Source organism: Lissotriton helveticus, chromosome 1_1, assembly GCF_964261635.1.
Source record: "Lissotriton helveticus chromosome 1_1, aLisHel1.1, whole genome shotgun sequence".
NCBI lineage: Eukaryota > Metazoa > Chordata > Amphibia > Caudata > Salamandridae > Lissotriton > Lissotriton helveticus.
In genome coordinates, this window is record NC_136057.1 from 1,427,715,119 (window position 1) to 1,427,787,207 (window position 72,089).

Sequence of the window (72,089 nt, forward strand, 5' to 3'; positions counted from 1 at the left end):
CCACTCTTTGCATTTAAAAGGAGTCGCAACATCAAAGACGAGATTGTACATACCAAGAATATAACGCAAGAGAGAGAAACCCAACTAACACTCTGGGGGCACCAACGACCTGTAGGCCACTACCCATGTGGGGACTGCATTGCTTGCCAGTCCACGACCGCGATGAAAGAAGTTGATATTGGCACTAACAGACCGTGGATACTAAGCAACTTCAGTAATTGTAACACTGAAAATGTCATATATTTATTGACATGCCCATGCAAGAAAATGTATGTAGGCATGACCACAAGAAAAGTAAGGATTCGCATTAATGAACATTGCAGCACATTCAGGTGCAAAGAAGATAACACCAAGCTCACTAGACACTTCCTGGAGAAGGTACACACTGAGTGTGATGTAAAATGGACAGTTCTTGAGGTATTACACAGAAGAGAAACGAATCTGACTCATGCCCTCCATGTAAGAGAACAACGGTGGGTCTATAGACTTAATACCGCAAAAACCGGCATACCCTGGCTTCAAATGAACTGAGAATGAGCTTCACATGTAAGGTCTTACAATCTGATGAGGTCCCCCAAAACTTATCTTCAGTTTCTGGAAGTACAGCTGTTTCACTTCAATATTGTTTATGAAGTGAGAAAAAACTTGAGTTCAATCCAAATAGTAATTGTAGGGCCCATTAACGTGAGACAATGAAGGTGTAATTCATCATGCAGCACCCCTCAGGGAGCAACATCTAAGTACATACCTCATATCAATATAAGAATTCCCCAAACAATTCTCCCTTTTTTTGCACACAGGGTTAAACACACATCCATCTCACTATTTAAGAGCTAGATGAAGCGCAGCTGTGTCATAATTGGAAACTGTATGAATCTCCATTCTGGGGAGTTCCTGGTAACCACACACACCATGCAACACTTTGCCATTGCAACGTTTTGATTTAACCATACTGGGTCTTTTTCAGATAATGGGTTTTATAAAGTCTAAACCAATCCAATTAGAGTACTATGTATGAATGAAAACAACATGCTCCTCGTTTAGGAGCAGTAGGACATGATCTTACGTAGGGTCTACCTGAAATAACAGCACATGTATTATCTCCCAGAAGAGCTCGATATGATAAATTACACATCGTTTGGGGAACAGTAAAACGATCACGGCTGTGTGTATTAATATATCGCACAGAATGACAACAAACTCGGACACGCCCCTCAACCCTCCTTAGCCTATCACATTTAGGCGGCGGGTCTCACCATGATCAGACATAACCATGTGGTACGCGAGGCTTGTCATGTGACATCAGCCAACCAATCTGAAACGACGACATGCCCACTCGCGTACATCAGGCAGACGATTGTGGGACACCCGACGCTGGCTGAGGCGTTTCTCTTGCGACAGAACGCAAGTATTAGTCTCTCCTACCTTTACACCCAGGGTCAGGCAGGCTACCGAATCAGACGGTCATTTAACGGGTCTCCTTCAGACACAGGAAACCATACGCCAATAACATGCGCGCTCGCACACAGGTGCAGCTCGTTTTCGGTACTTGTCATTTTCACTCAATTGAACGCACGACTATAAAAACTGAGCCCCGCCTAAGCCGCATTATCAACGGGGAGGTGGAGAGGCACATTGTAGGTGAACCTACAGGAGCTGCCTTGACTACAGGTGAGACCAGCAATGCTACCATATTCTGGGTATTTACAAATCTATAACGATCTCTCAAACCACAACTATGTGGCCTTTTTAAACTTAGTTTAGCATCAGTTATTTTTACATCTCGTCTTTCTCCTTGACCTAGTGTGACTGCAGGCATCTCCTGATAAAACTCCCCCCTCCCATGGGGCAAGTCAACCTTATTGCAGGGCAAGACACTTTTCTTGAGTCTTTCCAGTCCCCAACACTATTATTGAGCACTGGGACGTTTACTATTTCCACAACCCAGTATTTGGTTTGAAATGGTTATAGACAAAATACATAAATTGTGATCAGTCATTAAATATGCACTTTTCTCTATTTTTATGTTATATCCAGGTCCATGGACCCACAAAGTGGAGAGTAATAGGATTACTCCCACAGAGTGGCACTGCCAAAACAGTTGGTAAGATTTGAGCCCCCCCTTCTCTATGTCTGGTCCTGATGAATGCCATGTACCCGTATGGACAGAAGGCAGAAACATGTTGACCTTTTTTTTAAAAAAACTTCACAGCGGTGATGGGAAGATAATATCCTTATTCACCGCACTCCTGATTTTAATTCCACACAGTCTCCCTTTTGAATAAAGGATTTATGGGGGCACTGCGATGGCTTTTTAATTCACTTTCTCTTTCTGGGCCCCCACTCACTTAGAAGTACATCCCTGTCTCCAGGTGCATGCCCGCCCTCCATCAAACGCGGTTTTTGGAGGGCGAGGACTGGCAGATGATGAAGCATGACTCCGGGTGGAGTGTGATGCCAGTCCATCACTTTTCGTGAGATGCCCAACCACCTTCGGGCACCTCACTTTTTATGATTTGGTCTTAATCTGGAACGGTCTCTACTGTGTTTACTGGTTCAGGGAAGACCTGGCTTGGCTATTCGGACAGCACTGTTTCTACTGGAGCAGGGTCAAGGCTGATTTGCATATGGCTGAGTCGAAACTGAGATGATATCATGGGTAAACTAACAATGGTTTGGAATGCTACCCTAAGTGCTTGCTAGAGGTTAGACAAACTGCAAGCATTCCTCCCATGAACAGGCGGCATAAGTTGCAACTTTGATGTAACTCTACAAGGTGTGCTTTACCACCCACGGGTGAACTTGGTTCAATGCACCAGCGATGAATGTGAAAGACAGGTTATTGTAGCCCTGCAAGACACTATTCAATGAGTAATTGACGTAGTATTGCATTTGGGGACACTAACAATCCCATAAATGGATTAGGGGCACCGTAATAAGTCATAATCTTTTTTTGTTATTCACAGTATCACACACACATTATACTAAGAAGAAGGAACACTTTTAAGTAAAAGTAGTTATTACTACAAGAATAATCTGTTTCTCTGTATGTCTAAAACCACTACACAGATTGTTATAAAAACAGCAAGCAGACACATTATAAATAGCAAGAATAAAATGAAAAATTCTTGCATGTTTTATAATGTCATCTAAAACCTAACACTGTAACGTCTGCTTCTATGCGTGGCTACACTAAGACAGCATGGAAGGCAGAGCAACTTGCAGTCTAGAGTTTCTGAGGGAGAAGAGATGCACGACATACTTCGTTGAGAGCGAAGGCTGTCTTTATCAGCTGAGGCGTGAAAACAGTGTTTCCCACGAATGACAAACGCATTCTGTGGTAGCAGTCAGTCGGTCTTCCTCTGGGACTCTGCTTTATCAGCTTCAGGCTGTATGTAGCATCTGCGAAGCGTGAAGTGTGCTGGAAATAGGTGAGACCATCTCTGGAAGAATCTCGGGTGATAATCTGGTCGAAAGACCTTTCATGATAAGTGGTGAAGTGGTAGTCATTCTAAACTAAATCTCATCATAAATTGAAATTTCTCACATAAGTTTAGGAATGTCTGACATAGATTATGTGCATCAAGGTGTGCGTCCAAGACATTTCATTATGAACATATAAGGTAAAAGGACGTCGATTCAGACTACATTATTTCGGTAATCAACCTATGAGTGCAAAATATAATAGAAAATATTCAATATCAAACATGTAAAGGAAGCATAAAATAAGCAATTCATATAATAAGTATAACAGTGAAGCATGAATACTTCCAAGTTTTTCACTGTTTCAAATAATTAATATGTTATATTATAATCTATCTAAAGGGCTTTATGCATGTTGGCTATTAAACATGCCTGTCATAATATGAAATGGGGCAGATTCAAATATACAATGTAAAGTTTAAAGTAACATTTATAAGTCTTATTAAAAATAATAGTTTTTCTTCAATTCATAGAAAAACCAGGCTTTTGTGGTATATATGGCAAATGCATGTCGTAGTTTGATGGTCAACTAACGTGTAGAGTTCATTCCTCATCAGAGGGCATGTCAACATTGTCAGGTGCAAAAGCAGCATAGATGCGATATTTGAGGAATCCATACAGAATGTGTACATAATTATCAGTCTGTGTATTAGATGGACCAGCAATTGGGGATGTATGACGTTACAACGCATACTTTCACAACGCATACCATTACAACAAAACTTTTACAACGCAGGATCCATTACAACACATGCTTTTACAACGCATGCCATTACAACGCTAGATGTGTTTAATTATGTTGCTGTGGCAGCATTACCTTGCACTCCACCTATATTGTATTCTTCTCTATCATGGACTTTGACTGCACAAGTAAGAAAACAGAACAATGTATATCTAGCTGACACTGTGAGTGCACCTGGTCCCGCTAATCACATTTTGGGCCTCACAGAAGGTCTTAGTGCTAATGAATTGTCCTGTGATACCTGCTTGGAAGAGGTGTCAGTTAACAAGAATAATACCCTGAAACTACCCCTGTCTGCTTGCCCTTATGTTTTAGTTTTGGCTGATGCCCACTTACTTTGGTGGAGTCAGGAGGAATCGGTGGAGCAACTTTTTCATAAAGTCTTTAATTGGCTTTCACGGAACCTTGGTTTTAAGGGGTACAACAGCATAACAATTCTCACTGAAAGGCTGGATTGGGTTGGTCCTTCAAATAAATATTTGTATGTGGATTGTATTGTTATTAACTTTCGTAACGTCATGTATGTGCGTAATTTGCATGTCGATTCTGGTCTACTAGCCAGGAAATAGAGTACAATAACTCTACTACAATTAGGGTACTTTTATAAAGCACCTCAGACAGTAGAATTGCATAGTCAACAGCCGAACCTGATACCTTCCCTGCTGCCCACTCTACTGTCATTTGCACGGGGTGTAAGGATGTGCCGTTAAACAACAAGTACGAGGCCTTTCAAGGCCGTGTGAATATTGACTGACTCAATCCATTGCCGGACAGTTGTTTATATAGTGAGGACCCACTGCATGAGATTGTGAGTCCCAGTCCAGGAGACTCCCCTTATAAGTATCCTCTTTTCCAACCAACTTTTTGAGTTGAAATGTGGCAGGCATAAATTCAAAACTATTTCAGCCGGACTCGATCTCTTTGATTAATAGATATGATTTGTTCTTTTTACAGGAAGCCTGGCCTCACATAACTTGTAATGAATATGCATGTCTCTCTGTCCTTGCCTCCCCTTCAAGCTCTTGGTGGGCTAAAGGCGGACTTTCTATCTGGTTTAAACTTTCCCTAAATGTTTGGATAAAAGTAGTGGAATCCAATAGGTCCAAGGTTCAGATTATCCTTGTAAAGGGCATGCACAATTTAAAATTTTATGTTAGGAATATCTACAATAATGATTTTGAAAACCAATTTATAATAATTTTCCTCTGCTGTTTAGCTTATTTGACAACTTAACGGGTGAGCAGAATTCCTGCACTCATGATTTTAATCTAATACTTCAATCATTAACAGCTGATTTGGGCCATCTAGATAGCTTTCCTTTTGGCCTTTATGAAGACCGCGGGTGTACTAAACATTATGAACAACTCTCATTAAATACTATTTAGAGTGGTACCCCTACTGATATGAATGGAGTATATAGGGTTTCAGGTTACTATTCAGACTATATGGTGAATGAGTACACCTTTTTTGTGTTTTTGACTTTGATTGCTTTCTGTTTTGCCATTAGTCAATACATCAGAAATTAGGAACTTCTTTCTAAAACTATCTCCCACATGCAACTGTTCGTGTACTGTATCTTTTCCTCTTTTGGCATCTGTTGCCCATGCATAATCTTGGTATTTGGACTTAATAGAGAATTGTATGGGCTTTTACTATGAAACACACCTCTGGTGTATATTTTCAAGAAATGGAGCTTTTCACTTTAACAAAACTATGTATTAATTCAGGTTCTTTGTGTTGTTGTCTATAGCGTTTCTCACTGTTGGGTATGGCATCACTTTCTTTGTTAAGATCCATTGTACACATCGTTTTGTGGTTTTTAGGATTAATTTAATTATTTGTTTATATATGTATGTGAGGTTTGCTGTAATTGAGTCCTAAATTTGTATATATACATGTACTTTTATATATGTTTGCAGCCCTGAAGAAGCCCTTGTTGTTGGGCGAAAAGCGTTGGCTGCTCCTGTATGCCTAATAAAGAAGAATTTGAATGAAGAATTTTCCTGCTTACACTGGGAGCTGTGGATTGAAATTGTTGGAACTAAAGCTCTTTAATGTTTGTGATTATATTGCCTCTCATTCCGTTGTTGTAGTTGTATCTGATTTATAGCCAGGTGGCAGCTGGTCATTTGAGGTGAGCAATATCAATTCTTATGACTTGTATGTGACTATACTGGGTGGGCAGTAATGTGTTCCTAGTTGCCATTCTTTGTTCAGAAGTAGGATCAGACCTGCCAATTACCAACCATCAGGGTTTAGACTAACGCATTTCAGTGTGGTGGTCTGCATCACAGCTCTAAAATGCAAAGTCACACATTTTTATAGCCTCCTCAGCTGTCAAGTGCCAGAGCGCTGCTATAATAGTTAGTACTCAGACCGAGTAAAGCAGGCAGCGCATGGTTTAGGGGCTGGATCAGCTGCACTTTCTCTGGGTTAGCTACATTCACCCTTTTTATTCTAGTTCATGTGACTTCACGTGAAAATGCAATGATTTACCCAATGGCTTGACAGGACAATTGTAGGGAACGCCTGCACCAAAGTTATCGTTTGGCAACTGCTGCACTGCTTGTACAGCTAGAGTTGTGCAGTACGCCGCGCGGCACCAGTAATGTATATGGTTCCGATCAGTCTGAGAAGATCATGCCCATTGTCGCGCAAGAGAGTCTAGACCCAGACCGTGGTGGTGCCTGCAGCTGAGCACTCATACAGGGGTCCACAGTGATTAGCATAAAAAGGGTGGTCCACTCTGCTCCCAGTGAAAACAATTGAGCTGACTTAAAGCCAAGTTTGAGCTACGGACCAGAAGCAGCCGTGGCTTGCCTGTTACGTATACTGAGGCACTCGCTCTGTGTCACACTAGCATCTGTCACAGCCGGTATTTATCGCTTAACGCCTCCATCCTGGGCTGGAGAGCGCTTGCATTATGTAATTGATTTTCCTCACAACAATGTACTTGACACGGGCGCTGGCACAGGTGAAAGAACACAATGAATCATTATTAGTAGCTGAGTGCATGGCTGCTACTCAATTGGTGATAACAGAATTGCCGTCACCTGCAGACAGTGCCAGGCCCACATGGATTCATGGGGCAGTACCTTGCCTGTCAATATTTTCCGGCAAGGCGTGCCTGCCCTGTGACCACACTGTAGGGTTATTTATAATTGCCCTGAGGCAGACACTCCAGCACCTCAAGTTTTTGTTTCCCTCTTGGTGCCTGCCAGAGCGGTATCTTTACCTCAAGTAGATGCCCACCTGACACCAAAGGACCTCTAGCTTTGCAGCATGCGGTAGCAGCAGTGAATGTACTTTCTCCTGAATTGCTCGCGGTGGGGTTAAGTCAAGAGTGGGGCCAGTATGCTTCAGCCTAGGGCCAGAGGTCACAGAGTGATGAGTCTAACAACTTCATGTCTGCAGCCAGTAGACACACGCACTTATGAAATGGCAGCCTGGGTGAGTCACGCACTAAGTCTCTCTCACACGGAAGTTCATACTGACTGCTGAAGGCATATATTTTAAAAATAGTAGGCGGTCATTTCAATTAGTTTACACCAAAGTGAGACAGGGGCATTTTTCTTAATTTATATTTCAGACATTTGAAATGCATAAAAATGTCATTGGCTTCGGTTGACTTGTCTACACACATAAAGAGATGGGTCTATACGAAATATGTCGCTATTATGCAGAGGTAAGTTGCCAAGACACACATGTTGTAAAAACTGCCCTCAGCCACAGAAATCTGTGGCATGCTTCATCATAGGTCTGCTAACACACCTCTGCGCAAGCCAACGACAGAGGTAGACAAATAGGGAGAGGGAGACAAGACAAACATAAAGAAAAACTATGTGGGATCAAAGGAAAAATGCAGAGAAGATGATGTTAAAACTGACACAGGAATCTCCTAACTACCCTTTATTGGTGGACTCCCTGGTCAGATTCGAAAGGTTTTAAACAACCAGTGGATGATGGTATGCTGGACTATAATTAACCCACTACCCCTCAACTCTGCAAACTGGCGACTTGTTTCAGCCGGCTACTGTGTTGTCCCCGGTTTTCATCAGGACTAAAAGAGTAGATCCATAGAACACTCTCCCTACCTCCTACCTTGTGGAGTAGAGCAAAGTCACAGCCTGTGTGAATGCTCAGGTCATTTAGGTTGCATAACTTACTCCAACAAAATTTCCAGCAAGCAATGAGAACGTTTCACAAATAAACACAAACTACAGTGATAAATGTAAATATAATAATAATAAAAAACATTTATAAAGTGACAAAAGTGGTCTCATTCCTCTTAACCTACAGTGAGACCTGGTTTATGCTTTATTTACATGTAGACACCACTGGTATGAAGGACCAATCATCCTGTATAAGCGTAGTAATGTTGCTCTATAAATAAAAAGACATAGGGTCATCATTACTCAGTCAACCATCACAAACGTGCACTCTGTATACCTTACCGAGTTTCATTGGTAATTGTGTTCGAACTGGCGGTGGAGTGAGGACGACTTCCTGTAGTCAGACTCTGCATTGATAAAAATAAAAAATGTTGGTTAAATAACAAATGGTAGGTATGTGGGTCGGCTGGGGTGTGCTCATAAAATCTCACCCCACGCTCTGTGCCCAACTCCATAGTAGTCAATTTGTGAGAGCAACTGATTAGCATGTTGCCCTGGTGGTTTTTCATGGTTGAATTGGCCCCACACTCATGTACGGGGCTAGAGAGGGCAAGCGAAAAAGCTCGCTGGGTCCTTGCCTTGTTGCCCCCCGGGCCCCCTGCTTACTGTGTCAAGGTGAGCTCATCTCCAACATCTTGTCCCTCCCGGCGCCGCATAGATACTGGAAGCAGTGCCCAGCAGCCCAGTTACACCAGCTTTCTGTCCTTCCACGTTATCGCACACGTGGTGCGCGTGGTTACGTAGTACGAGCAGCGTAAAGAAGACTAGACCGCCGACCCGTTCCTCCATCTTAGGGTATATTTGTGTGAGTAGGCGCTGTTTCATTTTTCAGTACAGCAACCCGTGGTGTCTACCACGGGGTATAAGAAGGCTACAAACACCCTGGCTAAGTATCCTCACGGCTATATAGGCCATGCTAGAAAAGTCAGTCTGTATCCCTCACCACTTAAAAAAAATCAATGTTCTCTAGAAGTCAGGACTACCCAGGAGTGCTTTTGTAAAGTGTATGTGAAATCAGACCCCCAAGGGGGTAACAAGGTTATGACTGTCCCTAGGCATTACACAAGGCTACACAGTGAGTGTGGGAGACATGGTACAGTGTAGTCTGGACCCAGTCATATCCCTACGGGTGAATGTTCTGTCATCTTCAATCATCACGCTACCATCCCCTTGGCTAATTATAGGTTATTAACTGCGTTCCAGGGTATGTCGTCGTTGAGACCTGAGTTGTGGCTATGTACTCTGTAGATCCATTTCTGTTCCCTTAAGAACGGGGCATTTTCGGTGTTATGGGCAGTAGGAGGGATATTAGGTTTGTCCAATACTGTCCAGAACAAATCGTTGACCGAGTGCTTTTTCTCTTTGTAGTGTGTGGTCAGGCGTGGTGTTGTTTTCTTTTTTGGCATCTGATTGTGGATCTGTGTTCCATAATTCTCTTTTTGACTCTGCGTGTTGTCATCCCAATGTAGACAGGGTGTCAGACTCTATATAAATAATTACGTCGAAAGACGATATTTTTTCTTACCATGAACTTGCGCAGGAACAGAGATGCTGGTTCCCAAATCCCTCCCGAAGATAGTCCGGAGGTCGGAATAAAACCAAGCCTCCAGACTACAATCAAGGGGGAAGGTGGAGTGGATAAAATAATAAACAAAGAAGAGACTGGTCCTGGAACTGGTTCTCCCTGTTTTTTCTAATTTCCTAGCCCGACCTGCAGACCTTTATTCTTCTCTGAGAACCTAAAATGTAAACATAAGGTTAACTTCTAATCTATTCTATCTAGTCCTATTCTAATCTTAAACTATTTTCACCTACCCTAATTTTCCAAGATCTGTGCTTCTCTTCTGTTCTTCCTGTTATGTTCTTATCTAACAGTCTTTGCGCTCAGAATTAGCTGAACCTGAAACACAAACGTTATCCTATTTACTCTTAACCCTTGTTTTTAATTCCTTTATTCTTATGTCTGGTATGATAGTCTACTTACTTCTCTACTGTGTCTTTCTATTCACTAACATCTCTTTTCTTTTCTTTTGTTGGTCCTATTTATGTTCTTTTATTAACAAGTACTTCTTTTCCTATAACACAAATATTTCTTATTAATTCTGATCTTCTTTTAACAAATGAATATTATCTTTCCTATGTGTCTCCACTTACTTCTTGTTATTGCTGTTATGGTCTTGGTCTTGTAATCCTTTTCTACCGCAAATTGACCACTATGGAGTTGGGCACAGAGCCTGGGGCGGGATTTTGTGAGCACACCCCGGCAGACCCACAGACCAACCATTTGTTATTTAATCAACATTTTTTATCTTTATCAATGCAGAGTATGACTACAGGGAGGCATCCTCACTCCACCGCCAGTTCGAAAACAATTACCAATTAAACTCAGTAAGGTATACCGAGTGCACATTTGTGATGGTTGACTGAGTAATGATGACCCTATGTCTTTTTATTTAAAGAGCAACATTACTACACTCATACAGGATGATTGGTTGTTCATACCGGTGGTGTCTACATGTAACTATAGCATAAACCAAGTCGCACTATAGGTTAAGAGGAATGAGACCACTTTTGTCACTTTATAAATGTTTTTTATTATTATATTTATCATGAAGGGCAGTGTAGTTTGTGTGAATGAATGAATTGAATGAATTTAGCTTTATTCGGTTTTCAAAGTGGCGCACAAAAAACCATAAAAGCACAGTTTTACAATAATACATCACAATTATTATACAATGGTCATTAAAAGAATTAATTTAAAAAGTTGGCACAATTTTACCATTTCATATTGCAATTATTTATACAGTGATATTAAAAGGAATTAATATAAAAAGTTAGAACAACATTTACAAGTTTAAAAATAGTTAAGCATTAAGGCCTAGCAGCGTATTTTAAAAAAGAGAGAAAGTTCAAAGATGTTTCCTACATCTGGTCGTGCACTTCAAGAATAGAGCAATGTTTCTTACAAAGCATTCATTATCTAAATACTGCAATGCAAGGTAGGCCGGGAGGCATTGCCTCATACCCCATATTTTCAGTGTGGGTTTGATCCACCTCTTCCTCAGTTCTAGATAGCATTTACAGAACAGGACTACATGGATTGTTATTTGGGGTGAGACTCCATCAGAAGGACAATTTGGTAGGATTTTAGACCAGTTGTTTATGGGTGGAAAACTTACCAAACGATGGAATACATCAAGTCTAAGGCGTGTGAGAACAAATCTATCGTACCCTCTTGTTGTGCGTGTTAAATATGGTTGGATAGCCATGGTAGACCGCATCAGGTGGTTAGTTTGAATCGTAGGCCTTGATGCCTCCATATGGGTCATGCATTGTTTTTAAAAACCTTTCTAGAGATGGAGCCCATTGAGGAAGGATTGTGGTAGTATTCAGGCTGGCCAAAGACAATCATAAATTCTTTTATATATTTCAACCACCTGATCTCTAAGGCGTGTTCTAACTTGACTATCCCTTAACACGTGCCGGTTGAATGTGTCTTTTAACGAAGTCCAGATCCGGTGCCATAATAACACTGGTTGCACCTTTATTATGTCTGTAATATATGGTAGCTCCAACTTAGTGTGGTACATATAGGTTGATGCACAGCATGGGACGGCCAGTAAGTACCTTAAAAATGTGTTCTCTACCCTCTGAATTGCATTTACGTCACAGTATCCCCATTTCCCGGCCCAATAGGTAGCTGTGCTAACACACTTGGCTTGATAGATTTTAATCAGCTCTACTGGTGGCCTGTTTCCTAGCTTTTGTGAAAAATTCACTGGGGCTGTCGTTGTTCTCACAAAGAGAAGTTTCCTCGCTTTAATGGCCTGACACCACGATTCCTTGTGGTCAAATAAAATTCCTAAACAGGGGTACGTTATAGTAGTTTCCACCTTTTTACTCTCTACGAAAATGTCCCTCTGCTTCCTTCTGCCCCTCCCACAGTTCATTATGAAGGTTTTAATAATGTTTATTTTTAGATCTAAATTTTTCATAAACTCATTGTAGCTATCGAGAGCCCGTTGTAGTCCTATTGGTGTTCGGGCCATGATTACAGCGTCGTCCGCGTAGAGGAGGGCAGGTATAGGGCATTTTTGCAACTGAGGTAGGTCTCAGCACCTTCCCAACATGGCTTTTTCCAATCCATTGGTGTATAAAGTAAAAAGGAAAGGTGCCAGAACACATCCCTGTATAACCCCCCCTCTCCACTTGGAACGACGCTGTACACTCTCTGTTGAGTTCATACCGTACCCGAACTCTTGCATTTGTGTAGAGGGCTCTTATGAAGTTAATTAAAGGAGCCTCCACCCCCATTGCCGCTAGGTTGCCCCATAGTTTTACGTGGGATACGCAATCGAATGTGGCAGTGAGGTCGACAAAGGCCAGGTACATTTTTCCCTTTCTTGCTTTTGCATATTTTCCAATTAGGATGGTTAAATTGAGGCCCTGTTCTATTGTATCCAGCCGCTCCCTAAAACAAAATTGAAGGTCTGATAGAACATTAATGTCCTCGGCCCATTGCTGGAGCTGATTGAGGACTATACGGCCTGCCACTTTGCCCACAGAATCCAGCAAAGAAATGGGGTGGTAACATGCCGGGTTCTGTCTGTCACCTTTTTTGAAGATTGGTACCAGAATGGAATCTGACCATGTCTCTATAAGTCCGATCGTGCTGCAGGCCACTAACACTCGCGTTAATAATGGACCCTATAGCTCTATGTTATGTTTGAAGATGTCAACAGGTACTCCATCTGGGCCTGGAGCCTTCCCCCCTTGCTGGCTTTTAGTGCAGATTATACCTCTTCGAGGGTGAAGGCTAAGTCTATTGGAAAGTCTATTGATGAAGAACTAAGGCTTGCAGCACTTACAGCTGTGCCATCCACCTCCCTTGCCTGTCCAAAGATATTGGAAAAATGTTCCACCCAATGTCCTTAATCAATGGCGATTTCTATGGTGGGGTAAGTTCTGTTGTCAGAAACGGGGATTTTACCACCAACCAAAAGGCAATACTGTCCTTGTTGACGCTTGCCTTATGTAGTTCAGCCCAGGTTTTATTTTTTAATTCTCCTTTATGTGTTTCCACGGCCTGGTTGTATGCCTTCCTACACTGCTTCATTTCAGTTCTATCCCTTTCTTTTTTGTGTAATGCATGTTTTAATTCTGTATAGGCTTTTGTACATTTACTATTGAACCACCCCTTGTTCTTCCCATTTCCCTTTTTTATTTCGACTTTCAATGTTTTCCTGATTGTTTCTGTTATTTGTGCATAGGACCCCAGTACTTCCTCATGTGGTGTACAGTCATTCAAGCATATCATTATTGATTCAAAACTTTTCTCGACCACTGTCTTAGTGATCTTATGCGGTTCTACCTTGTCTCACTTTAGGGAGTAAGCATTTATCTTGTCAATTACCAGATTTTGAGCCGCATATATCCTCTTATTATAAAGGATACGAGGCGGATGGCGAACCTATTTGAGATTATTATAAAATCAATGATCGAGCTCAGTCCTCTCCCATTAAAGGTCTGGGTAAATGGGGTTGGTGGTGAACTTAATACATTAGCAAAACCCATTTCCAAAACAAATAGATTCTCATTTAAGGCATCCCCATATACAGAATCTGGAAAGTGGGGTAGATTGCAGTTATCTTCATCTAACAGTCCGCATTTTACATCATTGTTGTATGGACACAAAGCGGTATTGAAATCTCCCCCCCCCCTTCCCCCCCAATAAAACATTCTCTATACTGCCATTCTGGATTTCCTGTAGGGTTTTTCTGAACTGTTTTAGAATGTCCACCAGGTGCACCTTCTGTGCAACTATTATAACAATTAATCAGGAAGATAGAGTTTTGTTTATCCATATTCATGATCGCAAATTGATAATTCGGTTCTGAGATAATAAAATATATTTTGTTTATTGTCATCAAATTTGAGACATATATACTCAGACCTCCCTTGGGCCTCCTGTATGAAGATGGTATAGCAGGTGTGTGATATGTCTTATAGACTTCAATGTGAATTTCATTTGGAGACCACGTCTCTTGCAAACAAAAAATGTTGAATTTCCCCACAAATTCATGCCAGAGGTGATTAGTTAATTTGGAACGTAGACCCGCTATATTCCAGTATAAAATCGTAATATTATTCTCATTATCTCTTAGTATGTTTTGGATGTCACATGCTACGTGAAGTAGAGTCTGGGCTCCTATCCTTGTGTATTCCTGGCCCTATCCCTGGTCTATAGTTAGGGATGTCGCCGATACCTATGGAGTTGTCTTCTAAAACTTCACTCTGTTTCTGTGGCCTGTCATCCTCTCATAATAGAACACACTTAGGACTCAAGTCGGTACTTTCTGGTTCATAAAAGGTATGGGCCTGCGGATTGGTTAAGGAGACTTTGAGTGACTGGCCCAGTCAGTCTATCTCCTCTAGGGAGGGGAGTAATGCAAACCGATTTTCCACCGGTACGTTGTATGTATACTGATTTCTTGCCTCAATATCTCTACTGCTACCGCCTCTCTCCAGCGCAAAGGGGGGTTGGTAAAAGAAGCTGAGGGATAGTATATTAATGCCCTCCGCAATTGTGATGTTATTCCCTGCCTTCCATAGAATGTTCTCCACTAGCTGGGGTGTTTTAAACGTTAGCACCACACAGTCACCTGGTAGGGTTTTTTGATCTTTACCAACCCACTTAACCCTACGGGCCATCTTAATCTCCATGAAAAGTTGTTCCATAAACCCAACCTTTGCGCTTAACCAATGGAGTGCCTTTTTTTCATATGGTTTCCCAGGATTCGCTATCTTGTGCCCTTAGCCTAGGTACATTTGCAAGTACAACCGTATATGGTGTAACTGCTTGCCCTGGCAAATAAAGGCGCTTTAGGTTGGTTACAAGGAGTCAGGTTAGAACTATGATCTTGCGCGGCTGCTCCCTTGTTGCCCTTATTTAGCATGACATTTGGATATTGGTAGGTTGTATTAAGTATGGAAGCACATGAGGGAAGAGGGTGGTCTAACTGGTGAGGTTAGATCGTGTTAGGCCTTATGGCTTCTCTATTCTGATTAATATGGTGTTGATCGCTCCGTGGGTTAGAACTCAGTGTATTTCGGGTTTGCCATTTCCCTCTTGCTTGTGGTCATTAGTTGTATGTTTGAAAGATTCCTACATAGATAAAAAGTTTGTCAAACGTAACTCTATCTGGTCTGCACTTTCCTCTATCTTGGCTAGTGAGTCTCTCAGAAAAAGGCCTAACTTTTTGATTAACATAGTTAAGTTCCTTAGGTCAATGCCCTGGGGATTCGTTTTTGCCTTATTGTCTCTTCTATAATTTACAGAGTGCCTTTTTTTTTACACCAATTGCTTTTTTTAACGGGTTTGGCACGTTTGGCCATGTTCGTCGCGGTGATCTTGGTAGTTATTATGTGTCGTCCCCCCCTCCGCCCCCCCCCTCTTCAGTTGCCTCGAATCGCTTATCTGTGTGTAGTTTTTTTTTGCTGCTTCAGTGGGGGTTGTGTAAATGAGTCATGATCGCTAAGTATTACTTGGTCTGTCACATTTTGAATGCAACCATTCTGGGGTGCGATATCGTGTGAACCCCCCCCCCCCCCGCCCAGCAGGAGAGCCTACTGCCCCTACGTTTACATTATTTGGCCCTTCATTCGTGCCTAACGTGCCTGACACTAATGACTCTTCTACAGAGGATATCTGCTTGTCTATTTCCCCCATTGCCCCTGTGATGTAGCTCAGTAACATTTGCTTTGTATCATCCAGGACCTTTTATGCATGCGAGGCTGAGCAATTGCCGCCTTTCTTTTCCCCATTCTGTCTGTGTTATCTGATTGTCAGACCCCTGACACCGGACAGAAATGTATATCGGGGAGTAACATATACAGGATAGGCAGGTTGAGACCCCTTTTCACATGTGATACTCTGACTGTAACGATAACTAATACTACTGTTAAAACATCTTTTTAAAGAAAGTTCCTCATCACCCTAGACTTGATGGTGTACCCAGTATGTCCGTTAATAGACTCGTCTGTCCAGACCGCAGGGACAAGAGAGCGGGCCCATCCTGGCCTCTTTCTGCCTCGGACAGGCTCAGATGGGCCCGTCTTGGCCGGGTCTTCGCCCCGATCATCGTCCCCGAATGTGTCCCGCGCAGTGGGATCCCCTGGGGTGCTTTATGGCGCTTCTGCGCCTGTGACTCCTTCACACAGGGACCGGCAGGGACCAGGTGGAAAGTACAAGGTACAAGGTGGAAGTGTTTGCAGCAAGGGCTCCCGCTTCGCCGGATCCCCGCCAATTTTTTATTACAGCTTCTACATATCCCCATGAAAAAAAAATATTTCATCTTTAAAAACACGTTTTACTATTAATGCAAGGGAGTAGCAATGGGAGCTGGGTTCGCCCAGAGTCTGGCTAATCTGTTCATGGACAGTTTTGAAGATCGCAACATCTATACTGACCTGAACACCTTCCTTGATAACATCACTATATGGAAGCGCTATATAGACGATATTTTGATGATATGGACAGGCACAGAAAATCACCAGACTGAGTTTGTAACATGGCTAAATGCACACTCACAGGATATCCAATTTACAATGTCTTACAACAAGGACTCAATACTCTTCTTGGACCTCACATTAGAAATTGAAGAAGACAAAATTGTGATGAACCTGTACAAAAAACCATCAGACCGCAATATCCTCCTAAAATATGACTCACATCACCCGAGAAATCTCAGAGACAATTTGCCCTATGGGCAATTCTTATGATTGCGCTGCAATTGCTCTAGATGTGCTGATTTCTTTAAAGAAACCAGCAACTTAATCTCAAAAATGAGAGAAAGAGGATATCAGAAGGGACTGCTCAACAGAGCGAGGAAAAGGGCATGGTACAGACCCCGCAAATCCCTCCTGGAAGTACAAACCTGAGATGAAAAATTGGACAAACTAATATGTGTGACCACCTTTAGCACCAAAAGTCATGACATCAAAAAAGTAATCAAAAAGTACTGGAATCTTGTTGGCACCGAAATTAACATGACACAAGAACCGATGTTCTCCTTTAAACGTGCCAAAAACGTCAAGGTCTATGTGGACTCCTCGTACCTAGAAACGCCCACGGCACCAGACATCAGACAGCAATTGTGCTTACCACCAGTGATTTGCCACCCTAGATGGAGCCACTGCAAAGCGTGCAAACTTAGTCTAATTGGATCCACATTCACGCAACATGGAAAAACATACCACCTTACACAATTCACGAACTGCAACAGTCAGAATGTCATTTATGCCATCAGACACCCCTACCAAAAGATCTACGTGGGAAAGACCACACAAAAAGTTAAAAACAGGATTTTACAACATTCAAACAGAATCAAATGCAAAGTCCAGGGAGCCCCATTGGTCCAACACTATCCCCTCACTATTTCTGTATATGTAACGGCACAGGAGGGCAAGGGCGATAGGCGTCCACTCAAGTATAATCGCAACCAGGGAGTACGACTAAAATGGAGTCAAATAAATCCCTCCCAATTTGAGGAGAATATTGTTAAAACCAATTTAAGTCAAATTATGTCATGCTTAACTCATGATTCCCACCCAGACGTGGTTATACAGGATTTTGAAATAATCTGTAAAAATGTTGGTAAAGACTTGACCAAGTTGGTGAAAAGGAGGGACTCTCAATAAGCTAGATGGTTTAATGCTAAGTGTACCGGGGCACATAAAGATCTTAAGAATGCCCTGCATGCAATCCCCCTTGACCGAACCCTAATCAAGAGAGTAAGACAAACTTATAAATGTGTAATTAAGCAGAGAAAGGATGAACTGAGAAGACTAGCCTGGGAAGATCTTGAAAAGGCTAGTGAACTCAGGGATTCTAAATGTTTCTGGGTGGTTATCAATCGCCCCCTTTTCTCAAATGAGGTTAAGAGCATGGAATCAACAATACGAGGGGAAGTCTGGGAACTCCACTTTTCATAAAATTTCAATCCAAATTGCGTCTCACCACATGAACAAAGGGATGGACTAGTAATTAATTTAGATACAGCATACCATCTTAGTTCCTCCCCGACTGTTAGTGAGGTTGAAGACGTCCTATCAAAGGGTATCTCCTCAAAAAAGCACCTGAACACCTTCCTTGATAACATCACTATATGGAAGCGCTATATAGACGATATTTTGATGATATGGACAGGCACAGAAAATCACCTGACTGAGTTTGTAACATGGCTAAATGCACACTCACAGGATATCCAATTTACAATGTCTTACAACAAGGACTCAATACTCTTCTTGGACCTCACATTAGAAATTGAAGAAGACGAAATTGTGATGAACCTGTACAAAAAACCATCAGACCACAATATCCTCCTAAAATATGACTCACATCACCCGAGACGGGTGCCTCTGAATTTATTTAAATGTAATCACAAACTATGGGCTCCGTTGTTGGTCGATGTCTTTAAAGCTGTAATAGTGGGTCGTATTCCCTCCTCATGGAACGAGGCTGTAGTGGTGCCGATCTACAAAAAAGGTAATAGAAATGATCCTGCATGCTACAGGCCCATTTCCTTAATTTATGCCACTTGTAAAGTTCTGGGATGGTAATTCTTGCACGCCTGCAATCCTGGGCTAATGCCTCTGGCCTCATATCCAATACACAATATGGCTTCGGAAGCGGCATGGGAACAAATGATCAGTGCCTCAACTTGTCCCTGATCATGGGTAAGTACATGAAGGCGATAAGGGGGTCAATCCACCTTGCCTTCATGGACTTATCCAGCGCATTTGATACAGTAAACAGGGGGAAGTTATGGAATCTAATGGACCCCTTATAACTGTGTTGCGGAGGTTGCATACTTCTACTACTATTTCTATTTGTTATGGCCCTGGGGGAGAGAGGACTAGGTCAATTGTTTCCACGGAGGGGGTTAGCCAAGGGGGTATCTTGGCCCCTTTTTTATTCATTTTATATACAAATGTGTTGGAGGCTTTTCCTTTGGAGCAGCAACTAGACTATACTAGTATAGGAGGTAAATCAGTACCCCTGCTGTCATACACAGATGACACTGTCTTGATGGCTTTGACGGCCAATAGCCTTCAAAAAGCTTTGATTGCTTTTACTGATTTTAAGCTGGCATTGGACCTGAAAGTAAATTTTAGCAAATCTTTTATTATGGTGTGCTGTCCCAAAAAAAAAAAACAAGGAGATTTGTGGTGAAGGAAAAGATCATAGACAAGGTGCCCAATTTCACTTACCTAGGGAATGTTTTAATAACAAATTCAACTGGGGGCAATTGATTGTGGCCAGAGTCCAAAACACTAGCAGAACGGTGGAGGGGCTGTTCCGCTTTGCTTGTAAGCTAGGACATAAGCCAGTAGCGGAAATGATAGCCCTATACAAATCCAAATGTTTATCAGTAGCTACTTTCGGGCAGGAGTATGGGGACATCACAAAAGTAACCAGTTACAAACTCTAGAAAATACATTTCTAAAAAGATTATTAATGATCCCTGTTAGTTCTCCCAATGCTTCTAGCCACTCGGAAGTGGGGTTGGATTTTGTAAGAGATATAATACATATTGCTCCCTTGATCCTGTGGGGAAAAGTGGGGACATCAGAGGATTCATCATTCTCAAGGAGTGTTCTCAGAGATTGTATATCCCTTGAAAAGGTTCTTGCTATCCCCTGGCTCCGATACGTTAAATAAAACTTTTATAAGATCGGGCTAGGACACTACTATGATAATCCCGAAAGTATTCAAACTAATATGAAACTGATTATAAAAAATGCTTATTATGCCGATTTAAGTATGTCTAACCGGGTTTATGAAACACGCGATTGTGTAGATGGGCGCACCAACCATCCACAATTGTATTTGTCTTTCACCATTCAAGTTCATTCACATTTCCACATGACCAGTTTTCAACACTGCACATTGCAATTTCTTGTGGCTTTTCCTAAACAGGTGACTTGGTGTAAAAGACAAACTCCCTGTCCGTGCAATCATTCAGTCCAACAAAGCACAATGCACTTTGAGTGGTTCTGCAATCTATACAAAGATCCAAGGGCACGTTTTATTAACCCTGTCTTGCGTGATATCAGACCCTGTTCCTATCAGGAGGGATTTCAATTTTTACACTCTTTATCCACTGCTGATATTTGTATTGCTATGCTTAATTTCATTCAAACTGCCTTATCAATTAGGAAACAATATGAACTGTAATATGAAATTAAGTTTTTAATGATTTTATAGTATTATTTATGTAATATTTATGTGTGGAACACTGATATGACGAATTAATTTTATTAAATATGGCTTTCACGCAGGGGGAGTTAGAACGATGCTGGAGGATGATATATGTGTTAAGTCCAAAAATTTTAAGTTTCAGCATGTATTTTGCAACAGTTATTTCAGTCTTTTTTGTATAGGTTTCTCAAGAACTATTTTATGTATATTTGTAAACTTTTCTGATTCTTAAGAATCAAATAAAGTTATTTTGATTGATTGATTGATTGATACTGATAATAATCTCAAATAGTGGGTCCTGAAAAGAATCATCCTACACCCCAGGGGTGGCAGTATTACCACCACCTTGAATTACAAAGAGTGCCGTTGGATTCATATCTTAGATGCTGTGAGCCGGGGCCTTAACAAACATGAGGAAACATGCAAACCGATGAGCAGGATACAACCCATAGCTTAATACACCCTGCATCATGACATTGCCACCTACCAGCTCATGATTCATCTATATGTATATATCTGTATTACTGTAATGCTGTATAACGGCCCATTGATTCCTGTCTACTTTGAAATATACGCTATTTCTTATATCTGTTGTTCACTCTATGCGCATAACAGAATGATGATGATATTGCATAATGTATTGGTAACATATGGAGTCACTGAAAATATATAATGATGCACTAAAAGTGTAAAACATGATCTATATGAAACGTATTATCAAATGTATGGCGATCAAAACGGCAATTGTTGGTACCAACTTATGTAGGTATACCAACTCGTTCTCTAACTGCATTGCTTGAAATTTGAAGTGGAGTAATTATCCCGGTGCCTTCATTCCATTCTATGGAATCCGTGCCAGGTTTGAACTTCCCACATACAACACACTGTAGCTGCTGCACCTGCCGGCACGCTAATTCAGGCACGTACGTGGACACACGAGAACTGTCAAAAACTGACATTCTCACGGACTGCGAGCGCACAACTGAGCTGACATGAACGGATAAGGATGTATTTTTCAAGTAAGCCGGCATACGTTTCTCTGCCCCTCCGCACTTTGAATAGGCAGCGTAATCCTTGTTTTTACGAGTGTGGATGTCATGTTTCACTGCTCCACCGCGCTCCTTCCTTTACTTATGAAATTACTTTAGATTGACTCCCGGCACAATTCTGTCATAGTTGAGACCCGCTCACGGGTGTGGATCGCATTCTTGGTGCATTACATTTACTGTTTGTACAACGCCTTGGCATACAAAGAATTCGCTTTAAGTATATCGTCACTGCTTTAGCGTAAGGTTTGGCGCATTGACTTCCCGTTTTAATCGCTTAGGCATATAGCACACCTTTTTGCCTTTATAAGTGTAATAATTGGTGCATTACATTTCGCGTATTTACAACGCCTTGGTATACACGGAATTTGCTTAAAGTATATTGTTACTGCTTTAGCGTACGGTGTGGCGCATCGACTTCCCGTTTTAATCACTTAGGCACACTCAGTGTAGACTGACAGCACACCTTTTTGCCTTTATAATACCATGGGTGCGAGCTACATTAGCACTATCCACTAGCATGCCAGTGTTTGTACTGATTGCTCCTCTCTTGTGTTTTGTCCCCGCAGTAATTTGATCGCATCGGCGGCTTCTTATTAATGACTTCCACTGGCTGGTGAAGAAAGATTTACAGTTTTTATACAGGTATGTAGGCACGCTACTGGGCCTCTCTCTAATAATACACTGTCACAGATTTGCATTGTGGCACAGGAACCTGTACCACATCGATTAATGCTCCACAACAATTTCAGACCACAATCCACGGATATGATTATGCCTGACACCTCTCCGAATATTGCTTCAAGTTGAATACCCATGTATTAGGTCCCCAAGTCGTCGGTAAGCATGATGTTGCTACTGCATCTCTTGCTTTTTTAACACCAGGTACACACCCCTCTGACAATAATATTTATTATTCAACAGGCTGTCACCTTCTCCCCCCCGTCCTGATGAAGACCCGTCTCTGATGCCTAATAAGATGCACATTTGGTAAGGGCCGAAACGTTGACGTTACTGTCTCAATTCAGTCCACGCAATTTCCCTGACTTGAACAGAAAATCATAACTACTGTTATGGGATTTATGCATTGAGTCCTGGACTTGAAAGATAAATATCTTCTTGTGTTATGTATATGTCATTTATGTCACTTTTGTACAGCACTATGGGCCAGATGTAGGTAGAATTCATTTACCGATTCTTAATTACCGAATTTTACCGATTCGGTAATTAAGAATCGGTAAATCAGAGGGGTGGATATGTAGGTATTCCAGATGTGCTGGAATACCGAATCGGAACCAATCGGCATTTACCGATTCGGTAAATACCGAATCGGTAATGCCCATTCATTCCTATGTAGAATTTACATATTTATTTACAGTTTTTATAAAACAATAGTGATCAAGGAACGGCGCAAGGACTATTAAGTATAGTCAGTGAGAAGGAAAAGGGTGCTCAGGTGTTTAGAAAAGGAAAGAAAGAAATTTAGTATACAGTTCTGATATTTACAATAGAACAAAGCGGGCAACCTTCCGCTGTTGGTGTGTGCCTGTCCGCACAATTTGTTTTGGGGGGTGGGAGGAAGATGGGGACGTTATAGGTACAGGCACATTGATAATAAAAGCGTCGACGTTTCGACCCTGATGCTCATGGGATGTTTAGGGCCTCGGCGGCGGGTCTTCCTCAGGACGGGGGGGGGGGTTAAAGAGCTGGCTTGGCCATAGTCCAATGAATGGTCTGGATCGGGCACCAATAAGGCTGGTCAACTGGGAATTCAGTTCAAGCTTCCAGGGTATAGATCACCTAATGACTTGGGGAATGATTCAATGAGTAGATCAATCTGTTCTTTTTTGTAATACCAAGGGATATATGTAATAGGGCAGTCCTACCGGTGCCCCCACGGGCTATCCGGTGGTTAGAAGGAATATCGCCTCTGTTTCTGCCTGGGAATGTTTTAAGTCACCTTGAAGTAAGTGTTCTGTGCCCCGGTGACTGCGAGCCGCGTCTAGTGCGAACAGCGTCTAGCGCGAGGAGCAGTAGCTTTAGACGGCGGTGAACAGCGGTCAGACTCGTTTATAAAAACTGTAAATAAATATGTAAATTCTACAGAAGTATACTTATCGGAGTGTGGTGACAATTTATTGATTTTGTTGATACGTTAGGGTACTGTTTTAGTTTCATTTAATGTATATAGAGCTATTTCAGATAAGACGTATATCTCCCTTATCCAGCTTGAGTCAAAGTAAGCTGATTTAATTTGCATTCTCAGAATCAAAAATGTTTTTCATGTAAAGTTTGTTTTCCAATTGATAGTCTAGGACCATTGTTTTTTCTTAATCTCATTCATTCCTATGGGCTTTGAAGCCCATAGGAATGAATGGGCATTACCGATTCGGTATTTACCGAATCGGTAAATACCGAATTTCACAAGGGTGCAGGGGGTGTCACTTTGACACCCTCTGGCCCCCCAAAACAGGCTCGGGTGCCATGTGGCGGCATACATGCCTTAAGGGCAGGTCTGCCTGTCATATGACAGAGGTGTGCATGCACACCGGAATCGGTATTTTACCATCAAATTGGATTTGATGGTAAAATACCGATTGGGTAAGGCTTGTGGGACTCAGAAGAGTCTCACCTACATCTCAGATTTACCGAATCTGTAAAAATACCAATCCGGTATTTTACAGAATCGGTAAATTTACCGAATCGATAAATTTACCAATTCTGAAAAAAAGAGCCCCTACATACCGAAAACCCATTTACCGGTCGGTAACGGCCAAAATCGGCCATTACCGGTCGGTAAAGGGCCTGAAACGGCCACCTACATCTGGCCCTATGTCACCTATCACTAACAGTCACTAATTGTACACCGTAGTCATTTGTTTCTTCACCGTACGTGTTTTACGTCACAGACAGCCATTTCATTGATTTGCATATATATGAATACAAAGTAAAGAAATTAGTTTTTTTACATAAACAAGTAGTTCTACTTGGTGTGTTACTTGGACATATTTCCTTTAATGTATCTAATACCTTGTGCAAATCAGTTGAGCTACCCGACAGAACCACTTTTTCTCTAGTGTACTTACCCATGTTCCGAAGGTTACTGGGTTACCCCATTATCATCAATGCCTAGTACCTAGGCAGCGCCAGGAGGGACGAAATGTTGGAGACGAGTACACTTGATACAATAAGCAGGGGGCCCCGGGGGGCAACAAGGCAAGGACCTGGCAAGCTTTTTCACTTGCCCTCTCTAGCCCCGTACATGAGTGTGTGGCCAATTCAACCACAAAAAACCACCAGGGCAACACGCAAATCAGTTGCTCTCACAAATAGACCACTATGGAGTTGGGCACAGAGCCTGGGGCGAGATTTTGTGAGCACACCCCGGCTGACCCACATACCTACCATTTGTTATTTAATCAACATTTTTTATCTTTATCAATGCAGAGTGTGACTACAGGAAGTTGTCTCACTCCCCCGCCATTTTGAACACAATTACCAATGAAACTATACCGAGTGCACGTTTGTGATGGTTGACTGAGTAATGATGACCCCATGTCTTTTTATTTAATGAGGAACATTACTACGCTCATACAGGACGATTGGTCCTTCATACCGGTGGTGTCTACATGTAACTATGGCATAAACCGGGTCGCACTATAGGTTAAGAGGAATGAGACCACTTTTGTCACTTTATAAATGTTTTTTATTATTATATTTATCATGAAGAGCACTGAAGTTTGTGTGTTTATTTGTGAACCTTACTCATTGATTGCAGGAAATTCTGTTGGAGTAAGTTGCACAACCCAAATCACCTGAGCATTCACAAAGGCTGTGACTTCGCTCTACTCAAGGTAGGAGGTAGAGAGACTGTTCTAGGGATCTACTCTTTTAGTCCTGATGAAAGCCGGGGCCAACGCAGTAGCCGGCTGAAACATGTTGATAGTTTGCAGAATGGAGGGATAGTGGGTTTATTATAGTCCAGCATACCACAATCAACTGGTTGTTTAAAACCTTTTTAATCTTACCAGGGAGTCCACCAATAAAGGGTAGTTAGGAGATCCCAGCGTCAGTTTTAACATCATCTCCTCTGCATTTTTCCTTTGATCCCGCACAGTTTTTCTTTGTGTTTGTCTTGTCTCCCCCTAGCTATTGCTCCACCTCTGTAGTTGGCTTGCGCGGAGGTGTGTTAGCAGCCCTATGATGAAGCATGCCACAGATTTCTGTGGGTGAGGGCAGTTTTTACAACGTGTGTCTTGTCAACTTATCTCTGCGTAATAGTAACATACTTCGTATAGCCCCATTTCTATATGTGTGTAGAGTTGAGTATTTGGAGGTCGGAGTGGGGAATCTCCTCCTACCCCTCATCTACTGTGTGTGTGAATTGGGTTAACTTGTCCCATCCACAAACAGAAAATGAATTGCGTGAAATAATTTGAGATGAATGGTGTGTGTCAAGTTCCACCTCCTTCCAGCTGTAAATCCCAAGCTGTCGGTATCCCATGATATAAGGTGCTGCTCTGATACCCTGCACTAAAGCCAGTCTTCAAATAAATATCTGGTGAAATCTGCAGGGGTCATAAGGCAATAAATGGGCTTTAGTTCAGAGAGCTCGAGCAGCAAAGCAGCCCAGGTCTCACCACACACCAGAAACAAGGAAATAATAGAGGAAATGCACTCTTTTGCATTATAAAATCAAAATTGGTTAATGCAATCACTTGGATGTACAATACTTTGTAGCAACATTCACACACGCATTCACGCATACCCCGGGGCGGGCTCGCGCCGGGGTATAAATAAAGAAAGCGGAAGACATCTCGGGGTCTTTACGGCTGCCCCATAACTGTTATCTGTGTCCCCTTATTTATGTTCCTGTGTCCCGTGTCAGGCCCTCGGCCCGACACTCTACATTGGCGACGAGGCCGGCCTACCTGTTCGCGTGCCAGGCTGCCTCTGTCTGTGGCTCCGTGGCGTCCTCACGTCCTGCAGCGGAGCCCACCCGCGTGTGTTGCCGAGCCGACTTGGCTTTGAGGCCCGCCTCGCGTCTCCCGGCCGGGAGCGCCTTCGGCTGGCGGGGCTCGCCGGAGGGTCGGTCTACGCTGGTCCTGTTGAGGAGGTGCGGGTGAGTCGGACACCCCTCCCCCTTCCCTCCAGCGCGGCACTCCTGCGTGCTCCTGCCTCCCATTCGGCACGGAGCTATCGGCAAAGTTGAGGCCCAGAGTCACACTCCTCTCAGCACCGCTGCTGCCGCAAACCGCGCTGGTGCGCTACAACGACGCACACACGTCCCCCACCCCCCCACCCCCCGACCTCGGCAGACGGAATCGGAGGAGGGGGGAAAAGACCAGAACACAGAAGCCCTAGCGCACAGGGCACACGCAAAAAAAGAAAAAGAAACAAGCACTGGCTAAACCAATCAGCCGAAGGGACACTTCCAGCCACCTTCTAGCAACAAGTCACGGTCTCCAGTCCACGTGTTTACACACCACAATCACCAAGGGGGGCACAAGGGATCAGCAGAGGAGTCCCCACCCCGTCAACGAGTCCTGGCTTGCCTGTACACCAAGGCTAGCAGCCTCACCACGCAGGGATCAAGCGAACAGACGCCGAGAGGGCCGCAAGAGTTGAGCCATGTCAGTAACAGCGCCTGGAGCTGGCCAAGATGGGGCAGGTAAAAACCCACCTGCTGTGGTCGCCCCGCCGCCTGCAATAGCCGCTCCACCCCCACCGGGCCCCAAAAAAGCCGGAACCCCTGCACCGATGCCACCCACCTACCTACACTCGGGCGCAGCGCCAATTCCCCCGTTCAGCGAGGCGGCAGACCCTGCGACGGCGGCGCCGAGATGGAAGGCGTGGGTCGGAAGATTAAACCTCTACTTTAAAGGCACCAGGGAGACGGATGGAACAGTGAAAAGGTCACTCCTCATCCTGTATGGCGGGCCAGAGATCTACGACCTATTCGAGACGCTCCCCAATACTGGACAAGAGCACGACTATGAAGCTGCGGTCACTGCTCTTAACACACACTTTGATCCGCAACTCAATATTGATTTTGAGGAGTTTAAATTCAAAAGAGCGTGGCAGACAGAGTCCGAATCGGTCGACATTTACTATGCCAGACTGCGCCGGCTAGCCAGCACCTGCCCTTTCACCAACCCACGGGAGGAAATTCGAGACCAAATCATAGTGGGCTGCAGGTCGAAGCTGCTGAGGAAGCTCATTCTCCGCCAACCAGGTATATCGCTGGATGAGATACTTGTTCTAGCCAGGTCACACGAGCTGTCCGATGCGAGGGCGGAAGAAATGGAGGTTGCGCTACGCACGCCGATTATCACTCCAACCGCCGCTAGGACACACCGATCAAAGAGGAGAGGATCGACGCCATCCAGAGACGACCCACGACCGTCCGCCCACGAACCACCACCTCCCGTGCGAATCCATGCGAATACTGTGGTGAAGATCATCCGGCGACAGCAACATGTGGTGCGAAAGGAAAGACGTGTCTGAAATGCGGGCGGCTAAACCACTTCGCCGCTGTATGCCAAGGAGGAAAGTACAGGCCAGCTGGTCCGAGACCCAGGACAATGACGCAACGGGTCCGACAGCTGTCGCTCGACCAGGAACTACCCCCTCCGGATCATCAAGCTCAGGAAAGGTGACCTCGATATGAGGACGATGAGGACGACGAGGTATATGTAATCTCCTACGTCAGCAGAGCATCCACCAAGCGAAGACCTCCACCCATGTGTTCAATTGCCGTAGAGGGTACCGAGATGACAGCCCTCATAGACACGGGGGCCTCCGTGAACGTCATGGACTCAGAGCAATATGAGAAGATGTCTCCCAAGCCTCCTCTTGCACCTTCCACCGCGAGAATTTATACCTATGGTGGCACTGAGCCGCTACCGCTAAGAGGAGTAATCCAAACGACTGTCGTGAATGGCGACTACTCCACTGAAACACGTTTCCACATCACGGAAGGAAAGAAGGGCACCCTCCTAAGCTGTCACACGGCGGAAGACCTAGGACTCGTGTTCTTTGCCAACCAAGTGCATCAGGCGCATGCGGACATCCTATTGAAAGACTTCCCTGCGTTGTTCCAAGGCCTTGGGAAATTGAAAGGACGGAAGTTCAAGCTGCATATCGATACATCTGTGCGACCGGTAGCCCTCCGACACAGGCGGGTGCCATTCAACCTGAGACCGCAGGTCGAAGAAGAACTCCGGAAACTAGAAGACCTCGGCGTAATAGAGAATGTGTCGGGTCCGACACACTGGGTTTCCCCGTTGGTAGTCGCACCCAAACCAAAACAACCTGGGGCGATCAGGTTGTGTGTGGACATGAGGCTGCCCAATGCGGCCGTCAAACGGGAGAGGCACATCACCCCCACAATGGATGACATCGTGGCTGACCTGAACGGGGCAAAATGGTTCTCGAAGCTAGACCTCAACTCGGGATACCATCAGCTCGAGTTAGAACCAGCTAGCAGGTATATAACCACATTTTCCACCCATGTGGGACTTCGTCGCTACAAACGACTGAGTTTTGGTGTCTCTTCCGCTGCGGAGGTGTTTCAAAACGCCATACGTGAAGTACTCTCTGGGCTGAGTGGAGTAATCAACCTCAGAGACGACATCCTGGTGTACTCGGCGACCCTTGAAGAACACCGCGCACATCTGAGGGCAACCCTCCAAAGGCTCGTGGACAGCGGGTTGACCCTCCACCGGTCGAAATGTTCCTTCTATCAGGAATCCATAGACTTCTTTGGCTACACCTTCACGAGAGAAGGACTGAAGGTTGATCCCAAAAAGGCGGAGGCGATCAAGGCAGCAAGCACCCCCAGGAACCCCACCGAAGTGCGCAGCTTCTTGGGCATGGCCACCTATTGTGGCCGGTTCATACCCAATCTGGCCGCTCTGGCAGAGCCCCTCAGAGCCCTCACCCGGGTAGACCACAAGTGGGAATGGACAGTAGCGGCCCACAACGCCTTTCAAGACATCAAGGCCAATCTCCTAGACACTACTGTAATGGGCTATTTCCAGCCACGCCGCAAAATGGAGCTAATTGTCGATGCCAGCCCAGTGGGCCTAGGTTCGGTGCTCCTGCAGGAACATGGACCCAAGGTGTGGAAGCCAGTCGCGTATGCCAGCAAAGCGCTGTTGGATACCGAAACCAGGTATGCCCAGATCGAGAGAGAGGCCCTGGCGATCAAATGGGCGTGTCAACATTTCCATTTATACCTGTGCGGGCAAGAATTCACCGTGATGACGGATCACAAGCCACTGCTGCCACTATTTGCGGGATCATCCCGGCTGGCACCGCCCCGGATCGAGCGCTGGGCAGTCCAGCTACAGGGATACAATTTCAGGGTCGTGTTCCGGCCCGGGGCGCGCAACCCAGCTGATTATCTATCCCGCCATCCCGATGTTGTCGGTCCTCACCCGCCGCCAGAAGAAGGCACTGAAGTGGATGAATTTGTCCACATGATCTCGCACGCAGCGTGCCCCGAACACATGACATTGAAAGAAATTGGTGAAGCGACCGCAAAGGATGAGACGCTAGCTAGAGTCCGGCATGCTCTGGAAGGAAATCGCTGGGCCCATTTCCTGGATGGAGCGCCGAGCCTTCGACTGGAAGTCCGCCACGCGCGCCAGCAGCTGTGGCAAATCCAGAGTGAACTGAGCGTGGGAGACGAAGGAGTCATCCTCAGAGGGCATCTCATCGTAATGCCAGAGAGCCTCCAACCGAGGGCACTGGCGTTAGCGCACATAGGCCACCAGGGAATGGCCAAGACGAAAGCCCGTCTGAGAAGCAAGGTATGGTTCCCCGCAATGGACAGTCAAGTTGATGCAATGGTACGGTCCTGCCATGCCTGCACCATCACTGGGGGCGATCCGGCTCCAGCACCTGTGATCACTGAGGATGCTCCACAGACGTCCTGGACACATCTCAACATAGACTTCGGAAGTTTCCCAGATGGTCGGCATACCTTGGTCCTGGTTGACTCGTTCTCAAAATTCCCGGTGGTTGAGATCATCTCCTCGACAGCGTTTCCCCAAGTGAAAAAAACTTTGAATCGTATTTTTGCCACTATGGGGCTCCCAGACGAAATCAGATCAGACAACGGGCCCCCTTTTCAAGGAAGAGAATTTCAGAACTATCTTGAGAGCCTCCGGATCAAGCATCGGAAGATCACCCCCCTGTGGCCCCAGGCAAACGGGGAAGTCGAGAGACTGATGAGGACACTCAACAGAGCCCTGAGGATTGCCGTAGACAACGGGGAGGATCCAGAAATGGCCCTTGATCAGTTCCTAGGGGCCTATCGGCAGACACCCCATAGCACCACTAAATGTGCTCCCGCCCATGCGCTGTTCAAGAGGGCGCCCCGCGACAGCATCCCGACAGACAGCACCTGGGTGCCTGACAACAGGAATGATGAAGCCATTCAAGCTCGGAGACAAACCACCAATCAGAAAGCGAGTGAATATCGCCATGCTAAAGAGCCTACCTTGAAGGAAGGGGACACAGTAGTAGTGCGAGATCGGCACCCGGGGTGGAAATTCCGAACACCTTACGAGCCCGAGACGTGGGTAGTAGACAAGATCCAAGGGACCATGGTCACTGCCAGGCAAAACGGGCAAGTGGTGACCCGCAATGTGTCATGTTTTAAGAAAGCACGAGAACCAGCTGGAAGACCTGACACCATGGAATGTCCAGAGGCAGGATATGATGGTGGTCTGGACCTCGGAAATTCATTGCCAGGGTCACCTGTAGCCAGGTCGAGCGGAGAGAGTCAACCACCCGGAGCAACACCACAAAACATCACTGTAGACGACAATCGCCCCTGTGGGACCCTCAGCGGTGAGAATGAAGGGACAACTCCGGCCGGAGTTGCAACATCCCCTTTTGCACACAGCCAACGCTACAATCTGCGGTTGAACCCGAGGCCCAGCCAGAAGTTGAGAGACTTTGTCTGGACATCCCCTTGAGCTGAGAGGCTCCTGAATTACTGTAAGGACAGATCTAAATTGAAGGAGGGATGTAGAGAGCCACTCGGGCTCTCCAATACTTTGTAGCAACATTCACACACGCATTCACGCATACCCCGGGGCGGGCTCGCGCCAGGGTATACATAAAGAAAGCGAAAGACCGCTAGGGGTCTTTCCGGCTGCCCCATAACTGTTATATGTGTCCCCACATTTATGTTCCTGTGCCCCGTGTCAGGCCCTCGATCGACACTCTACAAAAGGGACATACATTTGACAGTTGAATGTCACGCATAAGTGTAGGGAAACTATGGAAATGTCACATTTAGGCAATCTGAAAACTTGGCAGTTATTGCCTGTAAGTAAAGTTACAGCGCCTGTACTGAGCTTTGCAGTGCAGTCAGTCTGCACTGAGTCAGCCTCGCTGATGCTGAGCTTGCATCAGCGAAGCTGGCTCAGACTCCGTGCTGGGGCCTTTCTCCCCTCCTAGTTCCCTTCCATTGCTGGTGCTTTGCAGACGTTTTAAGATCTTCTCCTTGCTCAAATGTGTGCAATTTCTGATATCTCTCTGTTTCCCTTGTCTTCATTGCTTGATTTTGCTCGCTAGAAAGTGTCACTCATAGTCGTTGAAAGTCACTCATCATTCCATTGCATTATGAAAATGTCACACATAAACAATCTGACACCATGGCAGCAATGTAGGATGTACAAATCGAAACTCGCCCTTCCTTGTGCTGATGTAGCTGATTCTCTGCTTCTGTTCAGTAATTACAGTTGCGATGAAGTGTCACTAATTTCACATATAGGCAGACCTAGTACTTGTGACAGCCCAGCTGTAGGATTATCTGAACTTTGGCGTGCTCCTTATAAACCATTATAAACGGTATTCCAGCTCAGTCGCTACAGCTTTACGTGCTAAACAACAAAAATTAGGCTTCCCGCAAACATACTACCATTTCTCTACATTGTATTTTTTCACTTTCTTTCAAACGGAAGTGATGCACAACCTCCTTTTGCACTGAAAACCTGGCCGCTGTTCGTAAAGCGAGGCTTGAGACACACGCAGCGGGGGCGGTGATTTGCGTGTGACGTACAACGCTCGCGCCGGTTCGGCTCTCCCAGCACGCTGAATGGCGGTGAGCTCCCCGTACGTGGCAGCAGAGGACAGAGTTGTGGGCAGGGCGAGTGCCCCTCCTGTTTCACCCCACCCGTGTCCAAAGCTTTCGCGCGGCTACCTCCGGAGCGGAGACCGCGAGTCATGGCGCCCGCCGGCGATGTGATGGGCGCCGCTGAAGACGTAGCAGACCAGGTACCTGCAAGGAAGGCTGAAAACTGCCACGAAGGAGTGGTATGGGGTTGAGGTGAACTGATTAATCTTGTGGAGTGGGCCCTCTTATATGAAGTATCGGGGGAAGGGGATATATTCTTTAGGATACAAATGAGATATCTTTTTCACACCACTTTTTTTATGCTTCCTAATTATTATTTTTTCAAATATTTGTCCTGTGGATGTCACAGACTTGGTTTCTATCCTTCAGACGCCTTTTATCCTTCAGACGCCTTTTATCCAATAGACAATAAGGAGACATCTGCTAAAAACAAAGGCGAACAAGCTACACTAAAACCGCGATTAACGTGTTTGTCAACATCGGTGTCATTCTTCACATATGTGCCAAACTTGGCCTCAACTTTTTTCTTTAATCGGAGGAATTTTACAGTTAACCCTGACATCTGTTCCCTTGCAGTTATGATGGTAGTGCATTTTATTGTGGGTGCCCGAGATGAATCTGCAAAGTTCTTATGGGTGTCCTCCTTTGGTTACTCACGAGAGTGGAAATTCAAACAAAAAGAGCTTTTATTAAGGGGGGGGAAGGGGGTGTCTCAATATGAGCCTTCTTAAACTGTTGCTTCCTCTGCTCTTTCCTGTAACACACTCTCCCATGCCATTCTAATCCCGCATTCTGTAATCCATTCCAGACTGTTCTATTCCTCACCAGTACAGCACCTTGGCAAGCTACATATCACCGCACATTGGAGGTGAATAAGGGGGACCGGCATTTGCAGTTTTTTGGGTCTTCTCCCAGTAGGTATTTTTGAGGATTTAAAGGAACTTCAGTTTTACAGTCTATGAAGGTTTGGCCACGTTCCGACCTTTTGGTTTAATTACCTTAGGACCCTGTCGGGGAGTTTCTTAGGCAATCCTGTGCGCGAGCTCTGGATAGACAATGCATTTTCGGAGTGCAGTTGCAAATAGTGGATTTGTATAACTAAATGTATATATTGTGATTTACACACCTGAGTCTGCTGAGTAAATAGTGGTTCGAATAATGGGCTGGTGCGTAGTGGAGTGATATGGTGAAGTCCCAGATGTACTGCCTTTGATTGAACAGGGTCTGCATATTGTGTACTGCATGCTAAAGCTGAGTTTTGGCATTGAAAATGTTGGGTCTGCACAGTGTACTAAGGGTGACAGTTCGTAGAGTGTACTGTGGAAGACACATCTGCAGATTGTTGTCTTTTCCAGGCCTTTGTATGTAGTGTATTGGGAGTGATGAAGCGGTGTGTGCGCATTAGATGACTGGAGTTTGCGCAGTTGACTGCACAAGGTATTGTATATTGTGGCTGTGTGTGCAGTGGCTGTCAGAGTACTCTGTGTGTTAGCTGGCCCTGTAATGTACTGATAGTGACACTTTTCTGTACAGTAGCACTATGGGTGATAGATGACTGTGCAAAATCTTATTGGGAATGACCACTTTTACGGATGACCAGAGTTGAGTGTTCAGTGTACTGTAGCTGGATCTGATCGGTAAGGGGACTACAGGTGGCAGAGGTGTGTCTGTGCTTTGGAATGTGGGTGACAGTCCTAGCTGAGAACACTGAACTGATGGATGTGATGAACATGCATAATGTACTGCGAGTGAAAGATGTAGGTCTGTCTGTATAGTGAGTTATCAGTCATAGAACCAGACTGCTGCATTGCAGGTGACTGTTGGGTGCGCATTGTACTTTGATAGTTGACTGAAGAGAATGTATTGTGGGTGACATCAGAGTGCATGGTGTGTTGTGATGACAGCCGAGTGTCTATTGGTAACAGCTGGATGTGCAGTGGATTGCATTTGACAGCACTTGCCTGGCCCAGTGTACTGTAGTGATGGCTGTGTATGGTGGGTGACAGCTGGCTGTGTATTGTACTATAGGTGACGGCTGTACTGTGGACGGCGGGTAACTATACTGCTTATGACGATTCATTGTGCACTGTTGGAAGCTGGTTGGGAACAGTTACTGTAGGCAACTCCTAGCCGTACATTTTACTGTAGGTGACAGCTGGCTGTGCGGTGTACTAGGAGTGACCGCAGATTGTGCACCATTAGTGACATCTGTCTGCACAGTGGTTGTCAGCCAGCTGTGCATACTATGGTGTGGGTGACACAAGTCTGTACATAAAGTAAAGTAACGACTGCTTGCATTATACAGTGCATAGCAGGTTCCTGTGCAAAAATAGTGACAGCTGGTTGTGCAAAGCGTAGAAAAGTTAGCAAGAACCGGATGTAGTTTGCTGTAAGTCGCATCTGGACTTTCGTGTATGACAATTGGATTTGGACAGTTAGCGACAGATAGTGAGCAGTGTACCTTGTGTGATTGCATTCTGTTTTGTACTCTAGGTTGCTGTGTGTAAACTGAGTGATCAGTATAACATAGGTGTCAGCCGGCTCAGAAATGTATTGTGGTTGGCAGCCAGATTTGTGTTTTCCAGCTGGCGGAGCTGGTCTTGCACTGTGTGTTGTGGGTGACGGTCCTGGGCATGCAGAGTGTTTTGGTATAAAGCTTCATGTGTAGGGTATGGTAGTTGAACTGCACAGCATAGGTTACATAGGTGGGTGCTTGCAGTGTATTTTGGTGACATAGCTCTTCTCAGTATAGGTGACGTAACAGAGTGCTTACAATATGTAAACGAGCTAGGTTGAATATATATGTACAAAATAAGCATACATTATTTACAGTGTGCAGCTGCCTGAAAATGTGTACCCATTACAGAGCGTTGGTGCACAGTCCTCAACTTATTTTATGTACTGGGAATAATGTGGAAGGCAGCATGGGTGGTTCTGCTGTGCAAAGCGCCGTAACCCCATTTCACAGGGATTTTAAGAAGGCAGGCGGTCCTGTAAACTACGTCCCCCAAGGAAAACTGGACGGATTACTCGGATTACCATGACCCAGTTTGACGTTCAGCAGAAAAGCCTTGAGCAAGGAAACTAAACTGAGAAATGGGACTCAAATCCACGCCAAAACTGCTCATATTCTTATTTACCTAAGAAAGACAGTGATTTTAAGTCATGTGGACGACACTGCTGCTTTCAGTTAATCCTGTGTGGCTTGACAGAGCCCAAATTACTTACTCCTCACAGTACTTGGTGCTTTACCGCAGTCCAGTCGCACATAGCTAAATGAAAGTTGGTGTTATGAAACAAGTGATAGAGGTTGAACCACGAAAATGTTACCTTGTAGAATAGGAAATGAACTGCTCCTCGAAAATATGCTCTTGACGTGTTGGCACAACAAGCAACGCTTTTTTCTTGCATCATCAAGCAAAAATAAACAGTTTTTTTGTGCAAGAAAGCAAAGCATGGCGGAGTATGGGATGCTCGTTAGGCAAAAGGATGGCGATGTGGCTTAGTTGCAAAGATACCAACTCTGATACCAGGAGGACCGAGTAATAATCCTGGCTGTCCATCTGACCAAGTTGCATCATCTTTGGCAACGAGCTTTATCTCGTTATCCTTTGCTTCCCTAATTTGAGAAAAAAATGAGGGCTCGAATCTGTACTAAAACTATCGAGCACTGTGTAAAGGGAGTGACTTTCCGAACAAAGCTCATTTATTCGTGGGGAGTATGTAATTTTAGCCTTGACTTATTTTGAACACAGTGGTTTAAAAGTATTCTTTTCAAAACTGTATCAAGCACCCTGGATTTGGTGCCTGCTGTACCACTATTTCTGACGGAGTTGTCATTACCGCTTTGGAGACACTATTGCGTCTAAGGTGCAGGAAGTAAACTATGCTATATTCTGCCCTTCTCTGAAACTGCCAGACAGGTTTAAAATGCACTTTGCTGCACTATTCCTCTGTTTCACCTGGCATTTCACCATGTCATTTTTAGGTCTCGCCTAGCAATGCGCCGCACGCCTTGGCAAGACCTATAGTCGGTTTTGCTAGCGAAGGGGGACAGGAGATGTGCACTCCGTAAGCATGCACATCTCCTGCCCCTGTGTGAACACAGCGCGTGCATGGCGCTCTTTCACTTTCTCTCCCTCTAGTTTAAGAATGGTAACAGTATGTTAACGTACACCTACACTGGTAAGCCCAACCTAATGAAAGACCAAAATTAAACCTCTGGTTTGATGTTATCACGTTCAACAGTGCTCTCCACAAGAAAATGAAGTCGTTCATTCCTAATACGACCTCATCAAAACGAAAACCAGCAACGAAATGTTCAGGCTGGCAATTAAATTGAACCTCTTAAGGAATCGCTACATTGGATTCCACTTTTCAGAGCATAATATTAATAGTTTGTTTATAAGGAACGAGTTAGCAAATAGTTGGAAGTGTTCTAACTTGGTATATATTGCCAAAGGCAAACATACTTTCAATATATACGCTTGTTGCCTTTGCAGGTAGTGTAATGCTGTAAACCGCATCGGAACCGAAAGCCACAAGGGATCTTGTTTTTGCCAGGTGCAGTATTACAGTATCAGTTCGCGTCCTGCATCTCAGAACGGGGTTACTACTTGGTGATACAGTATATTTAACCCCCATTCTGAACATATCCTAATAGTTGCGTATTTTCACAGCGCAAATTTCAGCAGGCTTTACCTCGCAAATTAAAGGGTGTGCGTTACCTGCGGCTTGCGTTAAATATTTCATATTTTAGATTCCCGATTTGGGTAAAAACCAGACCCACTGTGGTAACCCGCAAGAAATCTGTGCGGCTGGTTTCTCAATGAAGAGGCTATGCAGCCTTTGTATTTAAAAATATATGCACCTGAAAAGACTGTAAATGCCAATAACAATGATTCTATATTAGGCACAGCAATGTAGCTTTAAATTCATGTCACTTTCCTAATCCGATTTAAAACTTCATCCCTGCAGCTTGGTTAAACCCCAAGTGTGAAGATGTGACCGTAACTACAACAATCACGAGCCTGACGCCTGAGTGAGAAGTCGTGTCATTTGTCTATCTGCGACAGATGTATTTATGTACAGGACTTTCTATAACCATGCATGAAATCGCACGTCTGCTTAGTCATGTGGAATCACGCCAGTGGTGATTGCTCGTTCAGCCGTTTGTGTTGAAGTTGAAGACGGTGTAATCTGTAGCACAGCGTTCTAATATCGAGGGGGGGATCAATGCCCTGTGTAATGACTGGAGGTTTTTGATACCAGGGCAGGTAGTGAGCAAGAAATGGTCTTGTCCTTAAATGTGAACGACGAGGATGCCTTCATAAATTAGCCCTTTGCCGAAGAGCAAATATTTCAGAGCCTTCTTTAGTTAATGGTGTCTTTAAGCTAGGCGTTTCATAGTTTAGTAATATGTCACTAAACGCCAAGTACTCCAGGAGATGATGTAAACTGTCTGGAAAGCATGTGAAATACTATACTGTTACATTTCAATAGACATTTATGGATGTAGTTACCTAATATGCTACCAACCTATGTATCTTCACTAGTGTCAAAGCTTAAGTTATAAATGCGACTTTTGTATGTTTAAAAAAACTAATAAATAAAAATGTAAAAATAAAATGTCACTATACATTTTTTTTTTTTTTTAACATAGTTTGTCAGGTAAGATATGATTGGCTGGAGACTTCATACTGGGGTCTACAAAGGAACCAGCTTATGCCGCCTTTTAGAAGCATTTATCCAGAAAGCTATGCAGAGTGAAGAGAACCTTGAATGGAATTATTACCTCTCCCTGGCCAGAAGTTTGTGTACTGACTTAAGTACTGGCGCAATTTTTCCCCCTTCCTTTAGATTTACACACAGTTTTAACTCTTGTTTTTGCAGTCTAAATCTTCCCAGTCTCTGGTTTTATGACTATGATCTACCCAGTAGTAAAGTAGTCGTGTCTCAAGAGCATCAGTAATTTTCCAAGATGTATACGCTGATGAGGGTGGAGCACAGGACGAATTCCTTTAAGAGTGCTGAGTTGGTACTTTCAATCAATCAATCAATCAAAGACATTTATAGAGCGCACTACTCACCCGTAGGGTCTCAAGGCGCTAGGGGGGGGCTGAGGGGGGGGGGGTGGCCGTTACTGCTCGAACAGCCAGGTCTTGAGCTTCTTCCTGAAGGAGAGGTGGTCTTGGGTCAGGCGCAGGTCGGGAGGGAGGGAGTTCCAGGTCTTGGCGGCCAGGTAGGAGAAGGACCTTCCTCCTGTTGTCGCTCTTCGGATGCGGGGGACGGCGGCGAGGGCGTGGCTGGTTGATCGGAGGTGGCGCTTGGGAGCGTAGAAGTTGATTCGGTTGTTGAGGTAGCTCGGGCCTTGATCGTGTAGGGCTTTGTGTGCGTGGGTGAGGAGACGGAAGGTGATTCTTTTGTTGACGGGGAGCCAGTGCAGGTCTCTCAGGTGTCCGGAGATGTGGCTGTTTCGTGGGATGTCGAGGATGAGTCTGGCTGAGGCGTTCTGGATCCGCAGGAGTCTCTTCTGGAGCTTGGCGGTGGTTCCGGCGTAGAGGGCGTTGCCGTAGTCCAGTCGGCTGGTGACGAGGGCCTGGGTGACAGTCTTCGTGGTCTCGGTGGGGATCCACCAGAAGATCTTCCGTAGCATGCGCAGGATGTTGAAGCATGACGAGGAGACGGCGTTGACTTGTCTGGTCATGGAGAGGGAGGAGTCCAGGATGAAGCCCAGGTTGCATGCGTGGTCCGTCGGTTTGGGTGCGGTGCCCAGGGCGGGGGGCCACCAGGAGTCGTCCCAGGCGGAGGGCGAGGAGCCCAGGATGAGGACCTCCGTCTTGTCTGAGTTCAGTTTCAGGCGGCTGGTCGTCATCCACTCGGCTACATCTTTCATCCTTTCGTGCAGGTTGGCTCTGGCGGCGGCGGGGTCGTTGGTCAGGGAGAGGATCAGCTGGGTGTCGTCGGCGTAGGAGATTATGTTGAGGTTGTGTTGGCGTGCGATGGCCGCGAGGGGGCTCATGTAGACGTTGAAGAGGGTGGGACTCAGCGAGGATCCTTGAGGGACGCCGCAGATGACTTCGGTGGCCTCTGACTTGTACGGTGGTAGGCGGACTCTCTGTGTTCTTCCGTCGAGGAAGGAGGTGATCCATTCCAGTGCCTTCTCCTGGATTCCGACGTTGCCGAGGCGCTGCACTAGGGTGCGGTGGCAGACAGTGTCGAATGCCGCGGAGAGGTCCAGGAGGATGAGGGCCGCTGTTTCTCCGTTGTCCATCAGGGCTCGGATGTCATCGGTGGCAGCGATGAGGGCGGTCTCGGTGCTGTGGTTGGCTCGGAAGCCAGACTGTGAGGGGTCGAGGGATCCATTCGTCTCGAGGAAGGCGGCCAGCTGTTTGTTGACGGTCTTCTCGATGACTTTGGCCGGGAACGGGAGGAGCGAGATGGGACGGTAATTCTTGAGTTCGGTGGGGTCCGCTGTAGATTTCTTAAATAGAGCGCTGAGTTCGGCGTGCTTCCAGCTCTCAGGGAAGGTGGCGGTGTCGAAGGAGGTGTTGATAATGTCCCGCAGGTAGGGTGCGATGACAGCGTCGGCCTTGTTGAAGACGTGGTGAGGGCAGGGGTCGGTCGGAGATCCGGAGTGGACGGAGTACATTGTGCGGACGGTGTCTTCGGTGCTGATCGGAGTCCAGGCGCGGAGGGTGGTGGTGGGTGGCGTTGCTGCGGTCGTGGCGTGCGTTGGTTGGATGCTGAAGCTGTTGTGTATGTCCGCGATCTTGTTGTGGAAGTAGGAGGCGAGGGAGTTGCAGAGGTCTTGCGATGGGGTGATGTCGTTGTTTCCGGCGTTGGGGTTGGAGAGCTCTTTCACGATGTTGAAGAGTTCCTTGCTGTTGTGTGCGTTGTAGTCCAGCTGGTCCTTGTATGCAGTTTTCTTGGTGGCGCGGATCAGTTGGTGGTTCTTCCGGGTGGCAAGCTTGAGGGTGGTCATGTTGTCCAGTGTTGGTTCCCTTCTCCAGACTTTCTCGAGGGCTCGGCAGTTCTTCTTGAGTTCGTCGGTGAACCATGGGGCTTTTCTGCTGCCGGGTCTGCTGGGCGGGGTCCTCAGAGGGGCGAGTTCGTCCGCGCAGTTGCTGATCCACTTCGTGAGGTTGTCGGCGGCCTGGCTGGGGTTCGCTGAGCCGGCAGGAGGGTGCTGGCTCAGGGAAGCGGTGAGCTGGTCGGCTGTGATCTTGTTCCAGCTTCTTCGGGCAACCTGTTGCTGGTGGTGGTGGATCGTCGTTCTTTTGAAGGTGAAGTGGACACAGCTGTGGTCCGTCCAGTGGAGTCCTGTGGCGTGGCTGAAGGCGATGTCTTTGCTGGATGAGAAGACTGCGTCGAGTGTGTGTCCGGCGAGGTGGGTGGGGGTGGACACCAGCTGCTTGAGTCCGAGGTTGTCGGGCAGGGTGATGGTGTTTCGGTCGCTGTTGTTCTCCAGGTGGAAGTTGAGGTCCCCCAGGAGGATGTAGTCAGCGGAGGGGAGGGCAAGCGGGCTGATGAAGTCGGCGATGTCCTCGCTGAATTGTGTGCGTGGTCCCGGGGGTCGGTAAATCAGGGTGCCTCTGAGGGTGGTCTTCGGGTCGGTGTGGATCTGGAAGTGCAGGTGTTCGGCGGTGGTTAGGGTGTCGTCGGTGTTGGTCGTGATGCGGATGGTGTCCCTGTGGATGATGGCGATGCCTCCTCCCATCTGGTTGGCGGTGCGGTACACTCTTGACAACTGTGTTGACCTAAGGTGGTAAAATATAGTTCTTTTTCGAATGTGATACTGAGGTTCCTTGTATATGTTCTGTGGGCAAGCTAAAAGGAGGGAGATTTCATTCACCTTGCGCGCTATCGGGCCTATGTTTTAGAGTCATAAAGGCACTGGCACAGTTCTGTCACTGAGTGATGAATACGATCTATGCGTTTTGAGAGGTTATTCGGATATCCATTTTCCAGCTGGAGGTGGAACTGGCTACTGTTTGCATACATTTTCAATTTTAATACCCTGAGATAATGATGTAATTTGCAGTGACGTGACATCAGCAGAAGGTCTCAAGATTAGTTGCCAGAGCCGAGCTTTTGCACAGAGAACCATCAATCTGCACAATGCAGTGATTTTGAGAAATGTTTTACTGTTGCTTGCATTTTACACTTAGTTGGCATTTAGTGTCACCCGTAAGTCCCAGGAAACCCAATTCAACCTGTGGTTTTACCAAGTATTATTTATATATCATAGTCGAGATTTTTTCTTTTAACATTTTTTGTATTGTACCCAAGGCTTTTTCTTGGAGTTCCTAGCCAGCAGATACTGAGATCCTTTACCACTGTGGTTCTGTAGCCACAACGAGGAAGTACTCCCCTTTAGCACCTGGCTGTCATGAAGTTAAGCAGTCCACTGCTTACTAAAGGTGGAGGAGTAAATGAAACACTCAGGGCTTCCTGACAAAGGGGTTGTAACAATTGCCATGGGAAGACTCTTCTTTTCCTAGTGGCCAGATGTTCGAACAACCACAATTGCCAGGAGCGGGAATCCAGGGCCCAGTTTAACTGGGTGCTGAAAAATACCTGAAGAAACCACTGGGGATCGGTGGTGAGGTATGGAGTAGGGGGTTAGTCCAGTCCACCACCAACTGCTTCCCACAGCACAGAAGGACCGTTCAGTGGTCACTCTAGAGTCTAGCTTACTTGCCCATACCCTTGTGTGGGAGAGGTGTGGCGCCGCGGCCAGGGCGACTGACGCTGGAATCTGGGGACCACGGTTCGAACCCCGGCTCCGGCGGCAGGTTAGCCCAGCACCATGTGACTCTGGGCAATAGCTCGCTTAATCTTCCCGACGGCCCCCAGCGCCTAGAGACCCTTACGGGTGATTGTGCGCTTTACAAATGTGGACTTTACTTCCAAACCCCTACAAATCAACTTACTTTGACACCCACACTCAAATTTACCATCTACTTAGAGCATATAATAAGCATAAGTAGAAAATTCCCCACAATTGAGAAACGCCCCATCCTGCACACTCCAAGTCAAAATGGGTAGTGTTAGGAGTCTCGATCCCATCCGCAATCAGTAATTCCAATACTAGCATCTCCTCCACTTAACTCTTGAAAATCGCAATGAGGCAATCAGAACATAGTTAACAGAGTAATACTATTTAATAAAGCTACACATCAAGTCGGTGCTTTACTTATTAAACAAAATGGACTGTAATAAACATGTGGATAGCGTACTAGGAAGATAATTAGGATAGTAAACACAACAAGATGATGGACGGAGTGCTAAAACTTTTCAACCACTCACCCACAGTCACCTGGGACCGGAGTCAGGGTCCTGGCCCAGTGGCTTGAGCTAGACTGTTCCCATGAAGAACAAGGTCAAGATTGATTGGCATATGGCTGGGTCGAAGCAGCATTGCCTCACGAAACTACACAGTCCATTTTCAGCCCATGCCTGTGCTATGGATGGTTGCATACAGAAGGAAAACCGGCTGCCTTTTATCTCTACACTAGAAACAGAAGAAATACAGCTCAGATGCTGAAACCAGCATGTGGCTTAAGCCCTGAGCATTGTAGCATAGGCCGTTAGAGCTAAAAGATAAAAGAAAAATACAGGAGGAAACTCAAAAAGGAGGGGCAGGAACCCTTGCAGTACATAAATGTGGAACAAGAACGAAGCAACAAACTCATTGTGAAGAAAAAAAGAAACTAGTGAGAGTTTGCACCCACATGGGGGAATGCATGGTACCAGTCATTCATAGATCTTTATTTATGGGCGACCAGAAACTGCTTTTTAAACATATTAGGTAGCAAGAAACCCACAGTTTGGGAATGGGAGAAAGCCAGGATTTAGGAGTAAAAGAGCATACTTTTTAAAGGTGTGCACTGTGAATTGATCTGCCTTACTGCACTAAGGCTTCAGTGGCAGGGAGTGGAGACGGATGGAGGGCAATGGTATGCGAGTCCTCCATGGTGGCGAAAGTTATCTCCTGCGGTTTGCCTGAGGGTCTCAGGCCAGCACAGAGAACAAAAGGGAACGTCTGTTCTCAGGTCAGAAGAGGTAAGTGCTAGCTTCCGCTCTATGACCCGCCCGAGAGTGGTGGAAGCCATTCACCTCTCGCCATCCTCAATCAGCCTACCTCTGGGAAGCCCTAAATGCCACCAAAGTTCAGGTAAGAACTGCACTTGTTCCAAGCAGGACTGAGAACAAAGTGGGTGTCTGTCGAGTACAGCATGCAGTCTGGAGTCTCGCTCCAATTCTCATGGGCACAGCAAAGGCTCTTTGAACAGACTGGGATCTCCTCTCAAGCCAGTGCCACTCTCCTCTGTTATACGTGCAGAAAGCTGCCATAAGTCATTTTTTAGTAGAGTCTGGGCAGCGCTTGCACTGCTCTGCACGGCATGCTGTATTCAGGAATGGACTTGAAGCTCCACCCACTTCCCGCCCATATTTTTCATTGGCTTGTGTCATTGTACACTGGCTTTTCATTGGTCAATAGGCTTAGTAGTTCCTCCTTAGTTCCGCCTTGTCTTATTTTGTAACTTCCCATGAGGACACCCAGTTACGTGTGTTGTTACTCAGTAGGCTTTAATTTCAGCCTACGAGCACTATTTTCTCAAATAGCTTTGTCCTGCCTTACTGTTGAAGGCATGACACGTTCTCTCCTAACGCTTTGAAAAAACATCTTTATAAACAGGAGCCAAACGCATTTGCAAAGCAATAGCTCTCACATTTGCAAGAGTTTAAGCTACTGACATTGTAAATGACAATGCCTTTAATTTATCTGTTTTAAAAACAACACAAATAAAAGGCATTGAAACTCTTGGGAGTACCGATCTCCACGTCACAATATGTTTGCCACAGCGAACTGAACTTGCACTATATAGAGTATTATATGAAGGCTTGCCCTGCTATATTTTGGTTATCAATCTGGAGAAACCCAGCAGCATCCCTCACCAGAGAGCTAATAAGAGATTGCCTTAAGTGCGAGAAGGGAAAGGAAATACTGTGGCTTGCTGAAGTGAGGGAGAGCCTGAGTTCTATTAACCATGCACAGGTTTTCTCAAATCCAACGGAAACGGACAGCATGAAAAAAAAGTTATTTGCAGGGTTTTAAATGCACACTGCAGAAAAGCAAGACACGAAAGGGAGGCCCTGAAAACGTCTGTGGCAACCTACATGTCAATTGAGGATGTCTCTCACATGCCATCTAGTTACCTCTTAATACCAAGAGTCCGCTGGGAGGACTCCTCTTTCATTTAAGGGCTGGCATTGTAAAATTCTTAGTCTACTCCCTTTGGGGGTATAATACCAACTTAGATGAATCAACATGCCCCTGTGATGGTCGGAGCGGGCAAATACTTCCCTTTTTATCTTTTTTGTAATTTCTATATGGAATATGAAAAATGATTTTTGATACCGTTTTTTTTAAAGGAAAACTCCCTTATTCATTTAGAAATGGCATACGTGGAATTTCTTAAATTAGAAAATGATGAATTAACTTTCAGTGTTGGCACCTTTTTTTTTTAAACTGCAGTACGCGCCCGTAATACGATGTGCACTTTATGAAGGTTGATTTTATTTTAACTATTTTTTTATATATTCTCATTATGTTTAATATGACAAATGGATACTGTGTACAGATTAGTTCTTAAGCTGCCTATAATGATTTGATATGACTTCAATTAACCCCTTGCCTGCGGGGCTAGTTCCCCCGCTGTGCTGGGGGGGGGGCACAGGGCCCCGGTACTCATGACGAGCTCAGCTCGTCATGGACCATCGTGGCCGTGTGCGCTTGACGAGCTGATCTCGTCACGGCCACACCCGTTTCTTTAGAACGCTCAGCACTGCAGGGGAATTAGCCCCGCGTGCGAGCGTTGCGGCTGAGCACACGGCCACCGTGGCTCATGACGAGCTGAGCTAGTCATCAGCATGGGAGGAGTTGAGTTAGCTCTTAACGAACACTGTTTTTATCGCTTATAACCTGATGTTTGTTTATGTACGATTTTATTTTTAGCTATGTGATAAAATGCTTTTATGGCTACACCTCTATCTGAATAAAGATGTTTGAATTGAATTGAAAAGGCAGTCATTTAGAATGCCAATTCCTCAAAAACTCGTAAATGCAAGACCTATTGCATTGCAAATGCTTGTTGTGTCTAGCATTAGCTCTGCTCTTTGACAGTAAACTCACTCACTTGCCAATTCACATTATTTCAGCCAATGGCCATAAAAGTAGTAAAATTAAAATATTTTACAAAGGAAAAACAATACGTCACCTAAAAAAAATAAAATAATAATAATACAGATACCATGCATAAAATATTCTTAGAAATATCCACTCTTGGTCTCAGGACACAAAACCGATGTACAAACACTTGACCATAGACAAAAACCTAACGTGGTCCGTCAACCCTAAAAGAACAGTTTATACATGTCATGCTGAAGGGAATTAATTTGTAGGAGGTTCAGACCAGAATAATAAACTTTAATAAGCAGATGCTCTAATAAAGTGCATTACTGGATGCTAACATACTACATTTAACACCTAAGAATTTATCAGTTATAAAACACGGTGGTATAGATCCAGGGATACAGCTGGGGTTACAGACCCTACCCTGTCTCGCAGGACAGCCTGGCCGATTAAAGTGCACGTGCTTCAGCTTACATCATAATTGAAAAGACAAGTTCTAAAAACAGTAATACCTTCATACACAATAGAGGTATGATTTTAATTAGGCAGAGGACAAAATATGGGTGAGAGTTAATTTGTAGGCGAATTGGCTATATGCTTTGTAGGCGAATTGGCTATATGCTCGCCAAGAATTTAGTAATAGAGTAGACCATGACCGAAGATGTCTGCTCTACATAATCTTATTGCTTCCCTATATTGGACAACACTTAAAAGGTGGTGCAAAGGAGCAATCCAAAAGGCTTATAGTACCTAAGGCAAAAAAAGTTGAGGTTCTAGTCCGTTACTTCTGCAAACAGGACACCTTTTACTACCTACTACCTCTTAGTTTGCCATTTCATTTGACAGTACAGGTAGCACTCTCTGCCAGGTGCTTCTATGCCAGTGTGTGCATTTTGAGCCCAAAAATATTTGTGATTTTTTTCCAGCGTGTTTTCTTTATTATGGGAGCTCCCGGGCACTCACCGACAGAACCTTTTATAAAAAACATGAATGAAATAGACCAGCATGAACAACCTCAAAAGACTGGCAGCCAACAGCAGACCTGTAGTCCTAGCGAGTGTGTGTTAACTATTTTTGGCCTTTGTAGGAACCATTGAGGCTCACCGGTCTGTTAAAAATTAAAGAATTTTCGCCTTTTTTAAATTAGTTTTTTTATTTTAAGATGCCCCTGAAAAATTGGAGGAGGGGCATTGACATGCGCTGAGAGTCGAAGGCAGGGTATTAAATATTCTAACTCCCACCACTCCACTGTTAAGTGCAGATAGGTGCGCACACGTGAAATACTTCGCATGTTCAGAAGCAGCAGTGCATGGGCCGATGAAATACCTGCACCAAAGCTTTCAAGGTTTTCTGTAAGACCAAAGCTAAATAGAATGGAGGAAAGAAAGTGCCAAAGATTGCACTCGCGTGAATCCTTGAGTCTCCAGTGTTAATTTCTTTACTTTTTTGGCATACTCAACAGTCAAATCAAGGAGATTGGCAATGTGGTATTGTTCCTCTAGCTGGTGTGTTATTATATATAATAATCTGTTGCAGCATATGATTTTCATTTCTTTACTTTTTTTAATCATAATGGATAGGCGAATTTAGGATGTCTGGCCATGCGGCTGTCTAGCACTGAGCCTACAGCCAGTGGGTTATTAGATATAATAATCAGTTACAGCAGATAACATATACACAGATGCATATCAAGCATGTCGTGTATCCCCTCTGATCTCCATGCAGCCCCACCTTCTCGAAATGTTCTTATCCACTACTGCATGGCTCCTTAACCTTTTGACATCTGTTGCCCCCCGCCCCCTTTAATCCCTATTGAGATCCAGAGACACCCACCCAATAGTTGGACTCTGAGGACGCCATACTGAGTCAGTGTTGGAATTAGGGGATCATGGCCTAGGCAGTTTCGATGATTTGGGCAGAAAAACAATATTTCCTGGGGTCTTAGAGGCGAGATTGTTCGTCTGAATGGCCAATTCAAGAGGTGCCTTCTTTATCGTTGTCTAAAGAAAGAAAGGTCCAGTCTCCCCACCTGTGCAGATGACGGTGCACTCGCTTCTTGTGTTGGTGCTTTACTTGCATTGCCTCTCCTTGGAGTTGCGAGCATAGTTAAGAGGCCTGCCCAACAATTCTCAGCCACTTTTTACTGTTACAACGTACTGGTGTATGTGTGTGTATATATATATATATATATATATAATATATATATGTATGTATGTGTTTATATATGTATGTATGTATGTGTGTATATATATATATATATATATATATATATATATATATATATATATATATATATATATATATATATATATATATATATATATATATATATATATTCCATACCAAAAATAAATTCGCGGCACACTTCTTGGCTATGAGCAGTCACGTTGTCACGTTTGGAAATAGATAACTGCTCATAACCAAGATGTGTGCCGCAAATTTATTTTTGGTATGGAATAATTCTGAGACACTGCCCTGGTCTCAACGAAGGCACCCACTGGACTGCGTTCCCGTTGCGACAGGACAAGTTGTTTCAAAGATATATATATATTATACATACACATACACACACACGTTTGGAGAAAAAAACAGCAGGAGGAAGTCCGGACAGTGTCCTATTCTGCATTGACATGACACTAACAAGAGATATTAGAATGCCCTTATTGGCACAAGTCTGTCAGACCCATAATAATAATAAACATTTGTAAAGCGCGAACAGTTGCATGTAAGGGTCTCCAGGTGCTGGGGGCCGTTAGGAAGATTAAGCAAGCTATTGCCCAGAGTCACATAGTCACATGGTGCTGGGCTAATCTGCCGCCGGCGCCGGGGATCGAACCGTGATCCCCAGATTCCAGTGTCAGTCGCCCTGGCCGCGGCGCCACACCTCTCCACCGAAAAGGTACTTTTTTGAAAAGATGGACTCGTAGACCGATGGGATGATAGACATGCACCTGATTCAGCAATCTCTTGCTGGACCAAGAGGAGGGGAAATGGGCAAGTTTACACGTATAGACCACTGTTCTGCTGTTTGTGTTTTATCACGTGACTGGAGTCAGGCCATCTAACACTATCCTTTACTTTCTCCGTCTGGCCCAGTTCCTGCGTGTGACCAAGCGGTACCTACCTCACCTGGCTCACCTCTGCCTGATCAGCACCTTCCTGGAGGATGGAGTCCGCATGTGGTTCCAGTGGAGCGACCAGAGGGACTACATCAACATGTCCTGGGGTTGCGGCCTGTTCCTGGCCACGCTCTTCGTGCTAATCAACATGCTTGGGCAGCTAGGTGAGGGCTGGCATAGAAACTGGACGAGCTTTCGCTCTGCACATTTTCTCTGCATTTTCTGCATAGCGTTACAGACCTTTTTCTGTAGTCACAATGTCATTCATGATATGTCAGTGGGCTATATATATATATATATAATCTATCTATCTTGATGCAGCAGAGTGACTTACTTTTGTAAGCTGATGCCCACAATGAAAGCCTGTCTGCTCTCTGGGTGCATTTCCTTTTGTAACGTCTGGTGTTTTTCAATGTACAAAAATGACTTCAGCAGCGTCATGATCTTGCTGAGCGCGTGTTGGCTTGTGATGCCGCTCCACACCAGTGGTAGTCTGAAAGAGTGATAACCTACCCCCACTTGGGTAATAGGAAGATGTATTAGTGCAATGAAGTGTCTTTTCCCTTTTTACATGAAGAGTTGAGGTGCATTGGCAGATCTTTACTGGAATAGACTGGGATGCTGTAGGTCAGGGTTGAGGTATTGTGGCAGACATGGTAGGTCTCTATAATGGAATATCCTGTTCAGTGGCAGAATTGAGGTGATTGCGAGACCCAGTACTTAAGTATTAGTGGTACTGCAGGTCCGGCTTGGTGCGTGCTAAAGTAGACCCAATTGACATTGTGTTTCTATTTCTTTCAGTTGGCTGTGTGCTGGTATTGGCCAGAAAGTTTGTTCCCTATGCTTGTTTCGGGCTTTTTGGAATTATCTTCCTACAGGTGAGTCATTTACCTCTCATGGCAATCATTTTGGTGTTAAGCATTTTTACTTTACACCCTTACCTGCTACTCCTGAAACTTTTCATTGGATCAGAGGGAGGGTGTTATGCACGGTGTTTGGGCTGTGTCCTTAATCAGGAATAGTGGTCTTTGGTGGTTGCTGAACCGATTTTTCAACCCACCTGTTTACTTTCTGGTATGTTTTAAACCGGCATCCAAAGTGAAAGAGCAGATGGCCTAGAGTTCGAGTCCGCATCCAACGAGTGGCTGATAGTAGGTTATATTACTGTGTGTAAGCAGCTAGGTACTAGTGTTGGTTGCTCAAAGGCTGCTGCGTTAGACCCTTCCGGACACTTTTCACTGGTCATTCCAGACACAAGCGCTGGGGCATGTGCTACACACAAATTATTCACACCACTCACTGCCCATAGCTTTGAGAACCCTCCTGTCTACTATATGTGCCTAAATGCACACCATTCCCCACTGTACTTGCCTTAAGCATACATTAAAGAGGGTGTGGTCCTCGCAGCGATTCATTCGCCTCACCCACCACAATACGAACACACTAAAGTCTACAGATAATATAAAGAGAGGAGACAGAGATACAGAAGCACAGACACCCTAGAACATACTTTGAAAGAGGAGGTGCTATAGCCCACTACTGTTTGTGGTGTGTTGATGGCAGTCTTGGATGACGGAACGTTACCAGTCTGTACCCACATGTTCCTAACCATGTACTTTTACTACCCACCCCTGATATTTTAAAGCATTGTGGCTTTGACTAACTTTTCTTTGTTCAACTGCTAACTTTCCACAATTTATTTTTCAGACCATTGCCTACAGTATTTTATGGGATCTGAAATTCCTGATGAGGTGAGTTCAGCTGTACCATCTCCTTAATAGGGTTCATGGGGAGTATTTTTGGACCAAACTTCTCTTTAATCAGCCTGTCCTGGTGACTAACACTTTAATTTACTTACCAATGTGGAATTCTTCCGGTTGGGGTAAAATTTGCTTGGAGAGTAACCTGTTTGAGGGTAATGTTTGCCCACAAGCATTGTGGCAAAGATAGTTTGAATACTGAGGAAACGCTGCGCACACTCTATTCCTTACTTCTTTAGACCTGTGACTGAGCTTTTCAATTAGGGCTTGAAGCGCTCTGTTGAGTTGGAGTGCTGCTTAGGAGCTGAATTGAGAACGCGGGAGAGTGATCTCATGTGTTCAGTGTCCGCTTCTAATGACCCACTGGTTTGCAAGAGACCCACTGCAGAAGGGTGTTTAGACTCTATGCTCGTTCGGCCCTGAGTCTCTTGAATGATCCTTGGTGAAGATATTAAATGGTATGGTGGCTGTTAAAATGCTGTTGGTCTCACTGTAGCCTGAAATAATGGTTTCAGAGCTTTGTTTTGATGTGTTATCTGCTCAGCTGACTTCCTGTCTAACTTCACAGGAACATGGCACTGGGTGGTGGATTGCTTCTGCTGCTAGCCGAGTCCAGGTCGGAAGGAAAGTCTATGTTTGCTGGGGTCCCCACCATGAATGAAATCTCGCCTCGGCAGTATATGCAGCTGGGTGGCCGTGTCCTGTTGGTTCTCATGTTCATGACCTTGCTGCACTTCGAAGTTAATGCCTTCACTGTAAGTGCCCTGTTTCCCTTGCATGGTTTCCTGCCTGTTGGTGGTTGGGGGCGGGAGGACAGTGTGGGTAACTTGATGTCTTGAGTGTTAACCGCAGACTACTCAGTGTGGTGGTTTTAGCAATGTCACTTTGGGAATCCACTACATATGGGGTGACTGAAGCGTCTGTGCTTGATAGAAGTCAGTGAAAAAGTTTTCCTGAGTGGCAAGTGACTATCAAACTTTTTTGATTGGGGGCTGGACCACGGTTCAGCTTCTCATTATAATAATGGACTGTAGCTCTCCAACCTGAATCTCCGATCACCCTGGGGAGTCCTAAGCACACGAACTTAATCGGAAACCTCTTCGGCATGCCTTAGAATAGGTTTATTTCTAATGCAAGCCCTCTAACCAAGCAGCTCCGCCTTGCCATCTCCATTGACTACCCTATACGCTTCCAGCATTTTCAGCACCAAAGGCTGCTCTGGAACTATCCATCGTGCAGAATTAATCATTGACTGGTAAAGCAGGAATCTTTAACATTTTATGTAATAAGAGCTACCTATATCTTCAATGAAGCTTCTTCTGCTCTGTTAATAGTATTATAAATGTAGTAGTAACCACTTCAGACAATATTACATTAGTGGCCACTATATGCAGGATTACCAGCGGTGATCACCTCCCTGCATCAGGCACGGTTGCCGGCAGTAGTGTAAAAAATGCTTGGAGAATGTTGAATGCTTTTTATATATATCAGCCATAGCTGTAGAGCCCCACCACCAATTTAGTATATTATTATTAATCTCCCCAATGCCTTTTGATATTTAGCACTCAAGTTTCCGCTTTAGATATATCTTGGAAATTCAACCGTTTTTCTGCAAACATCCTATGAATCCTGAAACTACATACATTTTAGTTCCTAACACACACTTTTCAATTTTGACACATATCTATAAATTCAACCAAGCAAAAGGTTCTAATTTAGTTGACTGGGTTGCACTCAGGTGAGCTACTTGCAGGTAGCTGGAGAGCTACCAGTAGCTCACAAGGAGAAGCCTGTGTTAAAGTCTGTTAAGAGCCCGTAGAAGGCAAGGACCTTAACGGACTACCTGGTGTAACTGTCTCAGGCTTTCTAAACCAGCGCTTAGACCTACTCCAGGTTTTCAAATTCGAATACTAGTTTAAAGAACTGTTTTGCTTTGTTTGGCTGAATTGTTTTTGATAAAGACTTCTGTTTTTGTGAGAACTTCATCGTAATTAACTGTTTTATTAATCTTAAATATGCATTGGAAATGTATTCTTTTCAAAGTAATATCGATGTCTGTCCATGCATCTCTGACTGTGTTAACCCAGGGTCCTATTTTATCCCTGTACTGACCTTCACTCCTCCCATCTGCTAGGCCTGGACTGTTAGCCCAGAGATGCTACTGGAAAGTCAAGAACGCCACTGCGAGCCATGCAATGATAGCAGTTTTGTAAGGCGTTCTTGATCTGTAGCGAAAGAAGAAGGAGTATTGCCTATGAAACTGCTAGGTATTTTTTACAACCAGCTGCATCTAGAGAACAATGGCATGTATTACATGAATATAGTGCACCAACTCTTTCCTTGGAGAACTCTTCTGAGTACAGGCTGAAGCTTCTACATCCACAAATCCCTTTTGCATATTTTTGTATAAAGAAGATATCAGTGTTGGGTTTTCGGCAGGGACACAAAATGTATTATCCCCTTATTGCTCTAATGAAGTAACCATTTTGTGTGTGTTGTGGTTCCCATGCTGCCATTCCTACTGCTCCTACATTTCTAAATGGCCCTCCCCTCCGGGGTTCTCAACATGTCTTTTTGCACCTTAGCAGATGCCTCACTTCCCATATTTCCTTGATTAGCGCCAAGGGTGTGGAAAACATTTATTTTAGTGCTACGAATGAATTTCCATTCATGCAGCATGTTACAAGGGAATGTTTACTTGTTTATCTCTCCCCACTGCCTCTCATGCTTTCGAAGTGGTCTGCACCTTTACGTTTGTGTTTCTGTTAAAAATCTTTTTTAAAAAGTCAAAGTTCGGTGAGGGTCAACTACAGCAGCACACCGTGTAGACCACACCCTGAAAACCTCTTACCTCTAATGCGTCTCAATCTTGGTGTCCCGGGATAATCTGGTTCAAATGTGTGGATAACAATTTAAATCACGACCTCTTAAAAGATGTGCATTAATTATCAATAAGGGCTGGATCCTAGCTAGATTTTTAGGATAACCACTAGCCATGTAAATTCTTTTTGGCAAACGTATCTGTGGATATATTTAAAATCTCGCACAGATCCTTCTCTCCAGGACAACAGATTTCTGATATAAAAGATTGCAATCAAGTTCATAATCCTGTATAAATATTGTATTTGTTGGGAGCATATACTAAACATTTTTGAGTGGCCTGCCTGCCTCTTCTCATAAGAAATGTATTAATTTGTAGTTCATTTCGGTATTGGTGAAACATTTTTTAAAACTTGTAAGGTATGATTTGTCTAATTCGACCCATCCTCATCCTAAAATCCCTCTGCTTGGGATAAAGGCAGAGAAGATGACTGCTTAGATTCGGAATTTCCGGAGTGAGAATATTGGCAGTGCTACTTTATTCTCCTTCACAGATACGAGGGGGTGTCTCTTAACGTTCACCATGAGTTTTTATGGTTGGAATGGGATTTCAGGTAAGGAATCTCAGAACCAAACTGACCGGCTTAGTTGGCTCAATTGTGTACCTAAAGCCTGTTCGTTCAGGTATGTTTAGACTATGGTTTTGAGTTTATTTGTGCTAGAACTTGACTTTTGCTAATCGCTTTTTGGCTTTTCTAGATTTTCCAGGACATCTTTGGAACTGCTTTGATCATCCTGGTGGCCATAGGTTTCAAGACGAAGCTGGCAGCCTTGACTCTGGTGCTTTGGCTCCTGGTCATTAACCTGGTGCAGAATGCCTTCTGGAACATCCCCACCTACCGGCCTCTGCATGACTTCCTCAAGTATGACTTTTTCCAGACGATGTCTGTCATCGGAGGCCTTCTCCTCGTGGTAGCCCTGGGCCCTGGCGGAGTGTCTATGGATGAGCACAAGAAGAAGTGGTAGAGGATGGGCCAGTGAGAGACTGGTGCCTGTGAGCACAATGCCGTACAATATATATTTTTTATTTTAGGCCGGTTTGTGTATTTTTCATTTGTATATGATTATAAACTCCTATCATTGTTCACTGTTGCCTTAACAGAATAGAGGTCTCTTTTTCTATCAAAGGCAGTGGGAGACATCTAAGAATTAAAATGTTCTGTGAATCCGTAGCCTTTGTACCAGCATTTTTCATTTTCTGTAATGCAGCATTTTTTGGAGGACCAGACATCCAGGGACTTCAGCTTACGGGACAACTTGATGAGCTTGGACTGTCTCTTACTTATTCCAGGAGTGGAATTCTGATGTTACATTATAGAGTGTCCTCTCCAACAGCACAGAAACTGGGAATTCTTATTTTACATCTCAAAGGTAGGTGTCTACATTGATGGCCTTGGGACAGACGGAGAGAGGTTGTTGCATCACCAAAAGCCAAATAGTCTGCTTCTTGATCACAACCCCAGGGTGACTAAGAATATACATTGAGATCATAGCCCACCTTAGAGGGTGTCCTATCTGGACAGCACAAGAACACTTGTGAACCCATATCCTAGGTTTGAGGTACATGTATTTGTTCCTACAGTTTAGCTTAGCTGTAAGAGAGGTCTTGATAACCAAGTCTAGCTCAGACAGTGTCCTATTTAATCTGGTGTTACGGTCAGCAGTAAAATGGTTTTGGATGTGCTCCTTAGCACGCATGTTATGTAATGTTTCATGTCCTCTTCTCTTGGTGTAGAAGGCAACAAGATATCATGCCAGGATCAGTGGACTGGTGTAGTCCAATGGCCCTTAGAGAAGCCAAAATTGCAGTATTCAAGACCAGCTGTGGGTTTTTTGGGGCACTTCTATTAAGTGATTGAGCATCCAATTGTATGCAATATTGGGAGCGCAGAGCGCCTTAAATCCGGATAATGTGTAAAGAACTTATGCAGTACTAAAACAGTAATAACGTCAAAATCATAAAAATCCCGAAATGAAATAGAAAATGGGGTAAATTGTAATAAACAAATTGACACCAAAATGATGACACCAAAATGACGACAATCTAAAAATGGATACCGAAGATGCAACCTTTCAAAGTGTTAAGTAGAAATGGTGCCAAAAAGCACATACTTTCAATGATAGTCACTGGTCCATGACTGGGACCTTAGTGTGCAATTGAGGCTCACCATGATTGAGCATGGATCCTTGTCAAAGATTTTTAGTCCGGCTTAGTCTTAAGTTGTAGTCCGCCGCAGTAGTACTTTCCAAAGCTACCCTGGGTTGCAGGGAAGGCACTTGGAGTCTCATAGGATGAAAGGCAGAGGCCTACGGCTGGGTCTACTCTAGGTCTGGTTGCCATTAGTCAACCTGTGTAGTTTCAGAAAAAGGCCACTTGTAGCTTGTTGTATCTCTGTTCCATGAACAAAAGGTCAGCATAATTACCCCCTGGAGTCCACTTTTGTCTCCTGGATACAATAGATAGATAGTTCATTCCTCCAGGGCTCCTATCAGGTCCCAGACAGCAGGTCAAGTCCCCTACAGGTCCAGAAAGTGTTCTGAAGTGGATGCTTTAAAGGGGCCAATCTATGCATGGCACTAGCTAGTTGTTGGGAATTACTCCTGGGCACACCAGGGCTAATCTAGGGCCAACCCTATTCATTTTGGGCATTTTCAAAATGGTGAAAGTCATCGGCACACTAAAAGAAGGCTGTGATGGCTGGCGATGTGTGGGGTGTGTACTATGATAATCCTAGTGTCCCACCATCCTAGACTAAAATATTGTACCCACAACAAGCCCAGAGACCAAAGTCTGATGGGATAAAAGCAGAGTCCTTCTGCGCCCAGCCAGTGGATCCACAAGAATTGTCAATGCATCCTGTTCTCTCCGCTTTCAAGTGTGCTCCAAGTGTTCTATATGAACCTAGCTGACCTGTCCAGCACGTCTTAACACTGTAGCAGGATTTGACACATAGTGTCAAAGAGGATACTCACAGCTCTCATCCTGAATATTTGGAGGAGTCGTCTTTGCCCACTAAGACCAGCCTGTTTGCTCCTGGGTAGCGAGCATTTCACACCTGTTCATTGCTAATTACTGGATGGGAGAAGATAGTGAGCAAATGAGGGTTAAGTCTCCATGAACACAAGGCCAGGAAAAGGTATGTTTCTGAAAGTTACTTTTCCGTAATATTTATAGGACATTTGACTTCACCATAGGTTTGGATGAACTATTAAAAATAGTTCTCAATTAGTTTTCTAGTTGCCCTATCCCAAGATAAAGTATTGGAATTTGAATCTGTGCTCTAGTTTTTCTACTTAGGACAACAAGTCCTGCTGCACTGAATAACCTCTTTTGGATGCTATTCATTGGAAGGACAAGTTAAGATTACATTTCTATATGTCCTAGATTTAAATACCTTGCAACCCAGCCTTGTGGGCTTCAAGGCCTGCATAGGGATGACATTAATATTTTAAAGGGAGGTTTTTACCAGTTAAAAGAGTTTAATTTGACCGGTCGAATTGCAGTTTTTGCACTGCTTCAGTCTGGCTACAGTGGTAGGTAGGCCTGACGCCATATTTGCATTGCCACTGTAGTGGATGGCGCAATAAGTCCTGCAGTCAAATAGCGAAATTTAATTTGCAGGCCCCTGGGTACACTGGGTAAGGTAAATATGCCAATTAGGGTTATGCCAGTTTTGCCATGCTTAAAGGGGGAGCACAGACAATTCACTACTGCTTACCAGGGGGAGCACAGACAATTCACTACTGCTTACCAGGGGTGAAGTCCACAAAAAGCCAGCAACAGGTAGGGCTAAAATCTAGGGGTACTCTGCGTGAAAAACATGGCAATTTTCTGCACTTTTGATTGTAGTTTTTTATTTTTGGCCTCGGCGCACACTAATTCCATGTGTGTGCCTTGACATGGGCATAGTCTTTAATGGTAAGTTCTGGCCCTTTTCCTGTACTGAAAGGGGCATACCAAGCACACCCTTATAGTGACAGAGGACTACCATCCCTGTCACAGGTTTCATGCTTTGGGTGCGGTGGTAGCACTCCATCATTTGTGAACTATAGTGACAAGCCAGTTTACCTATTCGATATGAATATGTGGTTCAGGCCCATTCATCCAACGTTCTGGTGCTTATAATGAGCTAGGAACCCTGAATGCCGTCATCCTTTGCATTGTAAATGTACGTGTATGTTAGGATTCAAAGTACAAATGAACTAAGATCACATGCCCATTTTAGAAGCACTCTGCCTACACCAGAGTACAAGATGGAGAAGAGATTGCTTTTCCCAGACAGCACGTGTGTATTTCTGGCATCTCCTAGATGGGAGAGGAACACCAGTTGCTATAGTGATGAAAAAGGAGACAAGCTTTCTGTTGAAGCGACGGGCCCTTCCTGATGCATATGACTTTAAATGACTTGCTGCATGGCGAGGGTGCGACTGTGAGTCATACAGTTTCTGTTATTGAGGAAAGGAGTCCTTTGAAGTGGTACTGATTCTTGTCTATTTATGATCTGAGGGGAGGTCCTAAATAGCTGGGTGCAGCCTGCATATGTACCTCTTTGTACTACTGTGGTGGGCATTTCACCTGGAGACTATCCTGCTGAGCAGAACAGCACTGTAGACGAAGGCCAGGTTCAAAACGTAGCCTGGCAAAAACTGGTGGAAGAACTGACCCAAACTGAATGTCTTCAAAGAAGCACAACGAGAATACATATCCTCAGTATGTGAAATCTGTATAAAGCAGGAAGCCCCAGAGCCCTTTGTTTTTGTTAATGCTACTGCCATGGGGTCACTGCTTTTCATACGGGGACTACTAATCAGTCATGGGTTGGTGTTGCACTGAAAGCCTCCTCTCCACAGGTGAGGGACCATTGCCTGGGGTCTGATCTGAAGGAGGAATTATTGGACTGTTTTGGGTGCCAAGACATCCTGCGTGTGAGCTAGGAATGGAAGCAACACCAAGAGAAGGCAATTGTGGAAGGGACTGCTATAATTGATCAACACTAATGGGGCCGCTCCCAGTGTAGTGACTGAAGATGCTCTACGACTTAATTGTGACTGTGGACATCTCACAAAAAGTGAAAGACTGCCCTCACACGCCACCAGGTGTCATGCTTCATCATCGGCAGTCCTTGCCCTCTAGGAACTTGGTTTGGGAGAGGGTGGGCATACACCTGACGACAGGGATGCACTTCTAAAGTAAGTGGGGTGGGCATACACCTGACGACAGGGATGCAGTTCTAAAGTAAGTGGGGGCTCGTGAAAAGTGAGTGAAATTTAAAAACCATTAGTTATCAAATACATTTTTTAATGTACCTGGCAGCTATAAGGTATTAAAGAGAGTGGACGGTGAAATCTGGAATTTTATTGTGTCCCCCCCCCCCCCGCCCCCCCCCCCCCCCCGGCTCCCCCCCTCTCTCTCACTGCAGTAGCTGTAGTCAACATGTTATGTCTCTGCCGTTTGGCCCAGAAGGGTCTGTGGCATTCATCAGGACCTAAAGCAAGGGAGCTCTGTTCTTACCAACTTGGTGGTGAGAAGGAACCACTTGTTGGGATGACCGTGTCACACTCCACTGTTCATGGCGGTGTATTCAGTAGGCCCTGGGGACAAACCCTACATGCCCCATGGGAGGAGAAAGGAAGGGAAACTCCTGTAGTCAGACTTGCCTCAAGGTGCGTCTCCCATGTTTACACCTAGGAGTGTCCTTCTGTCCTCCCCAATGGTAAACTCTTTTCACGGGCCCCCACTTAGTTTACAAGTGCATCCCTGTCGTTAGGTGTATTTCTACCCTCTACCAATCCAAGTTTTTAGAGGGTGAGGACTGCCGATGATGAAGCATGACACCTGGTGGTGTGTGAGGGCAGTCTTTCGCTTTTTGTGAGATGTCCACACTCACAATTAAGTCTTAGAGCACCTTCGGTCAGTACACTGGGAGTGGCCCCATTTGTGTTGAACAGTTTATGTTGGAGGCTGGCCTTCTCCTAGCACCCACTCCTCTAGTTCCCTCCCCCAGGATTTTCCTGGGGTTAGTGTGGTTCCACTGCTATAATTGACCCTGACGTAGGGTCTGTCTGACAGAGACTAGCTAAGCAAGGATGCTGAAAGAATAGCGTTACTGTTGTGCTAGAGTGGTAAGCCTGACTGAAGTCGGGAAAAGTGCTTGCTGGTGGTCTGCATGCCCAAGTGGGTAAACAATGTTTACCACAAATCTTTTCCCCCGCAGGGAATCTCAACGAGGTTGTTACAACGACTGCGTTGTGATTCCGCATACCATTACTCTGCAAGTCGGAACAATGACTTGCCTAGGAAGGGGCGGGGGAGAAGGGTGTTGGAGTTAAAATCCAAAACCTTCCCTATTGTCCGCACAGACTGGAGTTGGATTAGTAAATTATACCATTCCAGCATCCCCCTCCGCAAGTCGTTCTGACTTGTGGAGTAATGTTATGCGGAATCACAACGCGGTTGTTGTATCAACTGCGTTGTGATTCCCTGCGGGGAAAAAGACTGCGGGATCACAACGTACCGCCATTGGGTCTGGACTGGCCTGGAACACCAAGTAACTATAGGGTTGACTCGTGATGAATCCAGGTTGTTGCCTTGAGGCACTGCGTTAGCCATGCCGCAGAACCATCAGGTGCAGGCTTGTGGCTTTCTAACTCGAGAAGAGGCGCTAAGTATCTACAGAAGGGTCGGAGGGAGCTGCGCTGTCACTCAAGTACCCACTGGAGTGTTTAATGAGCCTCACCAAAAGACCACACCAAAGCACTAAAGTGAGCTACAGCCAGCTGCCCAAGAGGGGCCATGACCGGCGCCTCCACTCCTGCTGTGATCCTCCCAGCGCTGCGCAACTAGCTGCAGTGCAGCTCACTGGAAGTCTGCTGTGTGCCACATAGAAGCTTCCTGCCGCTGTGTAGATTCCGCTGCCATTAGAGGGCCGAACACTGGTAGGTGCTGCTCCTATGAACTGAGTGAGCCTCGACTGGACAGACTTATCCAAGTCTAACAAGAGGGGAACAGGAGCTGCACCTATGGAGCTTACATCAAACATTGAACCTAAGGGGGAAACTCAGAAAAGCGGGAGAGCCCATGTAGATGATGGGGTAAGTGTATTAGTCGTCAGAGGCCCCTGGCAGCACAAAGACACACCCATCAATTAGATATTCATGCATTATTGAATGTGTTTTGCTATATCTGAAAGAAACAGGTTAGTATTAGATTCCTTACCTTAGAATATCCCCAGGCGTCAGTCTGGATCCGGAAACTTTTGCGTAGCAGTACCCCTGCGCGTCGGTAGGCGTCGTCTGCAGGCGTCCCCTGCGGCTCCGCGTCGTCGGCGTCGTGCGCCGTGATGACGTCGCTGGAGTATATAGACGCCGCCTCCGCGCGCTGACGTCAGTTCTTCTTTTTTCCGCGCCAGTTAGCGCAGATCCGAAGAGCAGTACTCCGGTCTTTTGACCAAGTTTTTGTTAAACTACTTAATCTTCTCGGTGCCGGTAGGATGCCCGGTTTCAAGAGTTGTGACGAGTGCGACCGCCTGATGTCGGTCACCGACCACCATCGACTCTGCCTCCGGTGTCTGGGCGCGGACCACGACGTGGAGTCCTGTGTCGACTGTCGGGCCTTGACTGGTAAAGCTAGGCGGGAGCGGTCCCGCAAGCTTCTCGAGCTCCGAGTGTCGGCCCCGCGTCGAGAGCGGTCCCGGTCCGGTCGGAGGTCGAGGGAGCGGTCGAAGGAACGATCGCGGAGCCGCCATGAGCGCTCCGGGAGTCGACATCATTCCTCCGGTTCGTCAGGTAAGCGTAAGAAGTCGGGGCGTCGTCATCGTACCCCCGACTCCCCCCGACGCCCGCGTGATGCGGCCGGGGGTTCGGGTGGCCCCACCCCCGTGGGTCGCCGACGCCGTCTACCCCATACCCGTCGGTCCCTGGGGAAGGCGCGTCGCGTGAGGAGATCGAGGCCTTCCTCATAGCTATGAGGGCGAGGTCTCCTCCGGCGGGGCCTGCGGGCCCGTCGGTCCCGTCTGGGGGCCCGAGCGGTTCGGGTGCTCCTGCCCCGACGCCGCCGGTGACTCCGGCCACGGCGCCGCCGGTGGCTCCGGCCCCGGCGCCGCTGGGCCCCTCAGGTTCGACGCCGGCTGGTCTGCCGGCCTCTCCGGCGTCGGTTCCCTTGGGCCAACCCGTGGTACCGCCTCCGCGCGGTGCAGCGACTCCGCCGTCGGTTCCGGCCGGCGTCGGGTCCCCTGTGCCGGCGCCACCCCCATTCCTCCTCTGACTCCAGACGCGGAGTCGGACCGGCGTCGTCCGACGCCGGATCCGGCGCCGATGGGGCCCATTGACCCCGAGGTCTATATCGTCGATACAGAATACGACGATGAGGACGAGTATGGAGAGGGTTGGGGGGGGTCTGAGGACCCTTTATCCCGTGCCTGCCAGTATGATGTGGACTGGGTAGGTGACCTGGGTGATGCCAGTGGCCTAGACGAGTCGCCCAACCCTGGGTTTGTCTCCCCGAGCCCTGTGGCGTCTGAGGCAGGTGCTGCCTATTCGGTGGTCCTGATGAGGGCTGCCAAGGCCCTGAGCCTTGAGCTCCCCGTCGCGAAGGTCAAGCCGAACATTCTGACCGAAGTGTTTAAACCGCAGTCATGCCCCCAGGAGCCTCTGCTGCCGTTTATTGAGGCCCTGACGGATGTCCTTTTGGGCACCTGGTCCAGGCCCGCTTCTGGTGCACCGGTTGACCGGAACGTTGCCAGGCGTCACCGTCCGTGCTCGGACGACCCTGCCTTCCTATCCACCCATCCCTCCCCGGAGAGTCTGGTGATCCAGGCCTCCACTTCACAGTCCGCATTCCCGTCGGCTCCGCCCGATCGGGAATCAAAGCGGTATGACCAGTTTGGTAAAAAGGTCTTTTCCTCTTTGAGCGCTGGGCTGCGGTCTTGTAACACCGCGTGCCTCTTGGGCCGCTACACCCACTCCTTGTGGGACACGGTCGAAGAGTGTTTGCCGCAATGCCCCCAGGAAGTGCGGGACAAGCTCACCCGGGCCTTGGTTGAAGGCCGGGATGCGGCGCGGTATTCGATCCGTTGTGGTCTGGACACGACCGACTCACTGGGACGGGCCATGTCCACGACGGTGGCGATTCGTCGCCATGCCTGGCTGAGATCTGCCAACTTCTCGCCAGACGTCCAAAATACACTCATGGACATGCCATTTGATGGTAGTCGCCTGTTTGGTGACAAAGCGGACCACGCGCTGGAGCGCTTCAAGGACTCCAGGGTCACGGCCAAGTCCTTGGGTCTTTCGACCCAGCGCCAGCAGACGGGTTCGTTTCGCCCCTTTCGTGGCCAAGGGAGGGGCGGTCCCACACGTGCTGCCAGCCACGCGCCGCAGAACGCTCCCCAGCGCGCTGGCGGCCGTGGTTTCCGCCGTGGTGGCGGTAGAGGCCAGCGGCGAGGTCAGTCCACGCCTCCCCCCGCTGCTGCATCCAAGCCTTCCTAGTCCGAGCTTTCGGGCTCACGTGACGCCAGTGGGTGGCAGGGTTCGCCATCACCACTCCCGCTGGCGCGCGATAACATCGGACAGGTGGGTGCTGCAGCTCGTTCGAAGGGGCTATGCCCTCCCCTTCGAGTCCACTCCTCCAGCCATGCCACCGCAAAACCACCGTGTGTCGGGGGACCACTTGACACTTCGGCAGGAGGAAGTTACGGCCCTCTTGGCCAAGGGGGCCATCGAGCGCGTTCCTGGGCCAGAAGTAGGGTGTGGTTGCTACTCCCACTACTTTCTGGTACCCAAGAAGGACAAGGGAGGCCTGCGTCCTATCTTGGACCTGCGGAACGTCAACGGCTTCCTCCGGAAGGAGAAGTTCAAGATGTTGACTTTGGCTCAGGTCTTGGCTGCTCTAGACCCACAAGACTGAATGGTAGCGTTGGACTTGCAGGATGCGTATTTTCACATCCCCGTCCTGCCGGCCCACCGGCGTTACCTGCGGTTCACGGTAGGCCACGAGCACTTTCAGTTTATCGTGCTCCCATTCGGCCTTACCAGCGCCCCACGGGTGTTCACGAAAGTGATGGCGGTGGTCGCAGCTCATCTGCGCCGGTTAGGGGTTTCAGTCTTCCCCTACCTCGACGACTGGTTGTTGAAGGCGGGCTCGCCCCAGACAGTCGTCCACCACCTTCAGATGACGGCAGACCTCCTGCACGAGCTGGGGTTTTCCATCAATGTGCCGAAATCACACCTGTGTCCCTCTCAAAAGCTCCTTTTCATCGGAGCGGTTCTCGACTCGGCGCAGTTTCGGGTTTATCCCCCGGAACGGCGGGTCCGGGATATTCAGGCTCTGATTCCCATCTTTCAGCCGTTATCCCGGGTTTCGGTCAGGTTGACGCTGCGGCTTCTGGGACTGATGGCCTCCTGCATCCTACTGGTGCATCACGCCAGGTGGCGGATGCGGGCTCTGCAGTGGGACCTGAAGTTTCAGTGGGCCCAGCATCAGGGCAACCTATCCGACCATGTCCTGATCTCGGAGGGCACTGCGAGACAGTTGCAGTGGTGGCTTACGGACCGCGATTGGGTCAGAGGCAGATCCCTCTCCCTTCCCCAACCGGAGCACGTGGTTGTGACGGACGTGTCCCTCCAGGGCTGGGGTGGCCACTTGGGAGAGGCGGAGATCAGAGGCATCTGGTCTCCGGCGGAGTCCCGGCTCCATATCAACATGTTGGAGCTGCGGGCGATTCGCCTAGCACTGAAGGCATTCCTCCCCTTTGTCAACGGGAGTGTAGTGCAGGTGTTCACGGACAACACCACCGCCATGTGGTACTGCAACAAACAGGGCGGTGTGGGGTCGTGGACCCTTTGCCAGGAGGCTCTGCGTCTCTGGCAATGGCTGGAACGTCAGGGCGTGACTCTGACGGTTCAACACCTGGCAGGTTCTCTGAACGCCAGGGCGGACGAACTCAGCCGTCGGTGCTCGGTGGATCACGAATGGCGTCTGAACTCGGACGTGGCGAGAGGCCTCTTTCAGCAATGGGGAGAGCCTTGGTTAGATCTATTCGCCACAGAAGAGAACGCGCAATGTCATCAGTTCTGCGCGTTGGAGTTTCCAAGACGGCACTCGCTCGGCGACGCCTTTCGGCGCGAGTGGAGTTGCGGTCTGTTGTACGCCTTTCCGCCTATACCACTTCTGCCCAGAGTGCTGAAGAAGATCAGGCGCGACCGGGCCCAAGTTATCCTTGTGGCTCCGGACTGGGCTCGAAGATACTGGTATCCCGAGCTACTCAGCATGACAGTCGGTCCCTCGATCCGCCTGCCCCTTCAGGAGGACCTTCTGTCGCAGCAGCAGGGGACGGTCCTCCACCCGAACCTGTCCAGTCTCCACCTCCATGCGTGGAGATTGAGCGGCGACAGTTGAGGCCATTTGACTTGCCTCCTGAAGTCTGTGATGTCATTCTGGCAGCCAGGCGTCCCTCCACAAAGTCGGTATACGCCTGCCGGTGGAACAGATTTGTGGCATGGTGCACAGCAAAGGCTGTGGATCCCCTTTCTGCCCCTCTGTCTGAGGTTCTCCTCTTCCTCCTTTCCCTTGCCCAGCAGGGCTCTGCTCTGGGCACTATCAAGGGCTATCTTTCTGCCCTTTCCGCCTTCTTGAGGCTACCTGATCAGCCATCTTTATTCAAGTCCCCTATTGTGTTAAGATTCTTGAAGGGCATCACGCACATGTATCCTCCAACTCCGTTCGTGATGCCTCAGTGGGACTTGAACCTGGTTCTGACTTTCCTGATGTGCGCTCCCTTTGAGCCCCTTCATTCCTGTCCTCTCCGTCTTCTCACTTTAAAGACGGCCTTCCTGGTAGCCATCACCTCTGCCAGGAGAGTGAGTGAGCTCCAGGCTCTTTCTATTCAACCTCCTTTCTTGTCTGTTCATCCTGATAAGGTGGTTCTTCGGACTAGACCTTCTTTCCTGCCCAAGGTAGTCTCTGCTTTTCACATTGGGCAGTCCATCACCTTGCCCTCCTTCCCGCCTCCGCATCCTTCAAAGGATGAAGAGCGGCTCCATCGTCTGGACCCAAAACGTGCGCTTTCATTTTACATGGATCGCACACGCCAGTTCCGGGTGGATGACCAACTGTTTGTTGGCTACGTGGGTGAGAAGAAGGGAAGGGCGGTACAGAAACGAACCATCTCTCGGTGGGTCGTCCTCTGCATCAAAGCATGCTACTCTTTGGCTCGGAAGGAGCCTCCTGTTGGGCTGAGGGCCCATTCCACTCGGGCCACGGCGGCTACTACTGCTCTGGGCCGGGGAGTCCCTTTGCAGGACATTTGCCAGGCGGCTACGTGGGCCTCGCTGCACACCTTTGCGAGGCACTACTGCCTGGACAGTCAAGTCCGGAGGGACGGCTTCTTTGGCCGTTCGGTCCTCCAGGACTTTCTGGTGTAGGTTGTATTGGTTCGCAGACCCACCTCCGGGGTTGGTATTGCTGGGGTATCTATTCTAAGGTAAGGAATCTAATACTAACCTGTTTCTTTCAGATGAACAAGTTACTTACCTTCGGTAACGATATATCTGTAAGAAACAGTAGTTAGTATTAGATTCCTTACCGCCCCACCCGTCCTCCCCGTTCTGCGAACTGATACCTAGGGTTAAGGACATCCCTTTCAGGGCCCTAGTTTTAAAATGGCACCAGTGTTGGTTCTCACATGGCTCTGCGTGTTCTGGCGCGGAAAAGCTGTGTGCAAAGAACTGACGTCAGCGCGCGGAGGCGGCGTCTATATACTCCAGCGACGTCATCACGGCGCACGACGCCGACGACGCGGAGCCGCAGGGGACGCCTGCAGACGACGCCTACCGACGCGCAGGGGTACTGCTACACAAAAGTTTCCGGATCCAGACTGACGCCTGGGGATATTCTAAGGTAAGGAATCTAATACTAACTACTGTTTCTTACAGATATATCGTTACCGAAGGTAAGTAACTTGTTCTTTGCGTCATAAAGTACTTGTCTTGGGCTGGACACTAATCCTATTGCGCTGCTGGGGGATGCTATTGATGCTCACACTAACTTCTGAAGACTCCTGTTACTGCTCGCTACTATGGAGATCCAAATGCGTAATTGGTTTGGCGTGACCCAATTTGCAGATCTATATAAAACAGACCAAATGACAGCAGTGGCGTAAGGCCTCAACCCCAACAGTTATGGCCCAGTAGCCCCTGCCCGCCCTGTGGGCTCCTAAACGGCGGTCTGACACACCATTTCTTGTGTTTGTTTTATAATAGCGAGGCACTTCGACGTTCGTATTATAAAGGTGTGTCTAATGCGAATTTTGTCTGGCCAGAAAGGTACACTGATTGGAATCCGAGTTTCCTGCTGTATTTTTTGAAGAAAGTACAGCAATCCATAAACACTATCATGAGACCACGGCCTGCCCTAAGCAGACAGCAGGCTGTCTACATTTCCCATTGTAACTCTTACATTCTCAAAAGTGATTGCAATCCTGAGTGGACAGTGCCTGGGATGTTTTTGTGTTCCTAAACGTGGAAAAAAATGATTCTTCTATATCACGGAGTTGTATGGTTAATAAACGGATGGTACATATATGTAGAAGTAGGTAGATAGTAATGATGCGACCATGTTGCTGCTGTTCTCGGATTGTTGGTTCCTGTTCCTGCGAATTTGAGAGCTATCTTTACCTTTAGAGCCTTTGCATTATTTTCTAAGTTGCCTTCTGTTTATTGTGGAAGGAGATTGGTCCAATACTGGTGCTACCTTAGTGAGTTGGTGTCTCTTGTAGGCGGCCTTTATGAGTTTCACTGGTAACTTATCTGGTGCTCGTATGTGTTTGGTTGGCCGTCCTAGGCCGGCCAAGCACACATTCACATAAGTTTCTCCAACCCGGCTGTGTTGCACAGCCAGGTTGGAAAAAACACCCAAGGCGCAATTGCACTGAGTGGCAAATGAAGCCCCTCAGACCCATCCCAGCGCTTCTCTCATGCGTGGAATAGTAGAGAAGCGTTGGGATTTTGCATCTGGGAGCCTGCACAGTTGGAGTCCAGGAACGGCGGAGAAAAGGAAGGCAACGACTGACTGAGCGCAAGGTAAGTGCGCTTTTAATTTTTTGTTGTGCGTTTAGTTTTTGATAGTATTCTCCCAGCCCTACCACTAAGCACTAATAGCAGCAGCCCCTGGTGGTTTGAGTGGCTTTACCAATAAGAATGTATTTATATCCAAACCTTTTTAGCTACCCTTAGGATAATGAAATATTGGGGGGAACCATAATTTGCAAACCTGCACCATACAGTTATTCTGCAGCTCTTTGGGGGCAGTTCATAGCTCACTGTGCTAGATTATGATTGTAAGTCATGAACTGCAAGTAACAAAAGGATGTCTGTGAGTAACCCAGTGACCTGTGTACATAAAATGCAGTTCTGTGATACGCACGGTACATGTTCTCTGCAGCAGGCATATTAACCCTCTACACTACTTTAGAGGAGTCAGAACTGCAAATAAACAGAACTCTCCAACAGGAAGATTGATCACCAGAGATATCAATCTTGACACTTTTTTGTTGCCTGAGAACTCCTGGAAAGACCAGGAACTCTGCAGCGAGAGTGAGAAGTGAGTAATAAAGCTGGTCAGGCCTGCTGATTTTGTTACTGATCACCGATATTGCAGGATTGCTGCAAAACCGCCCCCTGTAACAAAAGTAGGCTCCACACCCTCCAGCCACATGGGGAAATGCCTGATATTGCCAATCCGGCCTTGCTGGTCAAAACAACGTTTTTAGATATTTTCTGACGAGACAAGTGTGGGAACAGTTGGCCCAAGGGTGTGGCTACTTCAGGCATTTAGGGGAGCCCTTTCACCAGAAGGGGTATAGTTGAGTATCCTGTCACCAACTTATTGACCTCCTATTTCTCTATCATTCTACAAAAATGTGTGTTCGCCCCAATGAAGTTCTTTGGGTGTGTATTCTGAACCTTATTCTTAAGTGCTCATGTTTTTGCTGTTCTGTGCAAATTAACTTGTTATAATTGCAACCATTTATATTCTCATACTTTTTAGTGGCAAAGTATAAAAATAGTACTGTAAGTATGCATCCTAAAAACAGCTTACTCCTTTAGCGTATTCCATCCTTTTTTATGAAAGATTCATGGTTTGAATCCCTTTGTGGGTAATCGCACCTCTTATACTCTCCCCATCAGTGTACATGCAGAATCTTAGACCACGTTTGTATAAATGTTCATATGCCCCTGTTCCTATGAATCCTGTTCTGCACTTGTAATTGTTTTTCCATTGCTCACACGGTATAGTTAATGCGCAATGAAACAAAAGTTGGCTACTTACCCTGTCGTATGTAGTGTAGGGGCCAGATGTACAAATGGAGTTTGTAATTGCAAACTTGTGGTTTATCAAAATCACAGGATTTGCAACTACAAATTCCCTTTTTCTTATTTACAAAACCCACTTTATGATTTGCAAAAGTTTTGTCATGTTGTAAAATGGATGCCAAATTGTGGTCTTAGAGCGTGGAGGGGAGGTGTGTTTTGGGTGTCTTCCAAATTGCAGATTGGTACCATATGTACTAATGGAATGGTGTGCGACCATAATTCCAGTTGCAAGCCACGAAACAGTTACTACCCCAATTTATAAGTTGTCTCGTCTACAAATCGAAAGAGGTCCTCTGAGGACCCTTTTCCTAGTTGGAAATCAGGTTGGCAACTTCGGAGGGAGAGGTTGGAGAACGAGGGGATCACTGCCAATTCTCACTCAAGTTTTCAAAATTGAGAACTTATTTGATAGCATGCCAATATCCTGTAAAACGAAAAAGAAAACAATTTTGAAAAGTAACCTCCGGTATGGTGTGGGATCTTCAATCATACGCGGTTGAAAACTGCAACCTGCCCAACTAATATCTGTTAGGCAGATCGTTATGCTACCTGTGTTGCCCACCTCCCCCCCCCTCCCCCACATAATTCTCTATTTTGCAATCAACCTGTTGGTACCCAGGTGGTTTTGCAAAATTAGATCCAGTTATTATTTCGCGACTGGTGTCTTAGTGCATCAGGCCTTTAAATCCCTCATTTCCGACACTTTTAGATTATTTGACCTCCTTGTTGACTGCTTTCTGCTGAACAAATACATGATGGCTAACACTGTCTCCAAGGAGGGGGGGATGTGTGTGCATGTATGTACGCAAATATATATCTAGATAGATAGGAGTGCTCGGTCTGATCTGTTCTTCTGTGTAGGAATTCCCCATTCACCTTTACCTTAATGCACTTTCATGATGGTGTAAATACCACCAGGGGTTGTAAACGATTAGTCATGCACTTGTTAAGGAGCCCAATAACTCACTACTGGTTGAAAAGTGTCTTTACTATCATTTGCTCTGTGGAATCGGGCCTACAACACACACACAGTCACCCTATTAATCCTACAATTTTCTATGATGAAAATAAGTTACTTACCTGTAACTGTAGTTCTCCATTATTGGTATCTTTCATAGAATCACATGCTTGAATCATTCCCAGTCGCCTAAGTGGGAGTTCCACTGTACCTTATTAAAGCACACTATATCACTCTCCTTGGCTTGTATGGAAATGAACTATCAATCTAATAACCTTTGTAAGTCATTTTTAATGAAGAATTTGCAATGCAATAGGTCTCGCAATTACGCGAGTTTGAGCTATTGGCACTGTAAATGGCAATGCCTTTTATTTGTGTTCGTTTTCAAAACCTAAATAAAAGGCTTTGTCATTTACAATAATAATAGCTTAAACTCATGTAAATGCAAGACCTATTGCATTGATCAGTCCACTGCACAGCTCGCCCAGAGACTCAAAAGGGTTAGGTCTCCTCCCAGACACAAGCAAGAGTGCAAACCCCATGATCCGTGGGGCCCGCCTACATAAGCAGGGTGTGAGCGCCTGGTTGCAGAACTCTGACGGGGCGAAGTAAATGCCAGGGATGAGCACCAAATGAAACCAGGGGGCCTGTTTGTCCTGTGGTCTCCTGTGCAGGCATTAACAATAGTGAAGATCCGCCAGAAGCACCGCAGTCCACTGCATGCCTCCCCCTCAGGAGAAGCAAGAAGAACAATGGGCCATAGCGCGGGAGGCTGGGGGGAATCTGCGGCAAAGCATGGCAGCATTTTACTGTGGCCTCCCCTAGCAAAGCGGGGCTACCATCTTGCAGGCAATACGTAACTCCAGGACCTATCTAACGGGCTATGATAAAGGGGGAGCTTGCATTTATTCGTGGTGCCTTTTTTCCAACACAAAGCAGCACACAACGTATCTAAAAATAACAGCCCGGAAGACTGCGCTAACTCCATGATTGCTGCAGCTGCATGGGGTTTGAACTAACGAGCACAAAAGGAGAACTGTACACCTGAGTCTCATCCCCGGGCCTCTCTACCAATGTGCTCGTGAATGTCAGCTGCAGCAGGTAAATTGCGGAATCCTTAGAAGATACATGAAGGATAACATGACACTAAGTATATCAATTTCCCTGTCAGTCCGTGGTACTGTTGGCCCAAATCAGTGAGCAAGAAAAAGAGAGACTCTGCCCAGAGGGAGAAATCCTTGGCGTCCTGCGGGTTATCAGCTCAACAAACCATGGCACCACTTTCTTAACACATTCTGGGCCTACTTCATTCAGAAGCTCTGACCAGTTTCAGGTCTTTTGCCGTACCTGTATAAATGCTGCGTAGCCTTCCTGCTCAGGCAGGGGGGACGTAACATGCCCAGTTAGTTTCTTTCTCCTCCTGCTCTCTCGAGTGCTCACGTTACATGTGCAGCTGGAGAGAAGGGAGCAGATTCCAGCCATGCTTGGTGCACTGCGATGGGCTGCTGGCTTGGCCAGGGTTATTTAGATTGGCTCACAGTGCCTGTTCATGTTATTAGAGTACGCGCTAAAAATACATACAGACAAGCGGAGTGCTGAGGCGCTCCAACGCTGCACCACACATGAGTGCACAGGACAAGCTTTAGCAAAACATGAAAAGAATCTGCTACAACGGCCGAGTGGTGTGAAGAGTTACAGTATGTGTTCGAGGGTGAAGCGGAATCGTGCTAAGAGCGTGCTCCGCTCTGGGAGAGAGACAGAAGAAAGGGGAAACTGTTATCATTACGATACCGCCCTGTCTCCTTTTCGGACTGCCCATGTGGACTGGATCCTTTGCTTCATGGCTTCTTTAGATAAATGCCCCCTGTAGATAAGAAATTCACGACAGCCATGAAGCTGAAGACCCAGTCCGGATGGGCCATCCAAAAGGGAGACAGGGCAA

At 46.1% G+C, this 72,089-nt stretch overlaps 1 protein-coding gene across 1 annotated transcript; it reads left to right on the top strand.

Moving 5' to 3' along the window:
* Window positions 1-32,748: 32,748 nt before the first annotated feature.
* On the top strand, window positions 32,749-54,992 carry LOC144826860 (surfeit locus protein 4-like). The gene is made up of 6 exons (XM_078685325.1): window positions 32,749-33,000; window positions 49,158-49,344; window positions 49,982-50,058; window positions 50,888-50,931; window positions 51,509-51,695; window positions 54,520-54,992. Exons 1-6 carry the CDS (start codon window positions 32,950-32,952, stop codon window positions 54,784-54,786), a joined length of 813 nt encoding a protein of 270 aa, XP_078541451.1. The 5' UTR covers window positions 32,749-32,949; the 3' UTR covers window positions 54,787-54,992.
* The last annotated feature ends 17,097 nt before the right edge of the window (window positions 54,993-72,089 follow it).

Coding starts and splice junctions, on each gene's coding strand:
- LOC144826860 (XM_078685325.1), top strand. CDS start 32,950: ATGGCGCCCGCCGGCGATGTGATGGGCGCCGCTGAAGACGTAGCAGAC. Junction 33,001..49,157: donor CTGAAGACGTAGCAGACCAG/GTACCTGCAAGG, acceptor CGTCTGGCCCAG/TTCCTGCGTGTGACCAAGCG. Junction 50,932..51,508: donor GATCTGAAATTCCTGATGAG/GTGAGTTCAGCT, acceptor CTAACTTCACAG/GAACATGGCACTGGGTGGTG.